Source organism: Lethenteron reissneri, chromosome 22 (assembly GCF_015708825.2).
Source record: "Lethenteron reissneri isolate LAM-NWPU_2019-01 chromosome 22, ASM1570882v1, whole genome shotgun sequence".
NCBI classification, from domain to species: domain Eukaryota; kingdom Metazoa; phylum Chordata; class Hyperoartia; order Petromyzontiformes; family Petromyzontidae; genus Lethenteron; species Lethenteron reissneri.
Genome location: NC_083800.1, coordinates 3,825,979 through 3,885,532, shown reverse-complemented (window position 1 = coordinate 3,885,532; position 59,554 = coordinate 3,825,979). Strand labels below are relative to the sequence as shown.

General features: G+C 48.1%; 1 protein-coding gene across 2 annotated transcripts; it reads right to left on the bottom strand.

Annotated features, from left to right (window-relative positions):
• Window positions 1–2,043: 2,043 nt before the first annotated feature.
• On the bottom strand, window positions 2,044–57,977 carry LOC133345535 (actin filament-associated protein 1-like). Of its 2 annotated transcripts, XM_061556384.1 has the most exons (19): window positions 57,644–57,977; window positions 41,481–41,609; window positions 39,583–39,669; window positions 35,340–35,437; window positions 28,554–28,664; window positions 24,381–24,477; window positions 23,538–23,639; window positions 22,452–22,660; window positions 18,176–18,358; window positions 17,059–17,166; window positions 16,142–16,238; window positions 14,368–14,550; window positions 12,789–13,018; window positions 12,054–12,199; window positions 10,951–11,428; window positions 8,634–8,946; window positions 5,000–5,199; window positions 3,602–3,754; window positions 2,044–2,862 (listed from the first exon to the last, which is right to left on the bottom strand). In XM_061556384.1, the coding sequence occupies exons 1-19, from the start codon at window positions 57,657–57,659 to the stop codon at window positions 2,836–2,838; spliced, it is 2,967 nt and encodes a 988-aa protein (XP_061412368.1). In that variant the 5' UTR covers window positions 57,660–57,977; the 3' UTR covers window positions 2,044–2,835. The 2 variants fall into 2 exon arrangements, with proteins under 2 accessions (XP_061412368.1, XP_061412369.1); XM_061556385.1 differs by lacking the exon at window positions 28,554–28,664.
• Window positions 57,978–59,554: the final 1,577 nt, after the last annotated feature.

The window sequence follows — 59,554 nt, the reverse complement described above, 5'->3', positions numbered from 1 at the left end:
CAGAAATTTTCCACGATAAATTAACACCTGGTAATGCCAGAGGATGATTAATCTATTTCGACAACCCAATCGAGTTTGGAAAATAAATAAACTGTCGTGGTTTCAGCCTAATCATCTGACTAGAGTTGACAAAGAATCCGTGGAATTGTACAGATAAATAACTTAACCAATCCATCACTCAAACGATATTGGCAATAAAAGCAGCTTTCCACAGTTGTCTCTCCAAACACATGCAACTGAACTGATACAATCACCAAACATCACCTTGCCAGTAAATTAATGGCAGCATTCATAGCAGGCTGCGAACTGTGTACTGTGCTCGTAAATGAGTAACATCACACCAAAAGGCAAAGTCCATGTTAAATAAGATCCTGGATATAGTAGTAGGTTTTTACCCTTTCAACTGGTACAAAAACTGATACCTTTATACTTGGGATCATGTTTGCAATAACCACAACACAAGCAGTCAAAATGCAAACAAAAGTAAACAACTCTGATAATGAAATTCACTCATTATCATTATCAGAGTTGTTTCTTTTTGTTTGCATGTTGACTGCTTGTGTTGTGGTTATTGCAAACATGATTCCTTGTATAAAGGTATCCGTTTTTGTACCAGTTGAAAGGGTAAAAACCTATTACTATATTTTGCCACTGGTAAAGGAGATGTCTCATAAGATCCTGGATGTGGCTGAGCCGTTGAAGAAGACAATATTTTGTAAAAAAAAATCCCTACAGACTCGAACTTTTTTGGCTGAATGGCTGAGGGTCGTATCGAAAGACAGGTCTAGTTTGGTACACCCCAATTCTTGGGTTGAGGGTGGTTAACACTTGGATGGCTCATAGCCTGGGAAAAGGTTGTGAACTGGCCAGGAAATGGCGGTACATAAAACAATAGATTCCTACATATGTGCTGGGCATTGAATTGTTACTCGTTGTATGCATGTGCTCTCTCTAGAGGGAATCGTGTTCCATAACATGTCAAAAATTCACAAACTCAAATTGTCCAAACATCCCAACAATATGTGTGTGCCTAGCCTAAGAATTAGCAGGCATCTTGATTTAAACAGAGGTGGCGGGTGGCTACAGCTAATAGGGCTTAGGCCCCTCGAACCTAATCACCAGCAGGCATTCAAGCACAGCCTAGAGAGGAAACTTTCTCTGAGCTGGACTTGGCAAAGAGGTGCTAAGATCACCACAGGTGGAACGCGTGATAGACTGCTGCAGCAGCGTATTCTGTGGCCTGAGAGCATTCCAATTAAGTAAGCCATATTATTGGCATGCAAACATTCAATGCATTTTTGCATGCAATAAAATTATTTTTTATTTAACTCGTAATTTATTTCAATTTCACTTTCTTTTAGCCATCCGACTGATATTTTCCCCCACCACCGATGTTTAAGATTCACTTGTTATCCTGGGTCTGGTCTATAAACGACACCACGCCATGTAGCTCAACAAAATCAGGTCAACAGTTAAAGCACAAGGTGAGGAGAGAAAGCGGGGGAATCACAGTAAAGTTAAACTTAAATTCATATTGTACACTCGTGGAAAGTCAAGTGTTTAGCGAGATGTTAGCTACCTCGCCTGGTTTACAGGACACCATGGGTTCGATTCCTACCCTGACACCTGGATATTTGGAGATCGCATGTTCTCCCCACGGTTGCGTGGGTTTTTGTCTGGGTTCCTCCGTTTTTTTTTCTCCATATGTGTTTAGAGTATTTGGCTGCTATAATTTTCCACGTGGTAAGCCACTTCGTTGAGCTATCATTTGTGGCCAGGTCGCTTCTAAAAAGAACTATATAGCTCAGTGGGCCTTACCTGGTAAAACAAAATTAGTTTATGATCGTTTTATATTTGTATTTAAGTTAGTTCCATGTAAGTGCAGACATTAATTTTAACCACAATTCGCCGGTTCATTCTTTAGTGGATGTATTATGGTGTAGTCTCTTGCCGCCACACACACGTAGCATCCTCCCATCCCCAATTATTATAATCACACACACGAACAATATTTCCGCGGCAAACTTTTTGTTGTTCAATTTTGTACGAACTTTATTTTCATTTTTTTTCTTCTTTATAAAATTCAGAGAACGTTTAGTGCCAGAACAGACAGCACTCAAACATCAGTAGAAAACACACTCGGACTTTATAAAAGAACTCGCGTCCATATACAAATACTGTGGAGTCTGCCGTTAAAATGCACAAAATTAACCAAGTCACTTGACCTGCAGTGTTGGTGCCATTAAAAAAGCATACTTGACGTCAATGGCTTTCGCAAGTATGCACACGAACCGAAGACATCTTAATATAATCGGGGTGCAGTATATACATCCGTATATAAAAAGCTAAATGTTTTACGATATTAGCAAATTAAAGAATGAATGAAGATATATTTGGAGTTACTAGGCGTGATTAATAGTTGCAAAATTAATTCAAAGGAAATAACATAAATACTATTGACTCCTATTTTACATTAAATACACTGAAACAAAAAAAATTAAGTGGTCTCTTACAGGCAGTAGTTGAAAAAATTTAATTACTGCAATGCATAGTTAAGTGTGGGTAAATGTATGCGGGTATTCATAATGAAATAATTTCAAAATCACAAGACAGATTCAGTCTCTCTCCTACCATGTGAATCTCCGCATTGGCTTCCGTTGAAGAACGCTATCCCAGCAAGTGTTTCGTGCGTACCTCGATTCTCCAAAGGGCTCGGAATGCAAGCTGTCGAGTTACCGCAAACAGGGGTACCGTGTGAAGATTTTGCAAACAGCAAAGTCCGCTATGACTGCGAATCGCACCGCAATGGCCATGACCATCGTCACAGACTTCGTCCTACGTTCCTTTCTTGGTCTCCCACTCCTGTGCACAACAGAAACACACACGGGTTACTGTTATCTTACTACCGAGGGAAGACTCACCGAGTCTCAATACTCTTTTACAGAAGGGTCCTGCCCGGTATTTGTCGGAGGCAGCGGTGTTGCTGGGTGTTTAATCCAAAGTGAGGAATTTGCAGATCATTTTTCAGCATTGGGATGTTTGGCCAATACCAGTTTAAACTGTGGGTTTTCAGCTTCAGAAGAAAATAAGAACCCACAGGGGAACCCATGCAGAACAGGAGGACAACATACGAACTCCACACAGCACGTCAACCGAGTCGGGAATCGAACCCAGGTTCTTCTTGCTTCGACTGTGCCACCCTGCTTAACTCCAACACATGGCTCGCTGGCAGCTCCGCCCACTTTTCTAAAGCCCCACCCACTCAATCACTAGCCCTGCTCACAGCGAGGAGGTAGTCTCTTGCTAACGTTGGTACCGCCTACTCTGCCTAACTCCGCCCACCACTCAGGTAGCCAAGCACCTTTTGCCATATCATGAATCAAGCACCACACCAGAAACATTCCAAACTGGGGGAAAAAAAATCTCAATTTACGCCAATGTTTCAGGACATTGGGAACAGCCTTTCTGAAACCGACACCGGCTCCACCGAACCGAGAGCTTTGACAGCCGTAGGACATTGGCGTGAATCTCCCCCGTACCGAGGAGGCTCTCACAGAGACACCAACACACCCCGTGCACCGTTGACGTGAAGGCGCCGTACCTTGGCCTTCTGCAGGACAGCGCCAGAGCAGGCGAGCGCGTAGATGGAGAGAGGACGGCGCCGCATGGCGGCCTGGCTGTTGACGGGCAGCAGTCGCACCTCCGAGTCGGCCGTGTCGCAGCAGAGCGAGTCCCTCCGACGTCCGTCGGGAACCTTTGGCGGAGGACACGCACACGCGCACACAACAGACGCACACACGCACAGGACAGTTGTTGGTCTCGTCACCGCCGGTCAACGTAACTTGACGATGACTAGACAAACTACAAAATTGATGATGTCATAAAACCACCAATGAACTGTCTTGCCGAGTACTTACTTTAAGGATGGGCAATAACTATTTTTTTCTAACTTTGTTGTTTCAGAAACATTTTGCGACAACATAAAATACGTAAAAAGAAAAAATAAGTAAATTTTGAAACAGACGATACGATTATTATGAATTTAATATCGTTCCATACGCCATACACATCACTGCATTGCGGATACCCCTATCACAAGTCGTGCATTAAACCGACCAACATATAAACGAGGACAAACCCGTGATCCTTCACCAATGCTGCCAGGCGATGCCAACAGAACAGCCTTACGGTAATGTATGTATGCTGAACTTATTTCACACCGTACGCACCGCACCGTGCGAATCGGAAGTGCGGGGGAAGGACAACAAACTAAAAACACAAGGGAGTTGTGATGAGTTTTCAATTAAGATTTAAAAGTGCATAGCTCCAGTGGCTTCCTAATATCGGACGGAAGGGCATTCCACAGAAGCGCATCTGAAAACGCGCGATGCGGTGACCGCCTTCGTCCAACCAAAAGCCGCTGCCGCTGCTGCTGCTGCTGCTGCGAGGACGACCGGAGTTCGCGTGATGGTTCATGCTCCTTGACGAGATGAGCAAGTTTCGATTTAAAGCTTTCGTGACTGCAGGGATTCATCTTCTTGGTTCTTTCGGTAAAGTCACGTAGAAGGGAAATAATAAAATAATAAAAATAAAACATAATAAAATAATTATCACGACGTTTCGGCCAAAACGCAAGCAGCCGTCCCCTCAGGTGAAGAACAGGTCTGTCGGAAAGACAGCGTCTGACGCTTCTGACGCTGTCTTTCCGACAGACCTGTTCTTCACCTGAGGACGGCTGCTTGCGTTGTGGCCGAAACGTCGTGAGAATTTTATTGTTTTTTTTTTTCTAAGTGACTTCACCGAAAGAACCAAGAAGATGAGATGAGCAAGGTATTGTGGTCCGTTTATGGCAAGCACTGGTGCGTGTAATGAGCGCGTATTCGTTCGGCAGCCGGAAGCCAACGCAGCTCAGCGAGCACGTGACGGGCCACGGCCACACCTTGCAGGAACGATTGGTACCGTCGCAGCGGCAACGAAGGACGGTCGGCGACCATTTTACCTGGGGGACGGCGTCTCGCTCGGCCGGCCGGGGCGAGATGGTGAGTCCCAGCGAGGGTCCCCCAGAGAGCGCGTGCTTCAGCCGCTCCATCACCTCGATGAGACGCAGCTCCAGGTCGACGCGCTCGCCCTCGCACGCGCGGCACCGTTCCTCCAGCAGCCGCAGCGCCGCCGCCTCCGTCTCCCCCGAGGCGCCCCCGTCTGCGGCCACACGGACACCCGCCGCCGTTTCAATTCCGTCCAGGGATTGGGATATCGATGGATATCGTCCGGGTCGCTGCTAACCCTTTCCCGTTCACGATGACGTACGTGTACGTCGTCAGTTTTTTCCTTCCGATCCCGTTCACGATGACGTATGTATGTTTTCGAAACTTTATCAGTGCCTAGGGTCCGACAAAGCCCTGCGGGAGGGCGTGTGGCACAGTTTGTCGACAGCTGTCGCTACAGTTCTCTGCGGTGAGTACAATGTCTTTAAAAACAACGGCGTTATGCTCTCGATATATAATTCGCGCTGCACCGTTTGCACGTTCCGAGATTCAGTGGTGAACGGGAGCCCTGCAACCTCCAGTCATATCGGAGTGAAAAAGGTATAAGATGGGAATAGTCACATGATTAATAGCCACAGCCGTAGTGACAAGTTTACTGGTTGTGGTGTGCCAGGCGCGTAAAAAGTGTCCGGGTTGCTGACCCAGAGACACATCCGGCTGAGATTAATTCCTGGTTATAGCCATGTAGCTTTGGAGAGGGGGGCTCAGCCCCCTCTTGCATTTAATATTCGAAGTTGGTTTAATGCTGACTATATCATGTCCCCCGGGTGAGGTTTTGTATGATCCCAGTTAAACAAGGTTATGCAAATGGATTGTTGTCTGGTTTATTATCATCATCAATACCACCACCACGAACATGATGACCGTCCCATTTGAAGGTTGCAATTCACGTGTTTGGTCAGCAGGGGGCGGTATATCCACTACCATGGTGGCAATCAGACAAGTAGATACGCCCGTCGAGTGATTCAATGAATTGTCACATTTGGGAGTATTCATTTAACTCAAAATCCGATTATTGTTTTTTTTGGTCAAATATTTACCGCCTCGTTTGTATCAGTTGCCTAAAAAAACTGGGTACAGTATTGTTCGCTCCATATATTAATATATAAAACGCCAGTAAGCAGCTTATAATAAACACGGTGCAACACAAGTCTTGGTCAAACATCCCAACGCGGAAAAGCTACCTGTAAATGGGATCACACAGAGCCCTCTACTGTGAAGACTTGGCAGGATCCTCTTGAAAACGAGTCCTGAGACTCAAAGGTAATAATTTCGTCATCATAACATCTGGAGAGCGGGTTAATACCTCAGTGGGCATTGCCTGGGAGGATGGTGATGGTCTAGTTTTATTTGTATGTTTACCTTTCTTGCACTTTGCACTACTGTCATGTTTTGATACTGTTTGTGGTTGGAACATTCTTACCCGCCACGACTGGACATCTGTGAAACAGAGCTTTATAGCTCATCGGATTCCTCCAATATAAATATTCTGATACAATTGCTAGGAAACACTGTCCCTGGCTGCGTCTTAGGGCATTGCATCGACGATGCTACCTGTGAAGGCAAACGAACCATCCCTCTACCAGACGGTGGCCCTACTGCGCTGTAGCTGGGGGGAGCGGGGGGTAAAATTTATCGCGGGGGTCAGTGACAGTGGCAACATTCCTCGCTCTGAAATGATGTGAACCGCTGAAGCAGGACACATTGCCATCAAAAAAAGATCCCAGAGTGGCAGCATTTTATCCAATTTTGGCAGCGCTTTAGCCAAACGCATCACAGTCAATAAAAATCACAAGCGAGCAGGAAAGGGATATAAAAAAAAAAGTGAAAGGGGAAAAAAATGCCTGCGCAGGTTCATGGAATTGTAGCTTCAGCCATAAATCGTGAAATTTGCTTACAGTTGTGTCCACCGCTTGTCACTTGCAGTGAAATTGATAGTTCCCACAGCTGGAATTTTTGTTGGGTCAAGGGGCAAAATCGTGACCAATTGCTCCGTGCGGTTAAATGCCAGTGGCATTACATATGTGTGGACAATGTATCAATTGAGATTTGTTTCCTCTTCACAACAAAAGCGCATTGTTTCAAATGGTTAGCGGTTGACTATTTTTAAATCCTTTATATTAAGTTCGCTTGCTTGCTTGCGTGCTTGCTTGCTTGCTTACGACCGTGCAAATCTTTCAGTCGTTTTTTAACCCACTTCCCGTGATCCAATCGAGCTGAAATTTTGCACACAGACTCGTTGTGCGAGACAATTAATGTTCGTGAAATTTTACACTGTTTAGGGAAAAAATAATTAATTACCAATTGCTTAATGGTGGCAGACAATCATCTGACCCATAGGTGGCAGCCATCTCAAGCCAGAGGACGAGAGGACTCTAGCCGCCCCGATGCCACGCATATAAAGGATTTATAGTGAAAAACTTTGTTTTAAAGGGTTAATTTTTTGTCTCTTTCTGCCTTGAGATGTTTGTCGTTCATGAAAGGGTTCTTTTTTTTATTTGCAACAGCTACAATCTATATGATTGATTGGTGCTGCGCATTTCCATGAGTTTCATATTCTGAGTGGAAATATTAACGTTCAACGAGTATTCCACTTTTACCAAAACGCATCTCAGATGATCAACATTTGTAGTCGTTAGGCGGCTCAGGCGTTGAGGTTCCAAGCCGGCACCGCTAAATTCCTGGGAATGGATCTGAGTTTCAGCCACCCGTGATAATTCCAGGTTTACAAATGAAAGTGAGTGATACGCAGTGACCAGTTCTCAGCCTGGTCATTAATGACGGCAAAAAACCGTTACATATCAAACTTGATTTCGGTAAAGTCACGTAGAAAGAAAATTAGGCCAGGACACAGAGGCATTGGGTCTCTGTGTCTATGTTGTGTGTCTCTCTGTGTGTGTGTCTCTGTCTTGTCTCTTTCTGCTTGTGTGTCTGTCTGTGTGTCTCCATGTCTGTGTTTTGTCTCTCTCTCAAATTTAGTTCTATCTGATGACGATTGCTTGTGTTGCAATCGAAACGTCGTATTATATTATTAAATGTATTTTCTTTCTACGTGACTTTACCGAAAGAACCAAGGAGTAGTGACATATCAACTTCGGTTTTCCACTTGGCCTGCTTTAGCTGAGAATTACCGATTTGAGTTTAAGTAACAAGTGAACACTCTTTGCAGGAAATATAAAAGGTGCACCCATAGTGTGCTTTTTAAATAATTCTGTGACATCAACTTACAGCGACAATCATTGACAAAGGTTGATGTGATGCCAGGCATGCAAGTTGTGAGCACGACTTTGCACCGATAGCACAAGTGAAAATATAATTGCATAAAAATAAGACGAGACTCCCAACATTGATAAAACCACCACCACCACCACTGGTGCATCCAGCCCTACAGCCCCCATTATGAGCGCACGCCCGCACGAAAACGCGCGCATCACCGAGACGACTCGTCGCGGTGGAGCGGCACGGGAGACACGGCGAGGGCAGCACGAAGAGATTCAGGGCGGCAGCGTGGGGGCCACATGCGCAGCGTTGGTGGGCCCTAGGGGTGGGCCCTAGGGGTGGGCCCGAGGGGTGGGCCCGAGTACGTACCGCCCTGCCTCGCCTCCGGCGCCTCGCGCGCCTCCCTGCGCTCGCGCCGCAGCTCGGAGAGGCGCGAGCGGACGTCCTGGCGACGGCGCTGCAGCTCCAGCGCCTCGGCCTGCAGGCGCGCGGCGTCGGCCTCAACGCGCCGCCGCCCGTAGCGCTGGCCGAGGCTCGGCTCCGCCAGCAGCGCCGCCCTCCTCTTGCCGTCCTTGTCGCGCGGCGCGTCGCCCCTCGCGCCGCTGGCGTCCGCGCAGCACGAGGAGGAGGAGGTGGTGGAGGAGGAGCAGGAGTCGACGTCGCAGGAGTTTCGCTCGGTCTCCTGACGCGCGCGGGTAACAAGCAGCGTGGATGAAACAAACGCTCCCCAACGAGCATTCGTTTTCGGATGAATTTGATTAGCGGCATGAGAGTCGATGAGTAGCCGTCGGGACAAAACACATTTTTATATCGGCCAATATGACTTTTTTTGATCGGGTTTGGGTGTCCAGGTTTTGCGCCACTTTTTGATGAATGACCAAGTTTCAACGGGGTTACTCTCTAATACCAACACAAATTTATATATACAGATCCATTAATGTTGCATCATATTCACGTGAGTTATAGTGCACCGTCGATATTGTGTTATTAATGTACAGTCAGACAGGCAAGACTGGAAAGACCAAATACTAAAAATAATCATAACAACAACAATCGTAATAGTTCACTCCTTTGTCAATTGCTGAACAAAGACCTCCCCTCTCCATGCCGTGGTGTGCACCCTAAGGGTAACAATAATAATTATAACGCAATTTACGTCCACAGGAAACACTCGGGTCAAGAGAGTTTTGCCTTGGGATGTTTGGTCACTTCCATTGTGACAAGCGGGGGGGGGGGGATGGGAGCCCCTAAAGAAAATCCAAACCTGGTTCAAGGTCAGGTTTGGAGTTGATTCTTTCTTGTCTCATTTTCGCTGGCAGATTAGACGTGACATTACCATTTAATTTAAATTAAATTACTCGCATAAATCATGCATCGCGATTGTAAGAATATACAAAAAAACTGTTGAATGAGTGTGGAACAAAGTACTTTATTCATGACATCACGGCGCTAGCAGCATCTGTTTCACTATGAAATGTTGCTATTTCACGAGAAACAATGGTTTAATAATTTATTTTGTGGGCGGCTTTAAACGAAATTACAGCTTTTTCTACAATGCCGTCAGCTCTCAAATGCACGGAAAGGAAACTGCAGCTGCGGCTGCGAAGGTTTTGGTTCTAAATTTAGGGTGCACTATATCGCATTTACGGCTATTTTAATTCCAACCTTTTCCTGTTTCTCTCAAACCGAAGGATGTTTTTACAACGTCTTGCTCGGCAATTAACACAGTGGCCGGCAGACACAACGTGAGAGTATGAACTCTCGCTGTTTACTGCGTCGGCTGGGTGGCACTTTAGGAGATTCCACGTGCCAGGGAACAAATGGGTCTTGTCTGATATTTGCACATTTTAATTACTCTGGGAGCCACGGACAAATCTAAGCGGACGAAACGAACATTTCCCGTGGTTTAATCTACATCTCATTTGCGTTTAAGAGCGTGACATTCCGTAAGAGGGCGTCTTTAAATGATGGCACCAGAAGGCTGGAAAACAGCCAAAACTAATGACTATCATCAACGAGAAGGAGAGCGGGCGACACGAATTCAATAATTTCACTGCCACCCTTCGCATCTGAATACGATACCTAAGGACTTCTCCAACCTGCACTGATCGGTGTGCTGATCAATCTACCTCCATGACTGACAGAGGAGGTTTTTTGGCCAGCAGTGGATTGATGAAGGACTGTAAATTATTAGGCAAGGCCTTGCAATTGGTGGAAACACTATCACTTCGGGGACCTCTTGAAGAGCCCCTCCAGAAGGTACATTTGGCCTACTCTTCCATGCTGGCCATACGTCTTGGAAGATGTGGTCACTACCACACTTTACCCCACCGCTCGCGACCTGACGATCGACTAGCCTGCCGCCAACCCATGTACACCGCTGGGTGGAGAGAAGCGGTGGGAAGCTCAATAAGCGTGCACCGTGTTGCAACTGCCGCGCCCTGGGGCGGCATCAAACTGGTGACTTCGGGATTTTAAGTCCATTACATCATCTACATCATCATCATCACAATCCATGGGTAGGTGTTCACTGCACATTTCGTCATTTGTTTCCACTTTCCTCTGTCTTGTGCCAATTATGCTCAAGTAGTGCCACATCTTTCTGACAGCAACCTCTTATGTCATGACATCACCCTCATATATATAAAAAAAAATTATCCTCATTATTATTATTACTTCACCGTACCTTGTCGCCGGGCGCAGGAGAATCTCTCTCGTGCCCCTCCCCAGTGGCAGCGTCCCACTGCCGCGAGGAGCCAGCGCCGCCACCACCGCCGCCGCCGCCGCCACCCTCCAGTCCCCGCGCGATGCTCAAGTAGTCTCCGGGATCGTGCAGCAGGCGACCGCCAATGTCCCGCATGATCTCCTCGGCGAGCTCCCGCAGCCCGGCGTCATCGTCGTCGCCGCCGCCGCTGTCCGTCCCGCATGGCGTCGGCGCCGGTGGCACCGACGGGCACTCCGACGGCGCGCGCTCCTCGGGGGTCGCGGGGTCGCGGGGCCCGTCGCTCGCGGAGCGGAGGGCCCCGCCGGCGGTGGCGGCGAGGGCGAGGGCGCCGTCCCGCGTGAGGTTCTCGTAGGGGTCGTCGGACGGGGAGTGATCCCTACTGCGGCACGGCGGGCCGTCCGTGTACACGTTGGGCGACGATGCCTGCCGCACCTTGATGCTGCCGACAGAAAGTTGGGAGGCGCCGTTTGTGCCGCGGCATCGTTGGGCTGAACTTCAAACCACGGATGGAATGGAAAGCGTTCACACTCGGGAAAACAATCAGCCGCCAATGACCAAATCGCCCTGGATGGAGCCAATCTTGTTAAATCTGGGAAGCTAAGCAGGATTGACCCTCGTTAGTGCTTGGAGAGGTGACCACCCAGACTTGCTGGATGTTCTATATAAGGTGGCAGGGCTGATTGTCTTCCCTCTCATTTGTGTGGGTTTTATTTGGGTAGTCCGGCTTCCCCCCACATGCAAGATGCGAACGCAATTGGCCAAACTCGATTCCAATCTAGCAGGACTCTCCTGAAAAAGACTTGAGGGTCAATGGGTCTTTTAGTGGGTAAATAAATCGTTGTTATTATTACCGCTCGGCAAGCCGATCTGAAACTTACATCAAGAGTTTGAACTCAACACCCTCCCGCCACCCCCCCTCCCTCCCCCACCGATTAAAACAAACACTTCCGGCCCGGTACTTTGAGACTGGCGCCAAGTTCGCCCTTCATTTATTTATGCGTTTGCGTGTTTCTACTCGTTTGCTCGTTCCGCCGCTTGGCACAGCCACCGCGGGCCGCTCGTACCCGCGCGAGAGCTTGGCGGCGTGCAGGAAGCGCGACGACGTCTCGGTGTCGACGTGCTCGTAGAGCAGCGACTCGGGCTCCGTGCCGCAGCCCGTGGTGGCCAACAGCAGGCCCACCCAGCGCCCCGTCTCCACCCACGAGGCGGCCTGCACCCGCATCACATGAACGCACGCGAGCTCGGTCGGCGGACGAGAGGCAGGTCCGAGCCAAACTAGCGCGGCTGAAGAAATTCGACGACGGACAACCATGCACCTCCGATTCGCGTGGTTGGCAACGTACGGTGTGAGAGAAGTTCAACTTGCATGCATTCATACAAAAGTGGTGGTTCGAGAGCTGCGATGTGAAACCGGTGACCCGAGTTTTGTTCCTGAGCCGAGGCTAACATCAGTGGTGAGTGAAGTCTTGTTAAGTTCATTTATTTTAACCAGGTGAGAGAGAACTCAACAACAATAACAAAAAGTGTCGAATCCGACCGTCATTTTGCCTCGAGCATAATGAACGAGCGAATTCATTAGAGACTCTTCTCACAAATGAGCAAACAAATGAATGACAGGATTGCTCAAGAAAAAAGAACAAATAATAAAAAAACTAATTGCGGGATGTTCAAACGAATGAATAAGCGAGCGAATGAACAAGCAAACGAACGAGAGAGCCGCTTCGAGTGAACGGGACAAACGAACGAGCGAACGAACGAAACAAGAGGACGTTCGGCGCGAGAGCCGCCGCCGGCCGAACCTCAAGCGTGGCGACCTCCTTGTCCCCGCGGAGTAGGCGGAAGGCGAGCGGATGTTTGGGCACGAGGCCCGGGGCCAAGCGGCAGCCGTGCAGGGCGATGCTGCCCGCGGGGGGCTCCCCCTTGGCGCCACCAACGCCGCCGCCGCCGCCGCTGCCCAGGAACAGCGTGCTCCCCTCCAGCGAGCCCCAGCACTCCTGCCAGCCGCTCTCCGTCAGCACGCTCAGGCAGCCTGCGGCGCGCGGTACCGCGGAGACGGTTACGGAGGGCGGGAGGGAGAGCCACGGGTCGTTAGGTCATTTGTTACGTGTCATTAGCCGCGCGATGATGCGTCAATGAAACTCTATTTGTTTTGGGATTTTTTTTTATATATAACCTGTCGTTATGTGCGTGTCTCATCCTCAATACAGACTGTGGATGAGATTGAAATTTATTTAATTATATTTGTATTCCCCGCACCCCCGCCCCCACAATTTTAAGCTAATTGCGTTATCTGTGTCATGTCACGAGACCATGAATCTGTTTGGAACTCCTGCAGGGAATTGCAACTTCCCATGTCAGAGAACGGCCTTCTGGTGCAGAAGAGACACCCCCAAGGCCCCTTCAATTGACTTTTAAATCCACACACTCCGCGTTTTCACAACCACCCTGCTACAGAGTAATGTTTATTACATTACACTCAAACCCACATTTTAATTGAGGGCTTTTTTTGCACATTGGTGACTTTGCTGAGCCCATCAACTCACGACACTTGAGAATCGGGTTTAATCACAAGTGGCCACAGGTCGCAAACGGGTTTTGATTCCTTACCCGTACCCATACCCGGCCGCACCAGGGTCGCAAACGGGTACCCGTATCCGTACCCGGCCGGGTACGGGTAGCCGGGTATCGGGTAGGGTACAGGTATCGGGTACCCGATTCTGACCTCTGCAAGTGGCTGAAATCTGGATTCGAACCCAGGGTCTCAGCAGTGCCTAGACCTCAGAACCACCCGGCCAACACAAATTCGACTAAGTTCATGATTAATTAATCGAATCGTGCATTTGATAACCGATTCTTTTGTGATATGATGATGCATATTTCATTTAGGATAGCAAAGCCAACAAACCTTTTCAATGGCAGAAAATTGGAAGAAATAAAAATGTCATTAACCAACAAGAGAAAATCAAATCGATTCTTCAATTGAATCACTGACACTGAATTATGTTATAATTACTCGATTTGCGTGAATGATGAAGCATCACATGACTAGAAATCGGCACGATTTAATTGTTTTCCTCGCAATTATGAAAACTACGAGAACACAGCAAAATCTCGATGCACATTACATCAGAATCCACATGGTGTATGTGTGTGCGCACGCCTCTCTCCCGACCAGCACAGCATTTATTCACCCCTCCCCGCTCCCTTATTTCACGGCGAAGAGAGTTTTATTCACGTCTCCCATTGCGCTGGCCGGCGCTCAGCCAATTTTTTCCATGCGCGCCAAACTTGACAAACCCCGTTCGTTTGTCGTGCGCGAGCTCGCGGTGACACGTGACCACACGTCAGCGGGGTCGGCCGTGACGCTGGCGTCCGTACCAGAAGCGTCGGCGTCCCCCGCGCCACCAACGCCACCGCCGCCGTCACCGCTCGAACCGCCGCCCCGCGCGCTCCGCTGCGGAGACTCGGGCAGCTCCTTCTTCTTCTGTCGTCGCCCGATGATCTGCGTCAGCCTCTTGCCCGTCGCCTTGCCGAGAGACCACCCGGGACGGGCCGCTTTGCCTAAGGAAGGGGAGCAAGGGACCGGATGGGTATGGGTAGGCAGCAAGCAGGGTAACATCCATCCACTCTACACACCACCGCCTTATCGCGTTGTTTCCCTGCAGCACAATATGCGTGCCCCACCTCTGGCGACGCTTATCCCACAGTGAACGTGTCGGACGCCGCACCAAATTACCTGCGCGGAATCATAACAGGGTGCCTGAGAGCCAGCCCTGTTGCCTGCCTATGTGCACTGTCTGGCATAGCGGCCCCTAACATCAGGAGGAGAGTAGCAGGTGACCACGACCGACAAGTCATGGAGTGGGATCGTCCGTCATCCGCCATCAGCCAGCACGACCGTCTTGTCATCGAGAAACAGCTTCTTGTGCTCGACCGTACCACTGACCACATCACCAGAGTCTGCCAGAACTTCCCCGTGGCAAAAAGAGTTGGGAAAACTCAAACGACAAAACTGCCGAATGGAGCCGGCAAGGCTTCGCGCCCAGTGAGGAGCTCGCGTCTGGCTCCAATTCCAAATGGCTCACATGGCGGAGCCTTAACAGGCACGAGATTGTTTTGGCAAATGCAACTCTCTCATGAAATCATGGAGGGTCGGGGGGGGGACTTCTGCACAATCAAACAATGTGCTTGGTCAGGAGAAGCAAACCATGGACCATCTCCTGAATGCCCTCCAGCACCACAATGCACTCCTCAAGATTTGGCAATGCCAACACCAGAAGCGGTGGCCTGTGCAGACTATTGGAAAAAGACCACAGAGGTTGGATAGGAGACACGAAAAAGAAGAGGAGGAGGAGGGTAACGGCAAGAAATGGTACCGAGAGCGCATTCGCCATCGCAGTCGGGCCGTGATCTAGCAATGTATGTACGTATGCATGTTGAACTTATTTTGCACCGTACATAGCCAACCGTGCTAATCGGAGGTGCGGCGGAAGGACAGCACACTACACGCAAAAAGCAATTCTAGAGAAATTAAGTTTTACATTTTTATTTAAAAGTGCATAGCTCCAGTGACTTTCTAATATCGTGAGAAAGTGTGTTCCAGACGGCCGCAGAAACGCATCTGAAAGTGCGCGATGCAGCGAGCGTCTTTGTTCGATGGCTAGACAAAAGCCGTCGTGAATACCAAGCAAACTTATTATAATTATATTGCGTGCGTACATGTATGGTCGCTTTGTCAAGCCACCTCTGAATAAGGCTTCCACACGCCACTTGGGATATGGGGGCCCATTAATCATATTTCACCACGATGGGTCAGCGCGGGTTGGTGATTGCACGGAGCACAGGCCTGTGTGAGCATAGAAGTACACTACAATGGCTTTTCCTGCGCTGCCCTCTGTCGCCTACCAGACAGCCCCACAAGTTGCCGCCTTCGCATCGCGGGGCAATCCATGGATTCTAATTAAAAAAACATTTTACTGAAATTTATTTTTAAAAAACTTACCATCGCTACCATTCCACCTTATTGTACGCATACACGTAGAAAGACAAAGGACGGCCCCGTATTTGCCAGACGGGCCCTTGGGGGCAAGTCCCGTCGGCGAGCACCTATTCACACGCTCGGCATTCACGCACGGCTGAGTCGCAAGCTTACTTCCGTCTTTTCCGTCCGCGTCGCTCGGCAAGCCCTCACCGCTGCTCACGGTCACGATGCTCTCAGCGTCTGAGCCCGGAGTCTCCAGGGAACACCTCTGCGAGCAGGCAAACAGCGGCGGAAGGGTCGCACGTGGCTCCCGCACAGAGCGGTGTAGTGCGGTGCGGTGTGGTGCAGGGGCACGGCCGCTGTGGATGTTGTGGGTGTCCGGAGACCGCCAACATTTCTTTTAGAAATTGCTAAGAGACACCCACAACGTTTTGCTCTCCTATCATTGTCGGTACTCCAGCGCACAGATACATTCACACAGTCAGCACACACAGACACATTTACACAGCACGCACATTCAAAGAGTCAGGACACACACATATATTCACACAGCAAACCAAGACAAAGATCCCCCGTGTAACCTCAAAAGACTATTCACCCAGCAAACACACACACACACGTGTAATGTAGCTGCACCCCTGGTGTGATTGGTTGCGAGGTGGCCAGGCTCTTGCAGCACGGCTGTACATTCGTGGATCATCAGATGGGGAACTTTGGAGATGTGCAGCCGCTCCCAGCTAGCAGTGCAGTGCCCTGTGATGGTGCGCTGTGGTGCAGTGTTGTGGAGTTCACTTTAGCAATTTCCCTACACACTGGAAAACAACTGATTTTTCCATGGTGCGTGCACACTCTTGAGCTGACGCGAAGACATCATTAATCGATGGGTTTCCGAACGGAATTCTACCGGGCAGCTTTGAAGTGAAGCTCTGTCTGGCGAAGAGTCCTGTTATCCAGAGCTTTTGAGTCGGCACCATAAATCCACCTTGGCACACTTATCGGCGCATACTAGCAATCATCGCAAACATTCGCTGACATGAAAAACACAAACACTGGCCAAAACGTTTGAAAGCCTGGACCGGCGCCTCTACCTTTTCAAGCTCCTCCTTGGCCCGAGGCAGAGTGCCACTGGCCTCTGCCGCCGCCGCCGCCGCTGCCACCGCCGTTTTATTCTCTGGGTCGCAGATTTCCTGAAGCACCTGTGGAGAGCGATTGTGCTTGAGCGGTGAACGGAAACCTTCCACCAGAAAACGTCCCACGGGCATCTGACTCTTTGTTCTGGGGTCACCGTGCCTACGCCTTTTTTGATTGGGCACGATGGTTGTTCTCTCGTGCCACGCGGCATTCCAAGGGTCCAGCAGCCTCACCACCACCACCACCACCAATCCCTCCTCCCCGCTCCGTACCCCTTTAGCGAACGCCGGGGTCAACTCATTGAGCTATGAGGGCCATTTGCTTTTCATGCAGGCAATGAGGGAGGCATTTAAACCCGCACGAAGCAATCCCACGGGCAAAAATAAAAATAGGGCCGCCTTTGTGTCGCAAAGTGGCCACGGGGAACGATATCATGTGAGATAGCACGAGACGAGCCTTCCAAGTCTGGAACATCTGCTCCAAAGAATGTAGCCCCCTTAAGATCCCTCAGAATACGCGAGCACGTGTGCTCGGCGAACACCCGCGGTCCCCACGTTACCGACACATCAAAGTGGACGCAAAGCATTTAATCTCACCCATCGCCGTGTACGAGTATAGGTGATTTTTTTTCTCCCCCCAAACTGCAGGTGCGTCGCCTTAACTGATATATACCGATACCCCCGCTGTGCATGCATCTGTGCACACACGTAGGTTGAAATACACTCGCAACCAAACAATGCTGCAAATAAGCTGTGCATTGCACGTAGTAGCCCATTCAACACATTTGAATTGCACGTGACATTTAAACTGAATGCGTAATAATAAAACCCATAGCAAGCTTATTGCTATGCGTATCATGAAATATCCAGCTATATTCAATTAAGGAGTTTGACAGTAATTGTCACACTTACGCAGGACTTCAAACATTCACTGCTTGAATAGTACATCGCAATAACATCGCGCTTAAATCTCAAATCGCCAAATCCTAATTTCGCAACCTTTCCCATTCGCTTGGCCTTGCCCCTCACACCGTCACGCCACCGTCACGCCACCGTCACGCGCCACCACACTCACCTGCCTCCAGTGCTCCGCGTGCTCCCTGCTGGCTGCCGCGAGTACCAGCGGATCGGAGTCGGCGCGGGAGATGCGGATCTCGTGCCGCGTCTTCCGCCTGCCAGACTTGACGGCGTACGCCACCGTGCAGCCTCCCAGCGCCAGCTCCAGCTGCGGGCTCTTCTGCCGCGAGTTCTTGTAGCACTGCGTGTGGCGCGGAGGAGGCGAGGAAATTGTCACGGCGCTGGGGGTTTACGCATTCGCTCGCTCACTCCGTCCGTGATGGGCGAGGGTGGCACGACAACCCTCGTAAAGATGACCGCGCTTCTGATTTGTTCCCGCAACTCCAATGCGCACGGGTTGGCTATGTACGGTGTGGAAAAAAGTTCAACATACATATACATACATGGCCCGATATGATTTCAACTGCGGTATAAAGTTGTGTTGCTATTCGAAATTCACCCTATTTATAACTGGACAACTTGGAAAAAGGGTATTACAGTCATCGACCAATTAGACCACGCAACGGTGTCCAGGAATGTGAACGTTTATATATTAAACAACGCGTTGGGGTACAGCAGTCTTTTTATTATCGACGCTTTCCATCTAAGATTGCTTTTTTTGCACGAGATTTGTCTGTCAGTCGGTATCAAATGTTTGGTAAAACCCTGGAGTCACAAGCCAGAGCAAAAAGTACTATTCGCAAATTTGCGAGAGCACTTTGCACTGCTAATTCATCATTTCCAATAACAAGTGCATTTTGGGAAGAGTTCCACAATACGTGCATTATTTTTCCAAACTCGTTTGTTTGTTTTGTTTCAACAAGTGAGACATTGACCATAGAAAGAAGATCGTAGTTGTTGTGAACACATCTTCCCACAATTGCGTTGGGCTTAAGTAGGAAACAGCTGGTGGGGTGTTGGTGGTGGATGGGATGGATATTTGTGTGTAGAGCTCAAAGGACAATCAAAACCCATTTTATATTTGTCTATCTACAGATTGAAAAGCCAATTAGAATGGGTTTTTGTTTTGTTTACTCCCTGGACATTGAAACAGAGATGTGGATTGGCAAATCGGGCACCAACGAAGGCAGATGCCTCCTCTGTTAGCCCGGACAGCCTGTCAGTGGTACCAGCCGACTTTGCCGTTTCATTGATCACAGCAAGTCACACACAGCACACGTTCTGCACTTATGTACAGTTTATTGCATGCCGCACGTGTTTCGTGTTGTTCTAAATGATCTCCGAGAGTTTTGCGTCACATCCCGTGCAAAGAAAAAGTGGCCACAGTTTGAAATGAACCCGAAACACCCAAAATAGGAGTTCTCTGTTCGTATTAATAACCGACAAAGAAAAAAATAAAATGTCAGCACTAAACGGCCTTGGCAATGGCGCTAATTTCTAAAACCACATCCAGTTGCTGTCGCTAAGCCGCATGTCGCATTCATCCGCGCGCTGCTCAACGCTTCCCCCCACCCACCCACCCCTCTCTTTACGTCCCAACTATGACACAATAACATCACTTCCTCTGGGCTCCACGCAAACAGGCTGCCTCTTGTGTTTTTTTTTTCTCTCGAATGGAGTCACTGTATTACGTTAGGCCCCGGAGCTGCCACCGCCGCTGCCGAGGAGGAGCTGCAGGGGTGCGGCTGGCGGGGAGGAGGCAGCAGCAGCTGCAGGATTAGCGGCGACAGCATCTTTGTTATTGAGTCTCTAACAGCGGGAAGTCTCTGGGTCCCCATGGGCCAAAGCTGTGCTCAATTTGTTGCGTTTCTCTCTCTCTCTCTCGCGCGTTCTGGATCATCATCGCAGTTCCGGGGGCAAACGATTTCCTCAAGAATGACAAATTGCGGCAGGCGATCGCGCCGCAAACATCGGCGACGCCGCTTCGCTTGTGCCGCAGAAAGTTCTGCGTGTGTGTCGTGAAACGCGCGCCCTGCTACTCCGCCAACATGTCTACATAAACATAATAATAAAAACACCCTCGGAGATCGCCATGTCGGAGAAACATGGAAAGCAAGTTGAGTCTCGCATACTGGGCCTCATGTTGTGTGCACAGCGCCCAAATGCAACCCTCGTCTCAAGACTGTGTACAGAAACAGCGTCCTTTTGGAGTGACACGTGAGGAACCAGACACGCCTTGCAAAAAGATCTTTCATCTCAAGGGATCATCCAGGCGCACATCTCCTTTATGAATGGAAAATTAAAGACAATCCCCAGCAGTTTAATCGTGGCCATGCTACTCAAATTATGTATCTGTAGAGTAAACCCACTGTGGTCTGCACTCCCTCACTAGCGGAGGAGCAGGCAAACTACACAAACTCTCTCCTGAAGCCCTGTCGCGGCTTGCAGCCCTCGACATAGCCATTTAGCTCCCGAGCATATTGCCATCGTATGCAAGAAATAGAATAGAGCCCATGTAAAATATTGAAACAACAAAGATATAGTTTCGGATGTACCCACACCTTATTGATCAGCTGTCAGACACTTTATTGCCACGATTATTGCTCTTAAGCTTGTGTTTGTGTACTGCATCGCCACGTGAAACGGAGCTAACGAGCGTGAAACAAACGATTGGAATGGAAAAAATGTGGAAAAAATTGGTCCAACACGCAGCTGCATAGGAGCCGACTGAAGTGACCGCTTTGTTGCAAGAAAGAGCAATTTTGATCGGCGGTGTTGAGTTTTATTGCAAGGCTGAGAATTATTGAAATTGCTCACATTGTTTCTGGCAGCATGCTCAGGATGTGTTTAAAATGTACTCGCTTTCGCAACGGTACGGACACTTGAGGAGAGGGAGACAGGATTCGTGCTCTTGACTCCCTGCGCCAGGCTCCAAGTCCTCATATGCCAGTAAAAAAGTATGATAATTGGTTTTTTAACCCTGGCAACAAAACTGACACTTTTTTTTTTACAAGGAGTCATGTTTGCATAGACCATAATACCTGCAGCCATAATGCAAACAAAAACCATAACTCTGATAATATGCTTACCCCGAGCTCTGAGTTGTGCGCCTTTTGGCATCATCTGGTCCAACCCATGTGAGACTAGGCTCTAAGGAAAGCTGTCTCGGGTGTGGACCAATCAACTTCAAGGACAGTGCATACATTATCAGAGTTATGTTATTTGTTTGTATTATGGCTGCAGGTATTGTGGTCTATGCAAACATGACTCCTTGTAAAAAAAGATGTCAGTTTTGTTGCCAGATAAAAGGGTAAAAAAACAATTATCAGGCTCCAAGTCCTTTCCTTTTTAAATCCTTTATATTAAGTTCACTTGCTTGCTTGCTTGCGCGCTTACGACCGTGCAAATCTTTCGGTCGTTTTTTAACCCACTTCCCGTGATCCAATCGAGCTGACATTTTGCACACAGACTCGTTGTGCGTGACAATTTATTTTCGTGAAAAAAAATTTCCCAAATTTTCCACTTTTTATGGAAAAAAACATTTCATATTTAATTTAAAATAGCAATGTGATAAAAATGAAACTCTTACTCAAGAAAAACAGAAATAAATAATAAAATAAAACCGATGCCACGCATATAAAGGATTTTTAGTGAAAAACTTTGTTTTTACGGGTAAATTTTTTACCCCTCTGCCTACGACCGCCTGCCTCAAACAAAAAACGCACACCGTTCTAGCGCAGTGTCCTGAGGTCGCCGCTACATTTAGACGCCCTACAAAGCTACGCTGCATCTTACTGCAAAGAGGAGTGGGGGGCAGCCCTGCGATGCATGCTGACCTCACCGACGGCGGAATGACCCCCCGCTAGACGGAGCTCAAGAGACCCTTTCTAGCGTGTGCTCAGCCTACTCTTCGCTCGTCTAATGTCGCGGAGGAGGGCGAGAGTACCCACACTTGACTGCGGAGCAAACATCTCTACCGCTGGGTTGACAGAGGCGGAGAGAATCGAACAAACGTGCCCCGTTGTCGCAGCTGAACGATATCGAACGAGCGACCTCCGGATTGCGAATCCGTTGCACGGACCATTACAGCATGGAGGAAATTCCTCAAAAAATATATTTTACAAAAATCTATCCCACCTCGAATGTATCGCGGTGCGTTTTCATGTAAATGTTTGCAGAAGAGCGTGCGATGGAACGTTGCAAACGCGCGCAGAATATTTCGGGCAGATAAGCTTCTGAACGTCTTTCCCAACTTCAGTTTCGAAGTTCAACCTCGGCTCTGCCGCCGACTGCCGCATGCAGAACGAAGAGTGGTGCAACTTGAAAGAGGGGGAAAAAAGGCAACGGTTCCGGGAGAGGGCAGAGACGCGCGTGTACACTTTGGGCAAACTCACCAGCAGCCGGTCGCCCCTGAGCACGCACAGCTGCTTGGCCCACTGCCCGAACCGTTTCTTGCGGAGCATGAAGGCGCACATGCGCGAGCCTTGCGCCAGGCCCAAGGACGCCTCCGGCGGAGGCCACTGAGGCGTCGACCTCTGACCCTTCCCATCGTCCTCCTCTTCCTCGTACGATTCGTACGAGCTGCTGAGGGCGTCGGAATCGTCTGGGAGGGGTTGGAGGAAAAGTGTGAGGGGATCTGGGCGGAGAGGTCACGTGCGACGGCACCTCCGTTCGCGTCGTGAAACTCAACAGGAGGTGTGCGACACTTGCGTATCGCAGCGGTGCACGAGGTCCGTGAGTAAAAAAAACTCCAAACACCTTTGAATAAACCTGTCCTGCATCGATTCGGGATACGGCCTGACGTATTACGCCGTTCAGTTTGTTTTGTTGCATGGTTACACCGCAGTGCAGTGCACGTATTGAAAATAGCATGCAGCGTGGGAAAGATCAGTGGATGAGAGGTCACGTGAAGCGGCCCGAGATGTAGTTTTCTGACATCACATTCCACAGGCCGTCATATTCTTAGGTTTTTTTCGGTAAAGTCACGTAGCTAAATTTTTTTAAATAAAAGTGAAATTAAAATAAAATAAAAATCACGACGTTTCGGAGGCAACACAAGCTTCCGTCTTCAGGTGGAACCGTCACAGCACGATAGCTGTATCAAGTAACTTCTTGCGGAGCATGTAGCTTGATACAGCTATCGTGCTGTGACGATTCCACCTGATGACGGAGACTTGTGTTGCCTCCGAAGCGTCGTGATTTTTATTTTATTTTTATTTTACTTTTATTAATTTTTATTTAAATTTTTTACCTATGTGACTTTACCGAAAAAAACCTAAGAATATGAAACCTTGCAGTCACGAAAGCTTCAAATCTAGAATTCCACAGGCCGTTCTATGGCGTGGGGCGGTGCGCCCCTCTCTTTCGCGAGAACCCAACGGACACTTTTGTCCCCTGACAAGACACCGTTGGCCCAATTTGAGAGAATAAAGATTGCGAGAATACGGCAGAATAGAGCTCTTGTTCTGTACGAAGCTCACCTCTGTTGTCTGGCGTGGTGGAGTTAGGGGTTGGGGGGTACGTGGCGTCTTCGTAACAGCCTTCAGCATCCACACTGGAGGCTGTGGCTGGACTCGTGCAGTCTGGGATACGACAATGAATCGACCTTTTATTTACATGGCGCACTTCGCATTTAATAAAGACGCTTTACATAACGTGAAATATACACGGAAATGCCCAACGCTTAGAAGAAATCAAATCTTGACAAGGTAAACGTACCCTCGGCAACATCATTTTAAGTTAATTCGTGAAAGATTATATGATAACGAAGACCTCTGGCTAGAATCAAGCAATAGTACAGTAAAAGCATTTACGCATCTCGCCTCGTGTGTTTGCACCGTTGTAACAGATGCGCTTAAGGGCTCGGATTTTTAATAAACATTTAAATTTATTTAAACTATATCTAAAATATAAAACATCGGGAACTCACACAGCTTTGCCCAGCAGCCATTCATTTTCCATTTTAACATCATAAAAAATGTTTCTACTGATATAATTTTTTTTACAAACTTGGGTTTAAGGATAAACATTATTTTTGGATTGTGGTATTTCTATAGATAGCAAAAGAGAAAACTTACGCTTGAAAGTTAAACAGAGGGGAAAAACATTTAGACCCTTCCCAACTCACGACACACTGACGATCGCCAGACTGCGCCGATCGTTAACCACACGACATTGGAGGCTTTGCTTTACGAGGAACTGAAATCCCACTCCAGAATATCCCTCAATGTTTACTACATCAGCAAAAGTCTCCTCTAATCCTCTGCCAACCGGCCCTATTTGTTACCCTCGCCTCTGCACGCAACAAAAGTCTCTCATCTCACCGAAGAAGTGGTTGAACTCTGGGAGTATTCCCGATTCAAACGAGACGGCCTCTTCGTAATGATCTTCCGGAGATGAAGGAAAGCCTTCCTCGGGATCCTGACCACACAGACGCATGCAACACAAACATCCTGTGTCCAAGGGCTTGCAGACTTACTGTGGCATTGCTGTTATGACGGGCATCTTTTAGAAGGCTGCAATAGTGCCACAACGAGTTGGTGTTGCAAACACCGTGTCGCGACTCCCCTTTGTCTACACCCAATGCTGACGTGAACAAAACAACCGCGCCAGGTAGCCGATCTAAGAGAAGGTCCCAGGCATGGTTCAGACCCCAACAGACACCATCCAGGCGCCGCTATCCAGGTTTCAACAAAAAATCTGCACGGCTTCCGAGATCCGACGAGATTTGGCGCAAGATTCTGTCAGCTACATTGAACGTTTGTCAACATTTATTTAGTTAACAACGCACACTTGTGCTATAAACATTATCAGCGTCGCATGGGGGCCGTGCTCTTTTCATTTCCTACCTTTCCCGCTACCTCTTCCGCCCGTGAAGAATCGCTCGTTCAGACCCCCGCTCCGCAGCCCACACAGTGGGGCACGCTGCTGCTTTTGCCATCATGCGTGTGTGTGGTTTTTTTTAACCTCCAACCCATTGGAATTCTTTTTTTTAATGAAACTCAGTAGACCGACCTGCCTCTACTGCCGTACAGTGCCTGCACCTCCCCTACGGCAACCTGGGCCGTTTGACACCCCAGAGTCTGCCGCACATTAATATCCAAGGAATGAGATCATTGTTTTGTACGGCCCTTTTTGACTCCACCACCGGATGAAGGCTTCTCCCATGCCTTGTCAGTCACGGGGGGGGGGGGGGGGTGAACACAAGAACGGTTCAGATATCACTCACCACTGATGCCCCATCTGTTAAAGGTGATCCCAATAGAAACTTCATTTAAAATACAACACCCCCCGCCCCCCACCTTCATCCCTGCAATGTGCACATCCTCCTCTTTGTACAGAGCCTTGATATGCTATTTCGTTTGGACGTTATGCAAATTAAAATCGTAATCGGCTAGGACGAAATGTGCAGTGGACATTTCGTCCTCTGCCCATGGATCGTGACGACGATGATGATGATGATGAATTGGGTAGGAACAATGTCTTTCTGCCAATGATGAGAAAATCACCCGAAATCCACACGATCTCATTCGAGCTCAAGAGCCGTGAGGGGTTCAGCCTGGATACTGCTTCCACGGGTGATCAGTTTGCATGTTGCAAGCGTTACAGGTTGTGCGCTTACGAGGGGAGCGGGAGCTGGAGCGGTTAGCGCCCTGCACGATGAACCCGGCGACCCGAGTTCGATTCCCGCTCTGGGCCAACACCAGTGACGATTATCTGAACCGGTCCCTGGCCTCCCCCTAGGTCGACTCAGCCTCAAATGAGTGCCTGGTGCGGTGTGTAAACATGGCCACTAGGGAGACAAAGGCGGCCGGGCGTGGTGTTGGCCACCCACCCCTTCGTGTGCCGTGCCGGCCTTTATAGGTGCTCGCTAACAGCACTTGCCCCAACAGTCTGTTAAGGCATTACAGGGGATCTTTGCTTTGCACTTATGTGTGAGGGAGCAGAGAGGAGTGCAGTAAAATCCATTTCAGTGTCTTACGTCCACGCTACCACACCTTCACCAACCCGCACTGACCAGGGTGGTGAAGTATGGTCAAATTACAGCAGCAGCAGCTTGTGGGAGACACTCATCCAGCAGTGGACTGCCGAAGCGCCGTACGCTGCGTTACCCTTAAACCTCTTCCGTGATATATTTCACTGCAGGTGGGGAGAAAAGTAGCGTCTGAACGTTTAAATTACTGCAACACATTCAAAATAATGTAGGGGGGGAGGGGGGTGCAGTGGTGTAGTGGTTAGTGCACGGCACTGTGAACTTAGTTGACCCTATCTTGATTCCTGCCCACGGCTAACTTCAGTGGCAAGTGTCCTGGGGGCCCACCGACCCAACCTTCACCAACCCGCAAAGCAAGGTCAGGGAACGCTGATGGCCAGCACGGCATGTGCAATATTACTATTCTAAATCGTTATATATTAATAATAACGCTTTAAGCTTTCCATTGTTTGTGCTAAGTCCGACGAGGCGGTGAGCACGATGGATAGCCCACAGCACTCAATTGGATGCAGACTGCAGGTCGGGGCTACATGGAAAGTGTATTCTCATGGATCGGCAGACAATGTTGTAGACTCCATGGGCCAAAGTTCATGTTGCACCAAGGGTATGTTCAACTGTACCACGAGACCCCAGGAACGCATTGAATACTGCAGTCGTTGCACAGAGAGAGAGAGGGAGAGCGAAAGAAAGAAAAAAACCACCCCACCACCAAACACAGAACTTAAAAACGCAAACCATATGCCATGTTCACGACGAGCGCAAATTCTGACGTACGGTTTGTTATTAAACAACAAAAAAGCAACGCCGCCAGCGTGGCCAGGCGTTTTAACGCGAGCAAGTTGCTCGGTAGTTCAAGGATCCTGGCGGCACATTTGCAAAGCCTTCGCCCGCGGAAAACCGTTTATCCGCCCGTAAAAGCGGCCTGCGTTTATTGTGCCGTCTCCATTGTGCGCTTTGAGCTTTGGGCCCCGCGAAATGTGGAAGCAATAAACACTGTTGCAGTGGTCTGGACTCCGTGCTACTGGGACATGCAGGGCTTATTCCAGGATGCCACTTGGAAGCAGGATGAGAGGGCCCATCAAACGTTTAAAAAATATATTAATTTTATTCCTCCAAGTCAGTAATAGCCCAAAAAGTAATCAGTGAGTAGTGCAAGGCCTGGCCAAAGAACAACGATGTTCTGAGTCAAAGCACGGTCGCGGGAACCTTCTGTCCAATTCAGTTAGAGTGTTCGTATTATTGGATTGCTCGAGATGGGCACAGCGTTTAACGTGCTGTGCCATGAACCCGTTGACCTGGGTTTGTTTCCTGGTCCTGAGTAACATCAGTGGTGGGTTATATCTGCGGCGGTGCTGGGTATCCCGACCCCTTCACCAACACCCCACTGACAAACGTAGTGAAGTATGGTCAAACAAACTCATGGGGCTGTAAATTATTGTTTTATTCATGTAAGTTGTGGTTTTTAGTCAAAGCGATTTCCTGCCAAAATGAGCACTGACGCGGTGCTCAACTACTGTTTACAGCCCTGAGCCAGTGGTTGACATTCCACATTCCTATGACAGGAGCTGGATACTCATAGGACAACCACTGTCGACTTCCCCACAAAGGGGTGCGTATTTTATCAACACCGGATGAATTATGGACCAAGACAACCCCCAACCAGGGTGTGAACTCGAAACGTTCCCATTGCTCCGACCCTGAGCCACCCAGCCGGATTTTTGGACACGCATGGGGCCTTTGCTGCGAGTCCTACTAGCCAAGGCCTCAATGCCTCTAAAAAAAGATCAGGCGCTTTCCATGTCCGTGAAATTACAACAACAACAAAACTTGTTTACCCGATATCCTGCACCTGTAGGCTATTTCAAAAGAGGCCGCCCAATTACTGATCAATTAGAAGGTCTTCCTAAGAAAACAGACATTCCGTTTCAATTTGACACTAATTTCCACAAATGAAGGTTTTGTCCGTGGCATGACAACAAGAGCACCACGTTTACCCTGACCCATTGCTGGCAGTTGCCTGGCGAAAACGAGAAGCGGTAAGTGGACAGTAATTGTGGTAATTTTATGGTAGCCTTTAACAATTTCCTCCAAGGAGGCATCCTCTAACTCGCCGGCCACCGCCACCACAAAAAAACAAACACGCGGCACAAACAACGGGAGCTGGGCCGACTTCCAGCGCGCGTAGGAGGGACGGACCAAGCACGTGGACAGTGGTGCCGGGTACTCCGGCCGTGTTTGCACAAGTGGGAAAAACTTCAAAAAGCCAGCGGTGGTGAAGAAATATTCAAGAAAACGGGACAGTTCAAAGGCAGCAACCTAAAAAACATTTCAACAAAACACACACATCTAAAGTAGGTGCTTGCGCAAATATTTTTGCCCGCTCAAGAATGCTTGTGGATTTCAAGCCCTTTTTAAAAGTAAAAAAAAAACCGACGTCAAATTCTAGCCCTGGATGTCAGGCTGGGCACACGTTCACACACAACGACGCACGCGCAAAAAATACCTTGGCTGGCAAAAGAGCAACGGCAAGTGGGAGTCGCGACTCCGCTGAACCGGCCAAGACCGTTCGGAATTCTCGGCAAACTTGCGAACCTTCCCAAGCAGTTTGCGACATCTAGAACAGTGACGATAAACGCAGAAGCCCACCACTATAATCATTCCGAGTTCAGCTGCACAACCGCAACCCACTTTAGTAGGGGGTGAGAGGGGAAGGGGGAAAGAATTTAAAAAGTCGCAGAGAAATTTGGTGCCCGTCAAATCGCCCGCAGCTTTTTGACAAGTGAAGGTCTCCGATAACGCTAAACATGTGCTGGAGAATCGGGGCTTGTGCGATTAATTAAATTATGCCAAAGACACATTGGCACAAATCTCAGCCGGCTCGACGCTCTGCTCCATGGTGCGTTAACGCCACCCAGAACCAGACAGCCTGGCCCCTCTGTGGTGCATCGATGCCACCCAAGGCCAGACAGCGTGGCCCATTTGTGGTGCATCGATGCCACCCAAGGCCAGACAGCGTGGCCCATCTGTGGTGCATCGATGCCACCCAGGGCTAGACAGTGTGGCCCATCTGTGGTGCATCGATGCCACCCAGGGCCAGACAGCGTGGCCTATCTGTGGTGCATCGATGCCACCCAGGACCAGACAGTGTGGCCCATTTGTGGTGCATCGATGCCACCCAGGGCCAGACAATATAACCCCTCTGTGGTACATCGATGCCACCCAGGGCTATTTTACTATTGTTATTTTTACCAGGTAAGGCCCACTGAGCTATGCAGCTCATTTTTAGAAACTACCTGGTCACAAATGATAGCTCAACAAAGTGACTTATCACGTGGAAATTAATAGCAGTCAAAAAAATACACGTGATAACGGGGAGAGAGACATGCAAACTCCAGAGTAGGGATCGAACCCACGAACCTCCTGCAACCAGGTAGGCAAATTACCATCTTGCCACCGTCGCTAAACAGCGTTGCCCATCTGTGGAGGTACTGCAGACAATCCCCGGGCGAGGGTTGTGATTTGTGTTCGTTTTTTGTCAAGACCCTCCCCTCGAGGGACCAATTCTTTACTGGATGAGAGAATGGGACTGCTTGTGTGTTCTCCCAGTTGCCCTTTTCAATGAGTGTGCAAAACTAAAATTGTGACCAATGCAATAATGAAGCCCAGTACATATGCTTTGCTGTTAAGAATTGAGCCACTGATAATGCGAAAGCAGTCTTTTTTGGTAGTCCAAGTTTTGTTGAAATTTTTTTCACAAAGCACAACTGCCTTTTTTTTTAAAGTGGGACAAAACGCAGAGTGGCCGGGTGCAAGACCCAACATCAGTGAACCTTCATCTGCACACCCTAATGGATTTTTCTCATGTTGTAAAGAATACAGAAGCGAGGGCAACGGAGGGCAGGTTAACCGGGTCGGCACGGGCGGTCACACTCGGCTTTTGTACACGCGGCAAGGAAGCCGGGCCCTGTGTAGTTGAGTGGACGAGCGTAAGAGTGAGAGAGATAAAGCAACCCCCCCCACCCCTCCCCCACAGACACTGCCAAGGCCTGTACGGCTCCCGCGGTTCCGGCAACGTCACCGAGACAGACGCCTTCCTTTGTGGATCATCTCGCCGGGCCACGCGCCCCCAACTCCGCTTGCCATTGGGGGGGGGGGGGGCACAGAGGAGCACGTGTCGACAAACGCCGCAAGTGGGAGGCCGCGAGTGGGTGGGTGGCCGGCCGGCGGCTATAACCCCCGACGGAAAGTCGGGAGTCCAGTGCACAATCGCGGCCTTTCTTAAGTCACCGGTCCACCTAGGGCGAGTCACGGCGATGAGTCACCATCGCCAAACAGAGGCAATGGGGCCTCACAAGCAACGGCACGCTGGAAGCCAACTCAGTGGACGTCTCCGCCGTGGGTGGAAGCCCGAAGCGGTCAATAGCAAACATTTATCCCACGATCGTCTCCTTTCCGCCACTCGGATGCGCGTACAGAAATGTTCACAACTGCATTATTTTTGCGTCAGCTTTCCGACGTAAAAACTGACGTACGTGTAACGAGCGTCAGAAGCACAATGCCATTCTGACACAAAATGAGATGCAGGCCGTGTGACATGACGTGAGCCAAAAGGGACTCCCATCTCTGCTTGGATTGGAGAATAAAACACAACCTACTCGGGTGCTTTAAGCCTCGAGCTTCATCGCTCTGCGCAATGCAAGTGTTTCCCCAACACCGACTGGTGCTTACGTTCTGTCATTGTACTCCTGTGCCGAGCCAGACAACCTGAAGGCAAGGTCAATCCCGAGACAGACAAACTGCGCACACCCCCTGCCACCCCCTCTCTCTCTCTCTCTCCACGGTTCTGGCCCTCCTCGCTGGTGGTTTGTTCGCCCGATAAAGCAGATGTGAAGTGCAGTGCGCTGGGGCCCTGGTGCTTCTACAGCAACCACGAGAAGCGCCTCCCCAAGCCGAGTGATTGCTAAGAAGGAATTGTCAGGAGGGGGACTTCTACCCCCTCTCTGCCAATTAAACAGGAGGTGTGTTAAGATCTTCAAACAACAAAGAGATGTACTATTTTAAGGCGTCAAGTCTGCGTTGACCACACGTACTTGTGTTAAAACGTACAAACAAACGTGGTATATGCCATCAGAGCGTGTTTGTTTAATGAAAAAAATACGAATAGGTTTTACCCTTTCTGGTAATAAAACAGGAAGTGTTAAGTTGTTCGATCACTCAATATATACCTATTGCAAGGCGTCAAATCACACATGCGTCTGGCAAAACATTCAAACAAACGTGACATATGCCATCAGAGCGTGTGTGTTTGCATGTTTTGTCACAAAGCACGTGTGTTTAATTGCAACAGGTATCGATCTGGTGTTTAAACAGCTTAACACCTGTTTAATTTCCAGCAAGGATATGAAGCTCATTCTTATTTGTGTCCTCATTTTGACACTGCCATAAAGGTCCCATAGGCCCAAGCAGAGTCTGAAGCGGAGCACATTCACGCTCAGAGACGGGAAGACCCCCCCCACTCCCCCATATTGCCACTGAGTGGCTGCTGCTTTAAACGCTGTGAGAGAGCATCTGTAGCGCTGCAATGTGGTTGGCTGAAAGTGAATCCCTGTATCAGTGGAAGAGGCAAGCTCCGATTCCCCCTGCTCGCCTTCACCAACTTTCACCGACTAACAATGTATTATACGTTATTATTATATATATTCTACTTTACCCAGGAAAAACTCACCGAGTCCCGTGACTCTGTTTCAGGAGGGTTCTGCCAAAGTTTTTATCAGGAAGGGGTGCGATGATTCCTACGTATAAACTCCTGATTGAGTAAACTGCGGGGAAATATTTCAAATTTGGGAAATGTGGACCGCGACGCCTTGATCTCTAACGTCCACCATGAAGCGGACGGCGCTCATGTTGCGGTCAATACACTACGGCAGTATTAACCAGGACGGCCGCTGGATTTCAACCGCGAACCTCTGCAACAAGCGGTGAGCACACGACCGCCAGGCCATGCGTGTCCAAGAAATCTCACCCAGCGGCGGATGGTCAAAGAGCTTCAAATTATTACTTGTAAACAATAACGCTCTCCACTATGGGAACCTCATTTGCCAGTAAAAATATGATTATCTGGCAACAAAACTGACACCTTGTGTCAGTTTTGTTGCCAGATGTTGCCAGATAGAAGGGTAAAAAACCAATTATCAATAACGCTCTCGTCATTTTTGCCGTTTTCCTTCAAGCAGCTGTCGCAAAGTCAAACGACGCAGCCACGTGAACATAAAACCCCACCCTGGTGTTGTGCATGGGTTAGCGTGCACAAGCGTATCGACTTAGCTCAGTGTCCTCGGCAGGCCCCAATAGAATAACTCGTGAGCAACGAGTCACCATCGTCGGTCCCTTCCGCCCACTTATTACACTGGTCAACACACTTTTTCTGGCATAAGGTATTCCAACGGTTTTAATGTAATTTTTGGGTGCTGATTCCAAATCTGGCATCGGTTTTTGTCTATCACATCAGGTTTTTGAGATATCAAATATTGCATTTTCAAAATAAACTGCAGAAAAAAAATATTAAATAAATGGGGATATCTACATAAAATTATATTATAAACACACTATCCTAAACATACAGCACCATAGTTTAACACTAAAGCAGTCACTGACTCGCAACAACTTGCAATCATAAGTGACAGAGTTAATTTCGGGTAAAATCAATGAAAATGGGGTATGCCGATAGCATAAAAATCAGATGTAATAGAGCAAATCTGAGATCATATTTGGAATCAGCACCCTGAAGTTAGTCTAAAACAGCTGCAAAAGTCCAGGCCAGAAAAAAATGTTTTTTTTGTTTGACCAGTCTTATCGATGATGGGGCCTAACAAATGGATGTCTCCTTCAGCCAGTATTCCTGCTTCACTCAATTGATTTCTTTTTCGTTTGCGTCCAGCTCTTAACGCTGCACCTATCCACCAGGTGTTCCGTCCTTCCCCAAAACCCGTTTAGCTTCCGTGCGCCACCGTCGCCAGGCGCATGATCTCGGAGCATGTCCGGATCACCGTCCTCTTCTTCCCCTCTCTACTTATCCAAGTATCCAGTCGAGCAGCTGTATTAAGTTCACATCAAACGCTTTTGGCTTAAATTCAGAAGCCACCCCCCCCCAACCAACACAGCAACTGCAGGAAACGCTCGCAACACATCTCGCATGCTTCATGTAGAGCCAGCAAAGATAGCCGCGGAGACTAAAGCTTCCGAGTGCAACGTGGTTTACTTTGCACGGGGTGGCATTTTTTTTTTAATAATGTTAACTTTAATACAATTTGTTTTTATCTTTTTTGCAATAAAAATATATTTCAATCACTCTGAATGCTTTTCAGCAGTAAGAGTATAGATGATGGAGGAAATATCAACACACATCCACAAAGGCAGCTTTATTACATCATCTCCTCGTGGATGTAGAATAACAATAATGACCCTGCTACTGTTTCACGGAAAATCAAGTTTGCCCTTCGAGATGTCCGCAAATTTCCACGGGCAGCGACGTTAAATTAATTTTGGAAGCCACTCCAATTTGTCACATCACGATTACATTTCTCCACGCTTGGGGGGGGGGAAAAGGTAATCATTGTGAAATATATATATACACAACGTATACAATTGTGCAATGTACAAACCGAGAAAACTTGAGCATTGCTGCTCTCTTAAGTCGTCGCCTAATCCCCGAGCACTCAGGTACAAGAGCGGAGACGCGGAGGATGAACGGGCGCACCTCTCGGCTTGGCGGCGGCGGTGGCGGCAAGCCGTTACAACACGCGGAAGGAATGTGCGACGAATGAAGGCCGGAGAGGTCACGCTGCCGTGAAGCAGCCTCGTCTCGACGTAGGCACTTTGTGTCGGCTCGTACGAGTGACAAGCCAACTGGGGTAGGGCGGGGGGGGGGCTACGGCGCGGCATCGTCGCTTTAATGCGCTTCGTCAAGCTCGTATCAGCTTTTTTTTCACGCGCACAAGTAATCGGTTGTGTCCGGAGTGGGTTCCCCGTCTCCGCTGTGCAATGGGAAAGCGTGCCCGTCTATCGACATGAATATGCCGTTAATTCTAGATTTGAAGCTTTCGTGACTGCAAGGATTCATATGCTTAGGTTTTTTCGGTAAAGTCACGTAGATAAAAAAAAATTAATAAAAGTTTAATTAAAATAAAATAAAAATCACGACGTTTCGGAATTTCTCTTACTTGATACAGCTATCGTGCTGTGACGGTTCCACCTGAAGACGGAAGCTTGTGTTGCCTCCGAAACGTCGTGATTTTTATGTTATTTTTATTTTACTTTTATTAATTTTAATTTTAATTTTTTATCTACGTGACTTTACCGAAAAAACCTAAGAATATGAATATGCAGCCCCGGACGCGCGATGCCACCTGCCTGCCGTCTCCGAAAGAAACCACCAGTGCCGACCACGGCCGAGGCATGCCGGGAGTCCAGCGTCCCCTCAACCGGACAAAGCATCGCAGACGGCTCAAATTTGCCGACGGATCCTTAAATCGTCGTGAAAATATCACCTGCGACCAATTCACGCAGACTTTGGCCGATCTTGTCGAACCTCGCAAGATGCTCAGGCTTGAGCCAGGATAGCACTAGGGTAAGGTCTTATCGACCCAAGAGAGATGATGAATTGAGTAAGCCCTAGCAGGAATTAAAACCTACCATCACTTCAATCTCGATTTGAAGCTTTCGGTAAAGTCACGTAGGTAGAAAAAATAATAGATCACGACGTTTCGATCGCAACACGAGCAATCGTCATCAGGTGAGACAACCATGGCAATAAAACTGCTGTGGTTGTCTTCCATCACTGCTCTCCTATTGGAGCTACAACATTTCCCAGCCAAAGCCTCATAATGATGCTCAAGTTCAATAAGGGGAACAAAATCACGCATAAGAATGGGTTGTGCATCACTTTCTATCACGTGTTTGTCCTTGGAAGTGTTTAATTAGCTGTGCGGACGCTGTAGGGTAGCGATCAGGACAACATGTTTTCGCATATTTTAGCGTGGTTTATGTCGACATTTTCGTAATGATGATATTACATCATAATTACGAACTATCAGGGTTGCACGTTGCAGGCAAGCAAACAAACGGACAGGCAGTCGTAACACAATTAACACGTTCAACCGTAGTTGAGAAGCATAACAAAAATAGTTGTTGCCGAAGTGAGAGAAAAAAACACATTCTATAAGAGTCAATTTTCTAAAAGACAAATTCAAGGGCATGAGGAGCAGACGAGCAAAGCGTTCGCTCTACTTACAGGCGTGGGCAGCTCGGGGATTCTGGGCAGTGGAAGTTTGGGCCGTGGGAGGGTCCGAGACGTGGGAGTCTTGAGCGGAGAAGGTCCCGCACTCTCCTCTGCAGTCAAAACAACACCGACATTCACGGGCTGAAAGCTCACCATCTCGTACAACCATCAACCACTCGCTTTCGCAAGATACACATTTTTTCGGGGGTGGTTTAACCCCCCAACCCCAATTGTATTCCTATTGCACACTCCAGTGTCTGTGTCGTGAGATATTTCCGCTCAAGACTCTTGCAAGCTAGCAGTGCACCACGCCGTCAATGAGATCATGGGCCTGGAAGACGGCTCGAGAAGGGCTGCGAGCCGCCGAGGCATGCAAGCGCACAAACAAATACAACATCGGTATCCCTCTTCTTGGTTCTTTCGGTAAAGTCACGCAGAATGGAAATAATAAAATAATACAAATAAAACATAATCAAATTATTCCCACGACGTTTCGGCCACAACGCAAGCAGCCGTCCTCAGGTGAAGAACAGGTCTGTCGAGAAGACAGAGTCTGACAGACCTGTTCTCCACCTGAGGACGGCTGCTTGCGTTGTGGCCGAAACGTCGTGGGAATTAATTTCTCATGTTACATTTTTATTATTTTATTATTTCCATTCTACGTGACTTTACCGAAAGAACCAAGAAGATGAATCCCTGCAGTCACGAAAGCTTTAAATCGAAATTCATCGATATCCCGTTATCCCAAACTACTTCTGGGGTCACTTTCGGTAGGCCTCTTTGCCCACACGACGGGCGCACGCCCCCCCCGCCCCCCCGCTCTACAAATTAGCGTTTGCCTGCCAGTCGATCGAAACAACGCTTCTATTTAAAGTGGCATGAGCGCAAATGTTAAAACCACATGCATTTACTTTGCGGACGGAGGGCGGAAGGCGGGGGTTGTGCAGTTATTGGGGAATCTGGCTGCAAACATGTGCTCGCTCCACTTGCACTCAATCACGAGTGGGTACCCACACTCGGACGCCGCATCTCGGCGGTGCCCGCTCAACACCCGACTCGTGAGCAGACCAGGTCAGCTTCCTCAAGATTCACCCTGATGCACGTCCGTCATCACGGCGAACACAACATTGAATGTTATTTTAGTTGACGAGCCTTTGATCGTTTAAAATATGTTGACTTGCAAGTGGTTTGTGAAAAGTCGACAATTGTCTCGGTTGGCTACGCACGGTGCAAAAGTTGTTCAAGATGCATGCATACAAGTGATCTGCACAACCCACGCTAAAGTATAACTTACCGTTCTTATGGAACATTAAAATTCGCAGGTGCACGATCGCGAAACGTAATGCTTTGGGACAGTCTTAGAAAGCTGATTTATTCCGCGCTGTCCGCTTGCAAGAATTTATTTTTCCTCTTGAGTGCAACGCAATTTACAAAACTGTGTTCCCAGAGGGTGGGAAGCGGCACGGGCGGGTAGGTTATTCTCACATTTTATTCCTTGAGAAAATACGCCACGCCAGATGGTCTTGTTTGCTTGTGTTTTTTTATGAAGCTCCGGCAATGGGCAGGTAGTTACGGAGCGAGACGGCATAATTCAAACAACCCCCGGCGTACGTTATTGTTACGACGAGCTCAATCTAAAAACATTTATACAGTTGTCGCAATGCGTGCGCTCCTCGCTCAGTGTGCAAACACCGTGCAATCCCGCGGCGACAAAATCAAATAATTCAGAAACATCCGAGTCGATAGTTTTCATACTTGCCAAAGTTTCATCTTGATTGGCTGAAGTTTGTTTACATTTTAATTGGTAGCGCACTTGCCCAGCAGATGCACGTGGTTCTGAAAACCCAGGTGTGATACTTTGTAGGTCGTACTCCCTCGGAAAGAGAAGCTTCAAAGCTGACCTCTGCTCAAGACTCCCTCGACCATTTTCCCATGGCCACCGAGTTCAATTAATGATCTAAAGATGCATCGATTCAACAATTAGATATCGATTCTCGTTTTGAAGCTTTCGTGACTGCAAGGATTCATACTCTTAGTTTTTTCGGTAAAGTCACGTAGGTAAAAAATGAAATTAAAATTAATAAAAAAAAATCACCACGTTTCGGAGGCAACACAAGTCTCCGTCATCAGGTGTGACAGTCACAGCCAGATTTGCTGTATCAAGTGATACGGAGACTTGTGTTGCCTCCGAAACGTCGTGATTTTATTATTTCATTTTTATTAATTTTAATTTCATTTTTTACCTACGTGACTTTACCGAAAAAACTAAGAGTATGAGTATCGATTCTGGTGCTCAAGATACTGACTCTAGTGTGAAAAATTTATTCTATATATTCGTATAATATACGGCCAATTTGTCGATCAACTGCTGGATGAGGGCCTGCTCCATGCTTCGTCTCTCATGGAGCATGCTTGACTGTACGTCACCACGCTGGTCAATGCGGGCGGGTTGGTGGGTTTGTGGCGAAGGACCAGTGGAGATAGCACATGCGCCCTGGCTGGGAAACTTATGTAACTGGGCTTAGTGCGGTGCGCTCACCACCATGCTACTGTGCCCCCCCCCCCCCCCCCATTCATGTATGTTTGAGGTAATGCATTCACATAACCCTTGCAACCATTTGAGGCTTTACGATGTACTATAATGGGAAAAATATATATTCTTAAGTTGAGTCGCAAACTTGATTCATGCCAATTCATTGAATCGCGAGGAAGGATCGTCACAGGCCTGCAAATTATCTTCCCTGAAGCACACATTAAAATACTGTATACTTCATCTTCATAATGCACTTGGGCGCATATCATTACCATTGTGCACAAAGCCGGTAATAGTACATCTCAGACGACTGGTGGACTTGCTGCTGGGTGCCCACACATTTACACGCCCAATACCTGCGCAACTTAGTACTGGAAAGCATCCGAGAGAATGTTCATCGGGGAGATGGAGCGGTGAAATCAGTTTGTGCGCCAGTGCCGGGTGGATCGTTGCATCACAGGATCCTGAGAGGTGGCGATGGCGGCTTGGGAAGGCCTTTATCCAGCAGTGGATTGACCATGGCTGCCAATGATTATTATTATGATGATGATGATAATCATCATCACGGACACCACGGTGGTGAGATGTTAACTACCTCCCCTGATATGCAGGAGCTCATGGGTTCGATCCTGACCTTAACATCTATATATTTTGAGTTTGCATGCTCTTCCGTGGTTACATGAATTTTTCTCCGGGTTCTCCCGTTTTTTCCCACGCATTTATAATCAACGTGCGTTTAGAGTATTTGGTTGCTATAGATTTCCACACGATCAGCTGCTTCGTCATTTGTGGCCATGTCACTTCTTGAAAAAGAGCTATAGAGCTCAGTGGGCCTTACCTGGTCTCTTAACAAAAATTGTTTATAGTTTAGTTTAAGTTTATGATACCCAAGGATGCTCTCTCTCTCTTTGTTGTTTTCGTAATCGTTAGACGGGCAGGCGAGCCGCTTGTGTGGGCCCCAGCACCCAGGTGATCAACGGTGGCCTCACCGCCCAGCAGCGGAACATGTGTAAGAGGGTCCCACATGTCGGCAGCTATGCCAGGCAGGGGGCCCGGAGTTTATCCAGAAGTGGGAGTTATAGCGAGACACGTGGCTGGAAGTATCGCCACGAGATGACTGCCTTCAACGAAAATGTGTTTCTGATCGGCCGCCTTTACAAAAAATACGTCATCCGAAAATAAAAATGTGCGGGACAGGACGTAAAGGCAATAAGATATTTTTTTTTAAACCACGCCCGGGCGTGCGTTCAACAAATGCTACGTGACAGACCAGTACAGTTGCCGGAGCCATTACTCGGTGATTGCAGGAAGCTACCCGATTCTGCTTACCGATCGAGTTTGCGATAACGCAGGACTGACCGCCGAAAGTACGCGCAATAATGAGTATCCTGAAGCACTGCAGCTTTGGCTCGATGTGCTTTATCCGATTGCAGCGGAAAATCTTCGCCAGGGCGCCAGTGCGACGTTGGGACTCGAGGCACGTCGTTGCAACGCGAACGTCGCGCGAAGGGCAGCGGTGTCGCTGACGGGTTGAACTTTTTCATTGGATACGACAACGCTTTCAGTGAAGGCCGACGACAAGCAGAAAACCTTTTTAATGGACGCGGCTAAAAACCTGCTCTAAACGTACACAGATGTTAAGAAATTCTTTGATTTTTTTTTTTGCCCCGCGGGCAATTCAGGTGCCATGTGCCACGCGTTTTTATCGTTGAGCTTCCCTACCGTTTGCAGAGGCGGAGGCCCTCTCCGCTATTAACGTCTTCAGGGTCGGAGAAATGCTGTTCATGTACATGTACTCGCCATCGTCTCCTGGATCAATCACACGCGGAGAACAAACAAACACACACGAGCACGCACACGCACGCCCGCACACACGGGGATGTGTAAGAGCTCGCGAAAACACAGCAGAAGCAGGATAAAAGCATACTCATTATAAGCACAATTCTCATATACAGCAACAGATGCTTACATCGCACTGGTGGTAAGAAGGGGAAGGACAACTTCCCCTTCTTACAAGCACACAACTTCGGATATAAGCACAGCTGGCCTTGCTCCCCATGGGGTGTGCTTATATACAGATTGTACTGCGTGTAAACACACCGCAACGCTCGTGCACACGTGCGCACAGACGTGCACACAATGCACAGCAAAGAGCCCGTGGGAGGCGAGCAGTTTGGAAAGGAGTATGAGTTAAAGCCCCATGATGAATGGGATGTACGGATTAAAAACTTAGACTCTCAAAGTACAGCTTATTCACACGTCAGCAAACGTGATGAGATGGGGCGGGGGGGGAGGGTGCCCCAAAATTCGGAGACTTGGGTCTCAAAACCAGGTTCTGTCTCTTACTTCAAAGCAACTTGACCAGAAATCATGAACGGGCAGTCAATTACAGGTAAGTATCTCTGGCAGAAAATATCAAAGCCTCTTTGAGGCACGCATTGAAGCGTAACACGCAAGAAGAAAAAAACAACAACCTCCGGGGGGGGGGGGGGGGATATCCGAAAGAAAACATAAAGACACGTATTAGTTAAATGTTACTCCTTCATCCGTACGAATTGTAGGTCTCCAAATTATAGATACACCGGAATGAAACGGGCTGCGGGTCTGAGTGGCTTTAGCCTGCGCGGGATATAAAACCACAGCATTCCACTTTGACGATGACCACGTAAAGGCAACGCGGCAACTGCCCGTGGGCCTTTCAGAGCCCGCGCAGGGGACGAGCGCTGCCAGCACGAGGCGGACACCAACGACGACCGAGCTTGAGACGGGCCACAGGTTCAATAGCTGACTGACGTTGGCCCATATTTGCTCGCAGGGGCACAGAATAAGTACATTTCGATTTAAAGCTTTCATGACTGCAGGGATTCATCTTCTTGGTTCTTTCGGTGAAGTCGCGTAGAATGGAAATAATAGAATAATAAAAATAAAACGTAATAAAATAGTTCTCACGACGTTTCGGCCACAACGCAAGCAGCCGTCCTCAGGTGGAGAACAGGTCTGTCGAGAAGACAGAGTCTGAATGACACACCCCAGGTGTGTGAGAATTATTTTATTATGTTTTAGTTTTATTATTTTATTATTTCCATTCTACGTGACTTTACCGAAAGAACCAAGAAGAAGAATAAGTACAGTTTTTTTTTGTTTCCCAAGAAAATAATCGCAAATGATCACTGTCAAATTAGATCGGAATAGACCACCCTGGCAGTGGCTTTATTTTTGTCCTGGGCCCCAGTGTCCTAACCTCCCTTGTTAGTCCCCCTCGGGACTTCCCAGAAATGCGACGGGACTCGGCAGTGCTGGATTGAGATTCGTGGTGGACCCAGGCCTTGGACCTGTCGGTTCTGGGCCACATTGACACAGGCACACCCCCTGTGGCCTCCTTGGTCACAGGCGGTAAACATTCTCTGGATAAAAACCGAATTCATCATCGAATCCAATTATTAGGACCCCTGAATTAGGGCGATCCACCTAAACGTGAGAGGGTGGGTGAGGTGGATTACCACACGTCCAATCAACAATAAATAATACACAATGGATCCAATTTCAAATTCTTCACACGCACAAACAGACGCGCAGGTCAAAGGAAACGTGGCACGATGCCGCTGCCAGGTAGGCCATACCGGACGACGATTTGAGCTGCTGGATGAAGGTCTGGATGAGCTGCTGCTTGCGTCGAGCGGTGGTTCCCAGCGGCTCCTGGTCGATGATCTCCAGGAAGGAGGAGAGTTCCGGCAGCAGCTGCTCCAGCACTGCCCAGGTTTCCCGCACAAGAGCACGCGCCGCCGGTTAATCAAGCGCCACGTCTTCCGTGCGAAACGTCAAACCTATGTCAACGGCTTTTTTTGCGCGGCGCATACCGAGCGCATTTCCCAGGTTCCCCATTGTGAATGAGACCTGTCATCGCAACGGCCCGTTAGCCGGCTATAAATTGAGGGTTTGAGTGATTGATGGATTGATGGTCAATTGCCCGTGCAAAAGTATAAGCCACCGTGGAATTGTGGGGTAATAAAAGGCACCGGAAGAAGTCGAATCGTCACCACCGCTCAAGGTAGAAAGTATCCATGCCATGCCTAAGAGCCAACGTTAAGTCGGTATGAAAAAGTGAGAAGTTTCATGTTTCCAGGCGGTTAGACAATAATAATACTGAACGTGACCCTTTGCTGCGATGTGACTTTTATTAACGTTGTGCATTCTTGGAATTTATGGCTGGTAGCTACAATGACATGTATTTGTGGTGACATATTAGCCAAACAGTGTTTATACATTTTGTTAAATTAACTCAAAACACAGCTTCATAGACATGTGGTAGCTAGCAGAATGTTTTATTACACAATATGTCTACTTTATTTATAATAGAACATATTGTGTTAACAAGTATATCTCAATGTCCATAAAAGTGTTTGCCCGTATTCCCAACTTATTATTTTCATTTTTACAAATAACACATGTCACGACCAAGTGTCCGTTCGGTTAACAAGACGTTACATTAAATATGTGAAAAAAACACTGAGCACGAATGCAAAGAGGCCATGGACAAACTGACACAGAAGCTCAAGACGTCTCTTGTGCTGTTAGAATGCTTGAACAGGCATGGAAGTAAGTGGCCAGTTTCTGGGAGCGCACGTTGGCATGCATCTTTTTTTTTTTTACCAAAGCCATAAAAAGGCCTCCCTTGTCCCTTACAGACCCGTTGGCAAACAACTAAAAAAATGGCCCACCACAACAGACCCTCTTAAATTCTTTCAGTCTCAACACCACTGGGCGGGCGATGCATTGAATCCCTCAAACAAAAAAACACAAAATTGCTGCACTGTATACAAACCGAATTACAATCGAGCGTTTTGATCAAAACACCACGTCCTACATTTCCCTTGATGCCCCACGCGGTACACAGAGAGCGTCCACATTTCCGATATCCCACTCGGTGTCTCGCTCTCTCGGAGGCAGATTTCCATTGCCGCTTTAGTGTGGCCAAGTTGACCACCAACAAAAATATTGAGCCCATATTAGGAGCACGGCAGTTACTGGTATTAATCATTATATACAGTAACAAGCCATGTGGGCGGTGGGAAGAGAGATCTGATGTCCTCTGGCCTTCCGTCAACACGGGGTTTATAAGGGCATACGCTCTGTGCTCCTCCCAGAAGGGATTGATGCTGCTTGACCCACGCCTTGACCCCAGCGGTATACAGAATTCCAAAACCGTTTGCGGGAACCAATTGAAAGATCTTGAGTGAAACAAAAATACGTATATGCGAGACAAAAACGAGCTGCGCTGCTCACGAGCATATACTGGGAGAAGTTTCCCAGGAAAAGCTCAAATATTTTGAACGGCGTGTTTATCTAAAATATTTACGACTGCTTGAAGTTTGGAGTACATGCGCAGAGCGCTTTGTCAATCCAGGGCCTCTCCATTCTGTGAAGAAGGTCATTCCGATTTGGTTTTACGGATGCTATGTCCATTCTAGTGGCTCAGCGGCAGAGCGAGTGGCTCGCAATCGGAAGGCTGCCTGTCCACATCTTGGCTGGGGTTTGGACCCAGCCCACCATCCTTCTGGGTCAACAAAATAGGTACCACTTTGTGGGGAAGTCAACGGTGCTTGTTGCTGTCGGTAGACTCGCCCCTGTAAATTCGCATCACTGGCTCAGGGCACTGTCTCAATGGTCACTTGAGCAGGCGATAACTTGGACTTTAAAAAAATATATATTTACTAGAGTGCACACACAGCTAACGCATTGGGTGTCTGGTGTGTTATGGCAATTTAATTAATTTGTTCGTTGTTGAGCCAATGTTGGTGATGATAGGGGGCAACAAAACAACGTGGTCTGGCAGGTCACCCCAGCAATCGAGGCCATGATAGATAAACACGAGCAGACGGGTGATTAGGGCACATGGGGGGGTGGAAGATGACAAGACCAATCTCAGCCATAGACAGCGAGGAGATTGCATCGCACATGACCTCAACTAAATATTTACTTTGCAAAATATATCCAAATTGAGATGCACAGGCAGTGTTTTCAAAAAAACACGCTATCACTTTATTTGTTACAATGAAAAAAATTCGTTTTCACCGAAGAACATAGACTAGATTTTTTGTTACATTGTCTTGGTTGCTTTTTCAATCGTTTCCAATTGTTGCCATGGGTATCGTGTGATTTGACATGAAAACATATTCCATTGGGAAATCTCATACAGCAGTGAGCGTCCATGTGTCAGAGAAAGGCCTGCAGAAGAGCTATTTTAGCAGACTTAAACAAATAAATCCATGTAAGGCCATTTTATCCTCTCCACAGTAAGAGTCGCACTCTCACACACAAAAACACTCCGCTTCGAGAGTTTTACGACGAAAGTCAAAACAACACTTTTACATTTTCAGAGCTGGAATTTAGTCAAACAAATGCAACATCACATTTCACGTCATTCTCTTGTATGTGGTCATTGACGGCCCGGCTAAGAGCACCACCAACTCGCTATTCCGTACTTGAAAACTAATCAATACAATTAATTAATCACGGCGGGCTCTAAAACACGGATTTAAACCTAGGCTCTTTCGCAGCGCCAACGTAATGCTCCGACCACCCTTAGCCACCCGGTCATCTTGGGAAACGTTGAAGCTCCAGCGATCGGCACACAGATGATCGTAAATCGTGGAGTCAGTCTGTCAGCCATTGTCCTGAATCACAGACAACTGCCCTCTAGGCAAGTAATTGAGTGTGGTTTCTGCATGGAGACAGCGTTAGCCTTGCCGAGGGTTTCTCCATCCACCCTCGTGTTGGTGTGGTCTTTTCCATTCACGGAGCACTTGCACGGGTTGACCTTCCCAGGTATAAGTGGTGATTAACAGGATAAAATACACGGCATAGCTTTTGGGATGTACCGCGCGTTGTTCGGCACAATGTCCGACGTTTCGCCGCACGTGCCTGCAGCAAGGCGATCATTTCGTAATGTTTCGCTCCACGTGTTGGGAGCGACTTTGAGAATTGAATTCAGCGCGTGAAATCGAATTATTTTTTCCCGTGGAAAAGCTCAACAGCACGTGGAACGAAACGTCGGACATCGTGCCGAACAGACCAACAAAAAACGGATCACATTGCAAACCCCAACGGCAGTGAGCATGCGCAACGGTCTTCCTCGGCAAGCCTCACTGGACGCTCTGCGCACATTCACCTTTCACTCCATCTGACGCACGCACCCACAACCGTGTCCCTGGGGTTGGCAGGAGAGTGACCACCCCAAACCCACCCCCCCAACTCCCAGACGATGACACAATTGTCCTTTCAGCAACCCCGTTTGCTCGGGTGGAGGCGGGGGAGGAGGGGGGAGGCACAAGAGCCTTTAATGCTCCACGTAATCAGCTTTCAGATCATTCTCAATGGGGAAAGCAGCTGGTGGGCGCATAGTGTGGAGAGAGGAGCGCGTGCACCAGATATGCTGCCCCAACCGTGGTGAAGCAAATAAATAAATAACGTGTTGCTCGCACGTGTGCAGCTTTCGCGAGCGATCGCAAGCGGCGCTGCAGCTGTGGAGCGGGATTCAGCGTGGGGCAATCCAGTTGGGAGGGGGGTGGGGTCTTTCGTTGCTTTGTTGGTGCTCGGGGCTGTTTTATATTTAACCAAACCTGAGTTGCCATCCGTGGAGTTTTAAGGGTGCCTGTGCAAATTTACAGGCCATTTCATTCGGCACCCACGCTCACGATTGAAGGATATATTGACACGTTTCAAAGAGGTGCTGCTAAAAAGTTCAGCCGTGAGTTTGCTTCCTCGACGCACTGCTGGCGAAAGCGCCTCTACTAGCGGAAGCTCAGTCGAGCCCCACTCTCTCTACTCTACCACGCTGGCGAGATGCCTCGGAAGAGTTGGCAGTACCCATGCTTTAGCCCCTGCACAAGCAACAAGCTGATCGACTGTGCCAAAATGTTAACTACCTTGCCTAATGTAAGGAGGTTATGGGTTAGATCTAGACCCTGACCCCTGTATATGTGGAGTTTGCGTGTCTCACATCCCGTCGTCACGTGGATTTTTCTTCATGTCACCCGATGTTTCCCCTCCACATTTAGAAATGTGCGTTTAGAGTATTTGACAGCTAGAAATGTCCACGTGATAATCCACTTCGTTGAGCTATCATTTGTGGCTGGGTCGCTTCTGAAAGAGCTACATAGCTTACCTGCTGAAATAAAACATCGTTTGCTCTGGTAACCATTTGCAATGCTGGGTGGATAGAGGTGGGCTTCAAAAAGGGGGGGGGGGGGAGTTGGCGGATTTAATCTATTCAAGAAAACTGGACCATTGTTTCAACTGCCAGGCCGTAAGATCGAATCTAGCCGATGAACTTACGGGGCTAACCAGAACAACATTGTAGGGATATGAAATGTAAAAGAGTCTTATGTAATAATAATATATATTTTTTAAAGATACCAGACATTCCATTTGGTAGCATGCCGCTTGAATTTTTTTTGATTGGGGCCACCAGGTGTAGATTTGCAAAAAAAAACATCTCCAGCTCTGCATGGTAATACATTGCATAATTTAACTCGGGACATCGGTTCTAAGTTTCCTTCCAACAACACGGTGTTGTCAGTTACAAAACAAACTTCTTCATTCTCACGCCGAGGCATCAAAACATTCTTCCTTGTTTGTGACCAGAGTTCATCGTGACATTGACATACTTCACGTTGTTTCAAACGACGAACACTATGGATAAAAATAACTAACGATATTTAAAATGGGCATATGCCTCAAAAACAACTTTATTAGATGAAGTCATCCTTTCATGCAAAAGCTATGCTTTGGCGCATGATAAGTGTCAAAATGTGCGTTCACACATTGTTTTTTTTTTTACAATAAATCAAAATTACACGCAAATCATGGCACCGTTATGGAAAAGGAGAGGAATGGAAGAAAATGAGGGTGGTCTTGGCCCAGCAATGGAAACTTGCAAGCTGATAAGACCAACAACAGCAGCAAGACATACAATTCGTGTAAAATGTATACCCTTAGGCTAAAATAATAAATGAGATGAAACAAGACAGAACAAATGAGATGGGCACTAGAGGACAAAAAAAATAAAAAATAAATAGAATCGTCACCCCCCTTCAATTCGTAATTCTATTTTTTAAAATGCACCAACGTGACCTCACGTGATGAGCAGCCACACAGCGTGTAGTGAGCGAGCGTCTGTTCGCATTGGAACTCTCTGGGAGCAGCTTGAATGTTTTTTTCTCACGTGAATTTCAGAGCACGAAGACGAGCTCCCCTGGCGTTCCCACACCTCCCCGCAATGCCACGCCAAGCCTCACATCACCGCCCGGACTGTTTACGTACCCAGATACCACCGCCGCCCAGTATCTCAGTGGAAACTTGCTTGTGATCCTGCTGTGCCAAGCAGGCTGGAATTTTTCTGAAGCTCCAACCAGCACCCCCCCACACCACCACCACCACCTTAACATGACTGTGTGAGTGTGTGTTTTTATTGTTTTTCCATTGCATCAGGGGGTCACGTTTCCACAGTGACCCACACAATAAGGTCGTTGAGAAAGAGGAAAAAGAAACGAAAGTTATCCACTGCCGCTGGCCCTTATCAGTTTGGGAAAAGTCACGAGAAAAGCCACGTGGCCATTTCTCGACGACAACTCATAGGCCCTCCCTTCCATCCTATTTTACTCGACTGTTTAAATTTGTTTATGTCGCTGACCAAAGGCTCAAAACGCCAAGCGTCCAGCAACAAACAGAACTCCTAAAGTTGCACCTCCGATTAGCACGGTTGGCTACGTACGGCGCAGACAAAGTTCAACGTACATGCATACGTACAATGTAACACGCGTCTTATGTTGGGCAAGGTTGTAAGAACTTGGGGGAAAAATCCGATGGGAGGGAGAGTTCCAAAGTGGAGCAGTGCGAGGGAAGAAGCAGAAAGAGAAACATTGTGACCTGCGGTGCGGTGGTTGAATACAGCCAAGGATGAGACGGAAAAAGCCAGTGTGGTAGTTCAAGTCCTCAAAGTGGGTGCAAAAATCAACGAGTGAAGTTCAATGTAGCAGTGACAACGGTAGTCGTGGTTGTGATTGTGCTGGACATGCACTTTCATTACTCGGACAATTGTTTAGATGCATCTCAGCATCAGCTACTTAAACAAAACTGAAAGTTACCGGGGGAAAAACTCAGCTTTTAAGTATAATTTAGGAAACTCTGGAATACATCTCTGAAACGGATCCTGTATCCCAGCGAAGGTGATTTTGTTACCACGCGCGCTGGAATCACATTCCAATCCATGCGACACGCATATCAACCGTAGCATTAATAATCGGAGCCAAGCAGAAGGAAAGGTCCACGTTATAAATTTAATACGTATGCTTTCAGAGACTGGCTGAACAGAAATAAGTCTGTTACAGGGAAGGGTGGATGGGTGGGTAGGATGAAAACGCCCCCCCATGGATGCACTTGTGACACGCCCATTGCCGGTCACTGCTCTCCCACGTGTCCGGTCACAGCGAGCATCAATATTCGATTCGCAGTGATGTCAACTCCGGACTATTACAAGCCAAAGTCTCTTTTTACAATGGACTGAGCTGCGGGTGACGAACAAAAGAGCCCTGTGTCCCTCTCGCTCGGCTGAGATGGGGGGGTCACTGTTTGAATTTGGGAGGACCTCGGGGTTTTATTTTTTTTTCGAGAATTGAGGAATTTCTTCAGGATTGCTGCCAGCGCCGATGTCCGCCACATCCCACGCTTCAAACTCCCCCCAGCGAAGGAGCGAGCGAGCGGGCAAACGAGCGAGCCGCCACCGCTGTCGCTGGTGGGAAAAGATACGAAAAAAACTTTTAGCAGCGGCTCTGCAGGTTGTAAACACGTGGGGAAACCGCACCATATAGCGCGTGCCAGTGAACCGTTCTGCCTTTGAGAGAAGCCGCCGAGTCAGCTCAGACGGCGTTGGACGTTAAAGTGATTCACGAGGTTAAGAGGCCCGAGCATTGGGCTCCGCGCCGCTGAGAAACTTGGGTTTGAATCCGAATGCGAGTGCTTCAAACCGGATTTTCAAGTGATTCGAGTTGACAATTTCAGATCGATCAGCCATTAAATTGTAGGCCTCAGAATAATAAAAAAAAACCATTGATTTAATTATAACGTGACAAAGAATCTCATCGCAGAATGTCGGACCCCTGCTGTGGGAAGGATTGTGGAGACACCTGAAGGCGTTTGTGGGAGAGAGTGAGAAATCTTTGCTGCAGACACCGTGGGAATAAACTGACAAAAAAGACGAAACATGTACAAACATTAAAGTAAGCCACGCCAAAATGTGATAGCGCACAGGAAGTGTAGAAAACCAACTCAATTTGAAGATAAAAAGTGACAGAGCTTTGCGTTGTACGCGCCTTACACTTGCCTCTAAAGCATTGCGCTTGATTTTTGCCGGATCACAGAGAGCGACGTCGCACGGGGAAGGGCGCGAGATACTAACACTGGTGGCATCTGTCTGTTAAGCCCTGGTGGCCTACGGACACGCAGCGGAAATAGATTGCGTTATTTATAAATGTGTCGTAACCCTCCACCACCCGACACGGCCAATCAGTAAAAAAGTGTCACGTTGACAAAAGACAAATTAGTTCACTGTCTTTTGTCAACGTGACACTTTTTTACTGATTGGCCGTGTCGGGTGGTGGAGGGTTACGACACATTTATAAATAACGCGATCTAAACCCAAAAACGTTGATTATGAATAATATTGGTCGCGAAAGCCTACGTGTTAAACGCAGTGGAAAACTACCAAGGAGACCTAACATCATCGACATGTCATGTTCCGGTGCAAGTTCTGGCATGATCAGTTTATAAAATCTTCCTTTGAATCATAGTGAGCCCACAACGATCAACAGACACACACCGTTCTGTCGCGCGCTCGCGCACGCGGAACACATGGAGTCTAAAGGGCTTCAGTTTGGCACTTGTAGCCTCACGGGTGCCCTGGCTGTTGCCGATGAGGCATCACTCGTGGCAAGTAAAGCCACTCATAAATCCGCACGGCTGGGCAACTGTAAGTGAAGCTCTGTTGAAACGGACTCACGCCCGGACTGTTACTTAGCACGCCCCAATTTAGCATGGGTCCCTTTTTTTTTCAGTATCAAGATGGTGAGAAAGAAAGAAAAACCCGTAGATATAGCTGCTCAACTCGAGATATGAATGTCTTGATGTTTGCATTGCCTTTGTGCCGTTTGAGTTTTGGACGTTCTTTGGTCTAAGACTGGTGCAGAGACAAGGACATAAAGGAGGCCCCGTCTCTGATGTAGGCCAAACACTTTCAAGGACAATGCATACATAGTCAAAGTAAATGTGTTTACACGATTTACCGCAAGCATGTGTTGTCAATGCAGCCTTGATTGCCTTGTAATTGGTGTCTACGTGGTGTTTGAACACCTTAAACACATGCATTCGTGCCGGATATGGTAAAGCCGATTCCCTTTTCATTACTTTAGCATGAACGGAATAGGGAAAACACATTTGAGAAAAGGAACGGCATTGTGGCCAGCGCACCATGTGTTAATGTTGCTATAATCCAGGTTCCAGTTCAGTTTCTGAGCTCAGAGGAGACTTCCCCTGGGTGGCGTTGGAAAAAACGAGTCCCTGGTGCCGTGAACGTAGAGATCATAAAGTGGTGGTAACGTGTCATTTAATTACGCTTGGTAGCAGAGAGGTGTGCAATAAATGACTTTCCACTCACCACGGCGATTCTAAGCAGTGTCACAAATCTGGATTTTTATTCAAAACTGTATTATCCCCCCCCCCCTTTTTACCATCTTAGTTTAATTGTTTCTCGTGTTTTTTTCCGTCTCCTTCACGCAATTTTGTCACTAACATTGAAACGCTGACTTATGAATCGAGTGCCATAAAATAACCAATTCTCGCGGAACAACGAATCGACACGTCGGCTCGTCGTCACGTGCCCACGAGCAGAGGCTTCGAGCTCCCGTTCTTCGCCGGTATCAATACCCCTGCTCTTACCATTGCTTACAAACGTTCAGTTTTACTTGTGCTCCCGATGAGCTAACGATGTGTTCCCATTCTGATGTCCTTACGCAGCTCGTTCTTGTTGCCACGCAACAACCCCAAAAAATATATCCCCGTCGAGGATGAAATGCACTTAGCCGGGCCTACAAATGCAATTGCAGAATTTCACGTGACCTCATCGTTGGCATATGAAGAGGAAGAAAAAAGCACCCGAAATGAACCCCACCTATGTTGCGCGGCGATAATTTATAGAAAATACGTTTCGATGACAGCATTAAAAAAATCTTTCCCCAAGGTGCTCTCAACAGATGACACCGAGATGGCCATCCCAGACGCTGAAATTCCCCAAACCCCCACCCAGCTTTTTATGGCCCGTATATTTAAGCCGTTGCTCAAAGACCTCAGCTTTACGGACTCAGCCAGGAAAAGCCCTGACCCCATTATGTTCACATCATACACTCGTAGCCTCGTCACAAAGAGGCCACTGTAGAAAGACCTCGGTGGGATTAGAATGAAATATGACCACGGCGCCTCCAGCGATGGGTCCAAATGTGCCCTCCACCTTGCGGCAAACGGCACCTCGCCCGCGTGCGGTCACCATCGCCGTGGAACAGTCGACATGATCAAAGCCGGATTTAGTTCCAGGCATAACCAGCGGCCGTTTGACTGCTGTCATCAAAGAGGTAGTTAATACAAAGATCCTTGTCTGGCTGTCTGTCTGTGTTATAAATCAGACGTGGCGAAGACAATTCAAGGAAAGTGCCCTCTTAGTGTCAGCGGCCTCTATTTTTGTGCTGCTGTTGCTCGGTGTAAGTCGTCAATTTAGCATTGAGCTGGTGCCCATATCCTGTTCAAATCGTCTGAGCCAGTCGTGGAAATTCCATATTCCTATGGCGGCGACTAGTTAGTGAACCCCGAAGCAGGATTTGAACTTGCGACCTTCCAATTGCGAGCTGCTTCTCCATCGTAACACTGGTTATGGTGTGTTCATGATTTTTTTCAATTGAAGATAGGCGACATGTGGTTGAGAAAGGTTTATCAATGTTGGCATTCTGCATGAAACTGTTGATGTGCCTCTGGAAATTAATTAGGCAGTCGGCTGCGTTGCGGCCTAACAACTGCTGTTGTCGAACAACAAATATCGGAAGGCAATTTTGGCTTCAAAGGGAACCTCAGGGAGAGATTTATATTGAAAACATCTCATAAATAAACTTCAAAGATAGAATTTCACACAGATTAAAAAATAATGAGAAAAACTACGATGCAGGTAGCTATTTTAAAAATATTTTAAAAAGTTTAATTATGTTTTAAAAACACACTACTGAATTCAGTTTATGTCGGTATATATACAATTTTGGCATTCCTATCGTATGGTGTTACATTGGCACCGAAAAACGTAGTCATAATGAAGCTATCAGTAAGCTGTCAGATGCTTGAGCTGCACAAAAGCTCCTTTTAAAGTGGCACAATCTGTTCGTGTGGGCGCTCCGTGGGCTGTGCAAAAAAAGGGGAGCGCATTTCATTATAAAACTCTTCGTGGGGATAACGGAGGCAGCTGCTCAAGGGACACCCGGCCGCTGCTTTACATTGGCAAGAAGATTCCCCGGGGCAAATGCAGGCGATGGCGAGCGATCATTTGTTTTTTTATCCCAGTCCAAATGCGACACGGCGCCTCAGTTGAGCTCCGATATTTACCACGCAGGTAAAGCGGGAGGGGGTCATTGGTGCGAGGCGTCTGTGCCAATGGTTAACAAACAAAAAGTGCAGAAATGCAGCTAAAGTTTCGAAGTGGATGGCCCAGCTGTGCTGCTAAAGACGGACCACTTCAACAGGCACACCCCCCTTCCGAGCCCAGCGCACCAACCTCTGCAGCATGCAACATTCACACTGGCATTACCTTGAACTTTATGGAAGCATGGGGAAAAGTGAATGGCTGCTCAAGCAAGATCGATTTCTTGTTACCAACACGAGGCGAGACTCTTTACCATAAATGACAGGACACCTCGAAGCACACACACACACCGACAACCGAGCATCTGAACGCACAACAATTTAAACCCTACTGACAGTGTACAGTACATCGAAACATGCACACGCAGAAATGAGCACACACCTGAAGGCACAATTATTGAAAACGCAATTGTAAACGATGAGCAACCATACCAATTTGTTGTTTTTGATTAACCATTCCAAAATACAATGTTGTTCTGGTCACATTGCTACACCATAATGGGTTGTTGGGCAATGCAATGCATCAGAGCTGAGTTGCTTTAGTGACTATCTTCGAAAAGTATGAGTCATTAAAAAAATCTTGTTTTTCAGTGATTTTCCTAGAAAGGCTACATTTGGCATAAATCAACTTCAGGAGGCAAGACCCTTTTCCCAATAACCTCCCCTTGGGTCCCTGAAAGAGCCAACTCCCAGAACTGCCATTGTGATGATTTCTCCCTAGTGCAGCCCAATACAATACAATTTGGATGTATCGTCATCGGTTTGGCATGGTCAATCAACTGCTGGATGAAGGCCTCCCCAAACCAAGTATATACTGTAGCATCTAAATGCAACTCCATCTCAAGACGCTGTAGAGAAACAATGGGCATACTTGTTTTACGATGTATCGTTTTGTTGTTGTCATGCCCTCATTTAAATTTGAAATAGGGTTTGTATTTGCCAAAAGTCACAAGGATTGCATCTAACTTTTTTTTATTACAGAAAGGTAGTTGTAAATATCCATCCCCCACACTCAAATAATGAACGGGTGTAATTTAGTTAAGAAAGTGTCGAGGCAAAAACAATCTGTTAACAGAACTTTATTGGTACCATGTGGCTAATGAAAAGCCTAAAAAACACATTCAATATTTTTTTCATCCTATAAACCGATGACCTTAAACATTTTGTCTCTAATTTTATTCGGATATTAAAAGTGTGCTAACATCCGTATAGCACATAACTGCTTTCCTGTCTAAATATCTCCAAAATTATCATCATCATCATCATCAGCCATGATCAATCCACTGCTGGATGAACGCCTCCCTAAGCCCACCGCCATCTCCCACGATCGAGTGATGCGACCATGTCCCTAGCACCTGCACACAAGCAGATTTGTCTCCAGACTATCAATACAATTTAGGGTCCAGGGGAAGGTAGTACGATAGGAGGCCAGTACATTATATGACCCTCGTGTGACCTCTGTGTTTGGAAAAGGCACTCCCATTACAAAGCTATAATTACCTTTCAACATAATTGACCACATGCCCGTTTCAATAACAACAAATTAAATAATGTTGTACAAAAATGTTAAAAGGTGTTCTTCTCATTGAAGAAATGCGTGCCTAATGGATACGTAAAAAAAAACCATCAAAATATTGACAATGCCTTGAAGGAAAATGAAAGAGAAAAACAATAGTCATGTTTGTTGGTCGTCAGAAGACTCCAACTGGGCATGATAATATAGACTGCAAAGACTCAGCACCTTTGTTGATGCTGTATAATCCCCTTGGAATGCGATAGGGCCTACATTAGCCTTTTGGTCACCACCTAGGTAAACACATTTTGAAACAAATCTCCGCAAATAATCCCAGGTTATACGCAGGATCCATACGCAGATGTCCACAGAAATAAAACATTTCAGTACGTAATTATTAGACTTGCTTCTGTGGTGGAAAAGTGGGTGTTCGCGGAGTCCACTTTAAACCAGAGCATCTGAGTTTGACTCTAAGCCACAGCTCTGAACATCTATGGCGGAGTGATATCTGAACCAGTCTGCCCCCCCACCCCAATACCTTCGCCATCCTGCAAAACGAGTGTGGTGAATATTGGTCAACGACCCTCAAGACCGAGAGGCAAGGGAAGGCTTTCATCATGCGGTGCTGAGGGAAAGGCCTGTACATTGTCATAATATATGGTTATGAATGGCAACCACATTTTTTTTGCAACATTTAAACATGCACCGCTGGGGAAAAAACTGTCTAAAGCAAGTAGCTACCATGGCCGATGCAACAAAAGAAGAGACGTTGTGGCCAGCAACACAATTTTACAAAAGTCAAGCGACAAAAATAACACTTGTTGACATCACTGCTTAACAAAAACAACAACAAAAACATAAATAAAACTGATGTTTTGGAAATAGATTTTCTTCAGAGAAGACAGATCGGCTGACTTTTTTTTGGAGATCACGCTTTATACAATGTATGGACTGGAAAAAAACCAGGACGTTATAAGGAAGTTTACATTCGAATTACTTTGAATTCACAGGAGCAGTTTTCCATCACAGCGATACGTTCTCCATTGACTCTGTTACTTAATGTGTGGTACCAATCTTCACCCGAGTCATACTTGCAGTGGCCCACACCAAGACTGCGATGCAATGGTCCGCGAGTATGCACGGTCATTCACCACAATCCACTTGCCCGTGACATCGTGCGCATGTACTCACGAGGTGACTAGGGTACATTCGCGTGCTCACGAGGTGACTAGGGTACATGCGCGTGTTCACGACGTGACTAGGGTCGCGTGAAACTGTTGGAAGCTGAACAACCCACCCACCCTCTCTCGGTGACTCGAAAACATCGTCACAGTTCAAGCATCAAATGTGTTTTTGTTGTTGTTGTTGTAATATGGTGACCTGTAGTGGCCTCGGGTGGCTGAAAGGATCACATTAACCCAGTACAGTAAAACCTTGGATTGCGAGTAACTTGGTCTGCGAGTGTTTTGCAAGACGAGCAATTTTTTTAAAATAAATATTAATTTGATAAACGAGCGAGGTCTTGCAATACGAGTAGTACATGTATACGCTTTGTCAGCCGAGCGTCATGTGATCACAACTGATATACGAGTGCTTTGGATTACAAGCACGTTTCCGGAACGAATTGTGCTCGCAATCCAAGGTTTTACTGTATATACAACCTCAACTTCATCAGCCATGATCTATCCACTGCTGGATGAACACCTCCCCAAGGCGTCACCTAAACTCGCGTTCTTTCCATGCAACCAATGTCGCACCCGCGCACGTCCCAAACTGAACAACAAAACGCATCGATCCTGACACGAATTAATGGTGCACGTATCTGAGCGTTTAAAGAAAGCACATGTAATCAATGAAGCGATGCACCGCTGCCTGCGCCGCTTGCAAAACATTGGCCAAAAAATCCAGAGATAATTAAACAGGAGACAGACGTTCATTTGGGAGTCTCATTCATTTGCAAGGAGCTTGGTAATTCCTACCCACTTGGGGGTGGGCGGATTAGAGTTTGTACTTTGTTGGGAATAGCTGGGGGGGGGGGAGAGTGGACATCGGGTGGGACGAGTGAGGGGGATGGGGTAGCCACAGACAAAAAAAAAACCAAACTCCCCCCCACCTCACTATCCCCAAAAAAATCTCATCAATGGCCACAACCACTGCTGCTGCTGTTGCTGCTGCTCACGCGAAGACCGTATGCTGAACCCACACACGTGTCAGCACAGCCCGGCGAATCATTATTGAGCGCAGGGAAAAAGAATGTGCAGAATTACAAAGCATGCCTCATGTTTGTTTTAAAACAAATTGCGTAAACACGGAGAGGAAATTGTTTGGGTTGAAATTGTCTGTGCGCTGCGTGCACGCTGTGGTCTGGCATGTTAAGTCGCTTACCTCTAACGAGTTCTTTTTATCTGTTATCAATAAACAGACCTCCTCAAATATGTAATTAATGTTCCGTTGCTACCCAAATCGCTTCCGACCTTCTACGGCACGGAGTATAATTCTTTTCCGCTTTTGTGTTTAAGGAGCAAAAGAAGACTAAAGTGCTGAGTCTGTGAAAGTTAGAGTGTGGGTGTAGGCAAGTTTTAATGCAAACCACAGCAACAACAAAAAACCTCTCAACAAAGGACACCAAGGCTTTGGTTTACCTGCTGGAGAGAAGGGTTTGAATTTCACACTTGTGTTTCACTCCATTAGGTCATATCCTCGCTTTGTTTATCTGTCGGTTTTGGTTTACTGGTATATGTGTTCACGTTTGCGTTCAAATATACAGCAACCTCACTCTACACACACATTACGCATGTGTGTATATATGCAGTATGTTGAACTTCTTTCGCACCGTACGTAACCAAACCGTGCGAATTGGAGGTGCGGGGAGGACTAATGACAAACGAAACACAAACGGCGGTTCTAAAGAAGTGAGTTTTTTTCAATATAGATACAAACACACAACCAAAATCGCCAAGCTGCCGTTTGCAACAAACATAATTTCCTTTTGCCGGTGACGTCTCCCCATCAACTTGTTGGGGACGTTTGTAAAGTGAGTAGCAGCCCCTGTTCATGCGAAGCAGTCGCAACTTATACACAAAAGACAAAGATCCCCCGTATAGCCTGCACAGACTGTTGGGGCAAGCGCTGTTCGCGAGCACCTAATGAAGGCCGGCACTGCACACGACAGGGGCGGGTGGCCAGCACCACGCCCGGCCGCCTTTGTCTCCCTAGTGGCAATGTTTACACATCGCACAAGATACTCATTTGAGGCCGAGTCGACCTACGGGAGGCCCACACAAAAACACACGTGCAACCATCCAGGTGCACACAATCCGGATGTTTGTTGTTGTTGTTGGCATGGAAAGTGCAATGCTGTAACAAGTGGAAGCAATGCACAAGCGCGCGCACGTACACACCACACACGCGCACATACACACACACACGGCCGTACATACACACACACGCGCGCACATGCACACGCGCGCCCGTACCTCGTGTGGACAAAGACAATCAGGCGCAACACGAGGCGACCAACGAAGAGTTTCAAAGGCAACTCACCTTTTCCCTTTTCCATCACAGCCCCTCGGCTCGTCCGTGTCTCCTACGGCCGGAGAGCTCTGTCCACTCACTCACGCTGCCACTCTCTCACTACGCTTGGCTCTCCTTCACTCCTCGGAGTCCGCGGGATAGGGATAGGCTGGGCTAAGCCGCTTTGGGGAGGGGCAGGGTTAGTCGTGGTGGTGGATGGAGGCTTTGGTCGGTCTGGGGAGGGTAGGGCGAGCAAATGCAGTCTCACCACGGTTATCTTGAGCTCGACAAACACCCGGGACTTCGGGAGCATGTGGCAATGGATCGCGTCAGCCACAGGTTATTCCACTTAATCGCAGCTTCGCCGTGCAGGGATCTCTTAAGTCTGGTATTCCCTAAACGGCCACCAACTCCTGCCCCACCAACTCGCTCCCCCCACCAACTCCCCCTCCCCATCAGCCCCCCCCCCACCAACTCCCCCCACCAACTCCCCCCCACACACCAACTCCCCCCCCCACCAACTCCCCCCACCAACTCTCCCCCCCACCAACCACCCCCCCCACCAACTCCTCCCCCCCACCAACTCCCCCCACCAACTCCCCCACCTACTCCCCCCACCAACTCTCCCCCCCCACCAACTCCCCCCCCCCACCCACCAACTCCCCCCCCACCAACTTCCCCCCCACCAACTCCCCCCCCACCAACTCCCCCCACCCACCAACTCCCCCCACCATCTCCCCCCCCCCACCAACTCCCCCCACCCACCAATTCCCCCCACCATCTCTCCCCCCCCCACCAACTCCCCCCACCACCAACTCCCCTCCCACCAACTCCCCCCCCACCAACTCCCCCCACCCACCAACTCCACCCCACCCCCCCCACCAACTCCACCCCACCAACTCCCCCCCACCAACTCCACCCACCACCAACTCCCCCCACCCACCAACTCCACCCCCCCATCAACTCCACCCCACCATCCCCCCCCCACCAACTCCCCCCACCACCAACTCCCCCCCCCACCCACCAACTCCCCCCCACCAACTCCCCCCCACCATCTCCTCCCACCACCAACTCCCCCCCACCAACCCCCCCCACCAACCCCCCATACCCGAGAGCCCGACTCTACATGGCAGCGACTTAGACAGGGCGATCCTCTTCTAGACACGCCCCCAACGATTACTAATTGACCCGAGAAAAATCAGAGCGGCGTTGTTGGACACAAAGTGAATTAGAACAGAGGGGTGTTTTTTCTTCCAAGATGTAATACTTGCATTGAGATTGGTGGAAGATATATTTGCATTTTCGAGGCTATTCAATAACGCGTTTGCCCCAGAACATCTCCCCTGTTATCTGGGTGGGATATCTATAAAAGGATCACCCTGTCACAATGGCTTCTTGTCTGCTATCACTAAATCTCTCGCAGGAATGCGCGCCCAGTCTGGTCGGATCTCGCAAGCTAAGCAGTTTGCAGCCTGGGTGTTGCTGTTGTTGCTGTTGTTGTTGCAGACCGTTACGTGTTGGACGGGCAGAGGGACAGTGCGGCAAAAATCCATTGTTGTACCCTACCTCTATGCGCCCATGCCTTCGCTAAGTCGAACTGACTTGCGTCGTGAAGTTATGATCGACTCCTGATCCACCCATGATGTAACCGCGGCCCGCACGGGCAGTGGAATGACAAAGGGCGGCTGTACACACACGCGGCAACTGTGTCGTCGCATTTAAAGGTCACGTCGACACTAGCCATCTTCTCTTCTCTCGACTTGAATCGTTTTCCTTGTGCGTTGGCGCACGCGCGTGGAAAAGTAGACCAATGCCATCTAAGCGGTATTCCCTCTGGTGAAGGCCCTCCACCGGCAATTGCAGGGCTGCGCCTCTAACTGATGATATTAATTCCAGTTACAAATTAAAAACTCTGGAGTCCATCAGCCTATTGGCTTTCAC

Coding starts and splice junctions, on each gene's coding strand:
- LOC133345535 (XM_061556384.1), bottom strand. Junction 17,167..18,175: donor ACGCGGAGCACTGGAGGCAG/GTGAGTGTGGTG, acceptor CGCTCTCCACAG/GTGCTTCAGGAAATCTGCGA. Junction 8,947..10,950: donor CTCCTGCGCCCGGCGACAAG/GTACGGTGAAGT, acceptor CGCGCGCGTCAG/GAGACCGAGCGAAACTCCTG.